The sequence below is a fragment of the Adelges cooleyi genome, unplaced genomic scaffold (assembly GCF_023614345.1).
Source record: "Adelges cooleyi isolate 19-005CV unplaced genomic scaffold, UGA_ACOO_1.1 ACOO_flye_CR_arks_rails_tigmint_CR_PRNA_521, whole genome shotgun sequence".
NCBI lineage: Eukaryota > Metazoa > Arthropoda > Insecta > Hemiptera > Adelgidae > Adelges > Adelges cooleyi.
The window spans coordinates 119,969-192,057 of NW_026096210.1; the positions used below are offsets into that span (position 1 = coordinate 119,969).

Genomic DNA, 72,089 nt, shown 5'->3' on the forward strand with positions numbered 1-72,089 from the left:
ACTCCCGTCGATATCACTGTCATCAATAACCAGACGTTAGAAACACTTGTTGCGGTAGAGATTCTTTTCCGCCAAAAAATAAAATCGAATTCAAATTAGTCGATGAATAAAGAATATGAGTAGCTCATTTTCAAAATTAATAATAAACACTTTTGGCAAAATAGGCAAAAATCGTTTAAACATTTCTAAAACAACTAGAAGTATAACATACAATTACTTTTAATTGTTCTATATTTTATGTTATTTTTCCAACTATGTTCAAAATTAATAAAATAAGCCAAGTGGAAATAATTAAATAAAAATGTGTTATTTACATGATAACCAAACAATAATAATTTATTTTTTTTCTCTATATACATTAATAATTAATAATATAACAATAATAACAAACAACTATTATTATTATTCGTTTTTTAGATAAAGGACTTTGATATTTATTCTGTATCTTATGAACATCTATCTTACACAAAAATACTCTAATATTGCGTATGGCGCGTCCGGCCGCGAACAGTACTTTAAATCTGTACGTCACACGGAATATTTTTGCATTTTTTTTTTTACAAAAGACATAAAATTTACTATTAAATATTATAATTTAAATATTATATTTTTGGGCAGAAAACCCCTGTTATGGTGTAACAGGGATTTTGTGTCCAAAAATTAAATTATAAAACTAACAATATTATTATTATTTTATTAATAAAATACTATTTCACATAATAAATATTAAACTAACCTTTGACTTGAATTACTTAATAGTGTGATGTCATGCTGTTTTTTTTTGCAGGACTCATACCGGGTTGCACCAAACTTGTTGTTATCTATTGGTAAATTATTTACCACCGTAATAAACTAACTTTTGTTAAACTTGTTGTTTTATATTCAGTTTATTACCAGTATACTGGTTAACGAATAAATGGCATCAGCAGTAGGAGTTAATGGTATAATCATACTGGGACTAATCAACGATACACTGATTTCCGCTGAACGCACATTTCCATTATCACCATTTTAACGCAAAACATTGCAAACAAAATTTAACTATACGTACATTTTTACACAGCGATAAATTAATTTAACTCGTGATAAAGTACATTTTTAACAGCAGATAACATTTAAAACATGGTTTCTGCAACATAATTTATTTTAACTCCAGTTAATCGAGTTTATCTCTATGTAAATATCCGGTGCAACCCGTCATCAGTGTAATATCACTCGTATTAAAATAATTAATGAAATAATTCCTAATAAAAAATGTACACTTTTGTGCAGATGATACAAAACAAATTCACTATTACAGCCGCCGCGCCGATGACATGTTAAGTCCGCCCGGTTCGATTTACAATTAGCCATAGATTGTCTACCCGAAGCTTAGACGTCCCGCCTCCGCCACCAAAAACACCGACGCCGAAGGCGGAGGGACTAAACGCACACAACCCCGCCGTCGCCGATGACGGCAAAGGAACTAGACGCCGCAGACGCTCCGGCGCCGCCGACGGCGTGCCGACTAGCCGCAGACCATGCCACTGCCGTCCGACGAGTGCCGAGGCTGGCCGAGACCGTGACGCCGGCGACATAACCTAACCGTAGTTAACTTACAGCTGAGCCGATCGATGCCAACAGTTCTGCGGTTTGAGCCCAAAATGCATTTATTTAGTTGATCATAGTTTACCGCAAGATTTGCTGTTTTTATTGTGCTACGTTATTGATTGAATGATTCGCGCCTTGCTTTTTAAAATGGGTAAATTTTAGTACTACACAGTACACTCTTCAATCAAAAAAACGTTTAAAATATCTGACATTTTTCATTAAAAATGATCGTAATTAGTTTAAAAAAATAATGTTTTTTCAATAAAAAAATGTTTCTTTTTTTACTAATCGTCTAGTTAAATAAAACAATTACACATATGACCCTTGTTTGAACTTTATCTCGGCAGCCGCCACCCCACACTACCGCATTGTCCATCGGTACTGAATGTACAATATACCGTACCGACTGCATCGTTTTTATTTATTTCGAGAAAATATTTAGTTATTGTGCGATAATCATCAGCGGAGGTGAGATGTAGCTTCAAAAACTGATTTTTGTTAACAATGTTAAAATCGTGAACTAACATTGGAGTAATTGTATTTCGGAATTCGATAAAGTTTGTGATGTCATAAACATAGAGTGGTGGTATTTTTTGTCTTACCTCTGGAGGGTCTAAATCGATATCATTATCCGAATCTATGTTTGTGTTATTTTGAGTCTGTAAAGGTGAATATCTGTTTCTGTTAATTATTGGTGGCGAAAGAGCAGTACTGGATGTTCTTTTGACAGAACTATTTTTTGAAGTAGTTGGCATTGCTTTACTGGGTGCCATACCCAGGGAAGCGTTGGAACGCGCGACGAAAATAAACTTTGCTTACGTACAAACGGACAACCGGTTTCGATGAACGACGCGCGTGAACTGAAAGAGTTTTAAACTTTTACTATGATGACAGTTTATTTCAATTTCAATTGTCAACAATGGAAAAGCTATTACTGAATTATATCAGTGAAAATTACATATTTTCTTCATAAAAAAGTATTTCATTTTCGTATTATTGTATACAACTTGGTTTTATCCCTATCGACCACAGCTATACTATCAATGTATATAAATGTACTTTGAGAAGTGGTTTCCGCTTGTGCACTCCAGGCGGTTTCTATGTTCGGCGTTTGACAGCCATCTACGCGAATAAGAGATTTCTTCAACGTGAACCCGGAATGGCTATTTCAGGAGAGACCGAACTCGGACGTTAGAATACTAATACATCGTTTTCGTGGGAACTTCCTTTTTTGTACTATTAGTAGGGGCTATAAGTTAAGACTGCTACGTGTTTAAAATATTATGTAATTGTGTATATATTCATAACAAATAAATAACTACAAAGTTACTACTTCCTTTTGAAAATTATAAAAACAATTTTAACTGTTCCAAATTTAACTTTAAACTGCTGTAAGTTCTTGGAAAGTTGTCAGATTAAGTATATTAACTAAATAGTTACAATTTTATTACTTTTATAAAAGGAAACCATATATAAGGGAACTATTTTATATAAGGGAACTATGACCGAGCTGTACTCCAAAATATTGTTCGATTTTTTTTTTATGCCGAACGTGTTTTACAATTTAATAAAAAAAAATTTCTATGAATATCCAGTAGTATAGCTCAAAAAATATCTAAGATAAAAAAATACAAACAGTTAAAGCCAGTTAAGAACGTTTACTCTGCACTAAGGAAGCTGTTTTTAATTTATAATTCACCAGGTAGTAGATAAAAATTTGAAAAAAAATTCAAATATATGTAATAAGTTTTAATAGAATGTGTTATTACTTATGTTGAGTTGATATTATTTTAAAATGTTGTCAGTCTTTTGATCCAGTCCTATCATCTGAGGTTGCGTTAACCCTTATATTAGCCCTTTGAGAGTTTTTTTTTTAAATGTTTTGTTTAAACACCACGCGTACACCGATTCGGTAGTCTTACGGAATAGGATGAGGACGAAAGGTTGCCACGCGATAACAAAAACCGGAAGGGGTGAGCCCTATTATGAAATTTAACACCACCTTGACCCTTCCCTTGGGTCTTGGCTGCAGTCTCCCAGGGCAGTGCCCGACAGTCTGTTATTAAATGTTAACCGAGCCGCACGCATACCCCGGTTAGGCAGTCTGTTAGCCGCGAAAATTTCGAAATTATGTCTACTAGAGTGCTTTATAATTTGGTCGACAACGAGCAAATTTTGAATCATCAATTATCAGCGGTTCTGTTAAAAGTAAATGGTAAGTAAATCTCACATAATTTTATATTTTTTATGTGCTAGTGTTTTATAGTTTTTTTCTGGACCGATTACGGTGATGAGACAACGCCTGTCTATAATAATTTGTTTCCATTGTTACTTATATCGTAATAATATAATGAAAATATTTTCAAATATTTGTCAACTGTTGATTCATTCAGACATAGTTGATTCATAGACATTAGTGACCTAGAAATTTACAACAGTCAAAGTTTATTATCTTCTCTATTTTTGGTTTTTCCTTAATATAAAAAAAACTTTGACTACAGATTTAAAAAAAAAACGTATATGTTTTAGTCCGACTCTAGATTTATCTTCAGTTTAATATTCAGACCTTCAGTTGTTTCTATTTTTAATATAAAGTACATTGAAAAACGTCGCTTCTGGATGACCATTGTGCATGCTGCATGCACAGTTCACGTGGTTTTATGTTGGTGTGTTTACTTTGTGCATACACACAGGTGACGTCATCACAAAGGAACATTATTATACAGGGTCCTGCAAAAACACCTCCCCTATTTAGAAATGTCACTGTGTGAGTTGTGGTACAACGGGGTATCGATCGATAGAGTATATTTCAACTGCGCCGAAACGATGTCTTTTATGTTAAAACTTTAAAAAAAAATAAGCGTTTAAACATATTTTAGCTTGTAACGTTCCTGCAAGACAGTTTTTAAAAGAGCTGTATTGAGAATGCCAACTTAGTTTTTGTACCTTAAAAATGCATGTTAGCTTAGGTTTAAGCTTAAGTTAATGATAAAAATTGTGTTATCGTTGCAATCGTCGAGTAGAAAACTGTGAGTGAACGCGTCGAGTGCTTTTATAATTTTTTATTATTTGCTAAAATGGAACATGAAATTGATGAAATGATTAATGAAAAAGGAAAACCAGTAAAAATTACATCGTGCGAAAGACCGGCAAAAGTATTACACGCGGAATTAATGGAAAATAACGTAGATAGTAGTACTTTTTAACGATAATGTCAGTTTTATTAGAAAAGTTCAATAAAATTTTAGCGTTGTTTTAGAACCCCTGTTTCTTTAGCGGGATGCAACTAATAATAATTTTTTTCGGATGCAACTCATATTTATATATACTAAGCCTGAGAGGCAACTACTGTAGATTGACCTTTTTAGTTACGATAAGGATCGGATGCAATTCGTAGTTTCCCAGATGCAACTAGTATGCGCCCATATTTTGATATCTACTATCGTACGGCCGGCCACCGAGTGTTTTGTAACTCGATGGCTTCGCTCGCTACGCTAAACTAAAAGAATCCTAGGTTTACTGGCTAAAGTCTAGAAGGCGATCACAGGCTTAACGCCTTAAGTAAAATTTAACTTAAATCATACATACGAATGAATAGCGTTGAAAACTTAAATTAAAAATCACAAGTAAAAAAACAAACTCTGGCGCAGTTGATGTATATAACTATACATTAAATGTACTATAGATAAACAATGTCCATGTTATGATGGGAAACGCATATAACACAAATATTTTAGTGTAGATTTAGGACACTGGGAGCGATCAATGTTGGGAAGAGTGGTGGAAACGTGTGGCATAGCTCAAACCAGAATAAATTATATGTGATCCACAAAAAAGCATATGTTTGAAATCCATTCTGAGCCTTATTGACAGAAAAACTAACTAAAAAAGAGCTTCCAGCTGTTCCATACGCGTTGTTTATCTATATTACATTTAATCTATAATATAACCCCGGCGCTGTTGATTTATATTTTTTTAGTATACCACCTTAATTCCACCGGCGCAATAGATGTATACAATATAGTAGGTAGTTGCCCAAAATGGGCGGAATTGACGAATACCGGATCGATAGTGGTATACATGCCATTTCCTCCGACCTAACCTAAACCAGTTTGCTAGGAACCATAATGAGGATGAACTCTAAATTACCGTACATCATTGAATATTTGTAAAATGAGCACACTGATAGACATGGTTACTGGAATTATTTAATTTTATATTTTCCTAAATCGTGTTATATTATTAAGTGAAAGTTCAAGGCTGCGTTTTTTTTCACTCATCATCGCGCGGTACTCGGTCTTGTTCAGAGTTTTGGTAGAATACAAATTAAAATTGTGATAACTAATAACTTACTATTTGTCAATAACAGTATTATGTTGTTATGCATTATGTTTGTTAATTAAACAAATTTGTTCGTTTGTTTGAATAATTTCCTCAGTCCTTCACACTGCCGTTCAGTCCCTCACAATGACAATTTGTTTAATTCAAATTTTCTGCTTAACTAAGAATTTCTATGAAGGAACATTAAAGGTCTTTATGTGAATCTCATGGCTTAATCAGAAACAAAAAAAATATTGTAAAAAAATTGACTTTTCTTTAAGTGAAACAATTATGTCAAAATTCCTTGGTTTCAGAGAATCATCTATATAATTGTATATTTAAATACATTTATCCGAGCTGCTCTATTTGAGCTTGAGGCTTTTTAGTATAAATAAATTAAATCATGACTCTGAGACTTTTTTTGCTCTTAAACTGGTTAGGTTAGGTATAAAATATTACACGCCTGACGCACGTAAATACATACTACATAATAATACATAAGCCGACTGAAGCACGACACAAACTAAATTAGTTTTGTGTCAATAAATATTATTACCCAGATACGATAAACAGATAGACAGACAAGTAAGAAAAAAATCATACTGAAAGGGTAGAAAAAAATAATGCTTTCATCTTTATAATTGGTTATCATTGAATAACGTCTATAGATAAGATATCGCACCAAGGACGTCCGGAGAGTAAAGATACAACCCAATACAAGCCCCCCCTCCCCCAAGGCCGTAGAAAATTTTTTTTGCTATGTTGGCCACAATGCAGTTAAGCTTATTTTTTCCCCTTCAAAACAAGACCAGAACGAGTTCAGTACGTCAAAAACTGTGGTCACAGGAATTTTTCTCGTGAAACATGTCGATCGAGTCTTCCGCCAAGTGGAGAATCCGCGCCAAATCCGTGAAATCGAGTGCAGACCTCCAAAGAGTTTTTGGAACGCTATGAACTGAAGGGTGATGATTTTCTCAAGTGTATTTCTACTGGAGATGAAACTTGGGTTGCACACTATACGCCTAAAACCAAGAGACAGTCCGAACAGTGGCGTCACACCACTTCACGGTTCACCCTCAGCCAATATTACCTAATACGTAATATAAAATTATTAAATACATATAAATTTAACATTGAGTTAACTAGTATTTGATAGAATGAGTATTATAATAAAAACAAATTTAATATACTCAATGTTTATTAATATAATGTATCACACAAAATCTAACTTAATTTATTATTAAATTACAAACGTTTTTGTTTAATACAAATCCATAACGTTTTATGAGTGTAATGTTTTTTTTTATGTGCGGCGATGGTATAAAATGCTACGTGACGTTTTGGGGGTTGTGGTGGCGGCGAGGGTGTTGCAATAGCAACAATGCATATTGGACTCCCTCAGCTGTTACCGAGCGTTATTATTGATTTATTACGGCGAAACGCACGCTACCGTTTTTACTTCACCATGGCGGATGGCCTTGCATGCAGTACGGTACGAGACGACGTCATACGCGCATTAAACGTTGAACAATTTTTTTTTTTTTTATGTTTTAACAATTTACGATAAAATTCATCAAATGACATATTATTTCTTTACACCGTACTCATTCGTCATACAGCATTACAAAATGTTTTAAAACTGAACACAAGGTTGCAGCGTAATATTAGGTACAGTATAAAACGTATATTATAAGGACTCTGGTCAATAGAATAACCGTGCATGTATAAAACGTAACGCCAAAAGAACCTTGAATAATATTTTATTATAATGTATAACAATAACAAAACTATTGGAATTTGCTTTTTATGCAGCTTTTAGCTTCGATACAAAGCTGCGAAGGTATGATGTGTTTTTTTTTTTATCTGTATGCACTGTAACTTTTTAGCTTCGATGCAAAGCGAGAAGTTATTGGTTTTACTCTGATGTGGGCAATTTTTTTTCGCTGTATACACTGTAACTTTTTTAATACTAGACCAATTCCTTTGAATAGCAACTCTATAAATCACAAATTTTGTCTAGTTTGTACTTTGGGGGGGTAAAAGTTGAAAAAGTTTAAGTCTTCACAGACAAAAGTTGAAAAAAAAAAAAAAAAACCGTACGAGTTTTTAAGTTAGAACTTTTACTGGCTATAGTATCGAGAAAAAGAGTCGGATCGAGTTGAAATGTATAAGAAATATTTATTTGGTATGCCCGCGCACGTCAGTTTTGTCAAATTTAAAATATACCCATTTCCCGCCCCCCTAGAGGGGGGTACAAGTTTTTTGTTTTTCGGGTTTTTAGCCGTAATTTTAAAACTTTTGGGTTGAAAATTTGCCAGTAGTTGGAACTCATATGTATCCATAACATATTAAGCGGGTGAAAAATTCGGCACTACAGTTTTTTTTTAATTGCCGGAAAACTGTGTTTTCGCAGATTGCGTATATTTTAACAAAAACGCCTAAAATCTTTAAAAAAAATTGATCAAATCATTAAAACAATTTTATGTATATCTATGCAGAATGATACCATTAGGTTTTGTGCTCAAGTACCACTTTTGACTTAAAGTTTACACAAATTCAATTTTTTTTTTTTTTTTTTTTTAACTAAAAACCCAGTGTACCAGATGTGAGAAACGAACGAACACTTAAAACTATCAGTTGGTAACGTCTATCCGTGTTAGATTAGTTTAGGGCCCAATGATCGGTATCATAATATTGTGTTTATTACATGATATCACAGACGACTAAATCGTGTAACTGATTATAGTAGACACTCCATTTATTGGGAAAAAAACCTGTCCGTGTACTTATTGAGACACTTAATGATTCTGATACGACAAAACCACTGTCGTTATCTCGTTATTTTATAGCCTGCGTTATATAACCTTACCGAAGGTTAACTATGAGTATTTAATGTCCAAATACCTGCAAATAATGAAGAGGACTATTATTTGTCTGCATTCAAATTATGTGTTGGTTTTTATGCAATATACCGACTCAAAATGTTTTCTTTATTACACAATTTTTTTAAAGAAAAACTAATGTTTTGTATATTGTTATACTGTTATTCATTTAATTGATTGTTTAAATTGTCTAATATTAGATAATCTGCTTCGTGCTAATTTTATTTTTTTAGTTTATCAACTTGTAGCTCTTATTTTGTAAAAAATATTTCATTATTTTATTACTATGTACTATTACTATTAAGATAAATTTGAATAATAATTAAGTCATAAATGATAATACTTTATTTTATGACTAGATCAAATCTCGTGAACATTTAACATCATGATACTGCTCCTATGCTATTATTAAAAAAACACAATTTTTAAAATCTCCATAAAAGGTTATTGTTAAATAACAGGCAACAGCCGACTGCTAGTGGCTATACACGTTAGTAATATTCAACTAATAAGTAATAAATGTAGGTAAAATTTATTGTTTTCTCTATCACAGTACCAGTATACGATTTATTTTAATTTAAATGTAAGAAAATCGATTTTTCTTTAGAAAATAACAAGAAATTAATATACAGGATGAGGCAGTAAAACGGCGATTTTCTAATGTATTTAAATGGTAAAACCCGTTTCACTAACCCACCCTTTACATTTTAAGGATCTATGAAAAGGTTTTTTTAGTTGCATTTTATTTTGTACATTGTCAATCTAATAAAATAGAAGTATAATATAGCTTTGAAATAATATAATCTGTGAAGTATAAATAGTTTGTGTGAGATTGCTTTAATGGAAGTATATAATACATAAATATTAATTTTATTGAGAATAAGCGGTTATAATTTAAACTATGGAGTACAAACGATTGAAACATGAATCGTCGACCATTCCAACAAAATATAACAAGACATTGTATATGTGTTATTTGGTCCACTAAGTTTTTGCAAAAAAAAAAAAAACCAGTACAGTGGGGTCGGTGCATAGTGGGGACGGAGCATAGTTGGGTCGGGGCATAGTGGTGACGGGGAGGTCACAGGTTTACAGGATTTTTTAAATCTGAAAGTGATAAAATCACTTTCGAAAAAACGCTTCGATGCAAATCGGTAGTTAGTATTTTCAAGCCAGTACAGTCCAAACCAAGCACAGTATAAACCAGCAAAGTTAGAAAGTTTTAAATTAAGGTTCTGTATTTACAAATGAACATCAAAGCGTTTATTTGAAAGCGATTTTGTTCAATTTTATCACTTTTATTTATAATAATTCTTGTAGACCTGTGACCTCTCCGTTTCCTCATTGCTTTGATTACATTATGCCAATACTCTACTGTACTAGTCCTCTCGGATAAAATCACTTTCAAATAAACGCTTTGATGCTCATTTGTAAATACAGAACCTTCATTTAAAACTTTCTAACTTTGCTGGTTTATACTGTGCTTGGTTTGGACTGTACTGGCATGAAAATACTAACTACCGATTTGCATCGAAGCGTTTTTTCGAAAGTGATTTTATCACTTTCAGATTTAAAAATTCCTGTAAACCTGTGACCTCCCCGTCACCACTATGCCCCGACCCAACTATGCTCCGTCCCCACTATGCACCGACCCCACTGTACTGGTTTTTTTAATACTGGACCAATTCCTTCGAGTAGCAACTCTATAAATCACAAATTTAATCTAGTTGGTACTCTGGGGAGGTAAAAGTCGAAAAATTTTACTTCTACACAGTCGAAATTTGAAAAAACAAAAAAAACCGTACGAGTTTTTAAGTTAGAAATTTACTGGCTATAATTTCGAGAAAAAGAGTCGGATCGAGTTGAAATTTGTTAGGAATATTTATTTGGTATGCCCTCACACGTCAGTTGTATCAAATTTAAATTATACCCATTTCCCATCCATCTCCCTAGGGGGAGGGGGGTACAAGTTTTTTGGGGTTTTTAGCCGTAATTTTAATTCCTTTAAGTTGAAAATTTGCCAGTTGTTTGAACTCATATGTATCCATAACATATTAAACGAAAAACAAATTCGGCACTACAGTTTTTCTTTAATTTCCGGAAAACTATGTTTTCGCAGATTGCGTACATATTAACAAAAACCTCTAAAATCTTAAAAAAAATGTATCAAATCATTAAAACAATTTTATGTATATCTATGCAGAATGATACTATGATAAATGCGATGTCTGTAAACAAAGTTTTAATATACAATCTTACCTCAAAACTCACGAAAGAACACATACCGGCGACGTAATGTCTGTGTAAAAACATTCTGTCATTCTGTTGGCTTTGAGGAGAAATTGTTTATAATACATGTAAATTTGTATTTTAAAATTGAATTTTAATTAAAAATATTAATTAATTTTTATGCAACGAATCATGTTTATGGAAAGATTAAATTAAAGAATAATAATTTATTGTGTTACTTGTAAATTGTGTTTATTTTTTTGTTGAGTTAATTATAGATTTAAAATAATAAGTAGGTAATATAGTTTCAATTCTTTATTAAAATACCTATGTTCATAATTCACTTTAATAACTGTGGAATTTAAAAATACTATCTTTTGTTAGATTTTTATGTTTTCAAATAAAAATAAAAATTACAAAATTTTTACAACATATAATATTTCTATTTAATCGTATATGAGTAGAAAATCAACATAGTCTTTAAAAAGTTTAACTTAGAATAATATAATATACAAATATTCTTGCACAACCGCATTTAGTGAAACCAATGTGTTTTATACTTTATAAACCAGTGTTCAACATGTTATATAATTTGGTAGTTAAATTGTACTGTTAAATTAAGTAACTCCAGGTTGTACAAGAATCACCAACAGAATACATATGTATGTATTTAATATTTTTGTTAGTTGGTAGAAACATATGTACTCATATAAATTGACATTTTATTCTTGACTAAAATGAACAAACATGTACTTAAATCGAAGTGTGTGGAAATTAATCATATGGTCGCCAAGATACTCTGAAAAGTCACCAAGCAAAAGCACACGGCTCATAGTTTCATACACCTCACGTGACTGTTTGGCAGTTTTAAAAATAGTTTTTTAAAATCTATTTGTTATTATTTTATCATTTTTTTTACTAATGGTTTAATTCAGATTTAATATATTTTTATTAATTGTCTTATAATTTTTTATTTATTACTATCGTTTAACAAATCAATAACATAAGTGTTATTTTTCCATTTAATTTTTCGACGGTCACATGAATTGTTTAGTTTTTACATTTTTATAATGTATTTTTTAATTTTCATAAACTACACATGCAATATGGTAAACAATATTATTACTATTTTTTGTTATAAAATGTTATTAGTCTTTTTTAGTTACTTTTGGTTTTTAAGAGAAATTGTTTATAATATATGTTAATTTGTATTTTAAAACTGATTTTTAATTAAAAATATTTTTTTATTTTTATGCGTTGAATTATGCGAACCATGTTAAAAATTAAAAATAAAATGTATTATTATTTCGGCAATTATGATTACACAATGGTAGTAGTTTCATTTATATTTTTTAGAATAAGTTTTTCGTTTTTTTTAATTCGAAGAATTATTAAGTTTGATTGATAGTAAACCTAACCTGACCAATATTAATAAATATCATTCGGACAAATCAGCAGAATATGGTTACTTCAATATTTACATTTATTATTAAATAATTAGTAAAAATAATTTTGTTCAATATATTTGTGTGGTTAGTAGTTCCCAAGAAAACATAAAATCGAGACATTTTATTTGTATTCACATCATTAATGTGACTTAGAAAATAAGAAATATTATGTTATTATCTAGAAAACAGCTAAGCAACTATAGTTATTATAGTTATTAAGAAAAAATCAAATATTTCAAAAATCCTAAACTACAAAACAAAATGCATTTTATTGTATACGCATATTTTGGTAGCAATGTTATCATTGTCAGGGATTACAACAGATTTGGCCTAAACTTTTTTAAATATTTGATTATTTTAATTCTTATCCATCATATTATAAGAGGTTAGTGAAGTGCGGTGAAACCACCGTTATATTTATATACCATTCGGTTCAAAAAAATGAATAAAATTTAAAGACAATATGACGACAGTCAGTTTTGGTTGAAACAATGCTTAGTTTGGACTGTGATTGGTTTAGAATATGCAGGTTTACACAGTGCTAATTTTTTAATAGATTTTTATTTTAAGTTATAATTAAAACAGCTATAGATATTTTGTTAATACACGCAGCTATTAAAAGTCGAAAGATGAGATTTATAAATTATAATGTAAAAGTTCAAATTTATCATTTTTTGACTAATATAATGACAAAATCCTCATGACCGTAAATAATACGTTATTATTTTTTTGTTTTTGCAGGAACCTCATTTACAGCCGTCAATTCTTGGGGGTCCTGCTGAAATACAACATTTCTTATTCCTGGATTTAGACAGTTGTAGTTATAGTTAGTATAAACAAAATAACTGATAATTTTAAAATAATAATTGTTTTACCTTACTTTAGGAAACTTGAATAATGGTAACCGATTCTTGCAAGTTTCGCTGACTGGCAACATATCTTCTGTTTCAAATTTAATAATCTTTCGTGGTAAGCATAGCCATAAATAATGATGATTAAAATAATTATTAATTTTTGTATTTTTTTAACGAACACCATAATTTACAGCGAACAATTTTTGTGACATTTGCTGAGTGGCTACAAGTCATCTTTTTTTTAATTAGAATAGTCGTGTTTGGTGAGTATATACATAATAATTGGTTATTGTAAAATTTTAACTTTTTTTTTCTTCCCTCAGGAAGTATTTATTTATAGCAACCAATCTTATAGCTGCTCATTTCAACTATTGTAGTTATCAAATGGAGTATTTGCTGTCAATTCATAGTCCGGAATAATTAAGAAATTACAAGTATTTCAGAGAATTCAAAATTCTTTATGATTAAGGGAATAATTTGTCAACCTAACAAGATGTGGATTTAGTGGAACTTATAATTTTGTAATTTTTCTTTTTGAAGTTTTTAATCCATATTATTATGGAATGTTAATTTTTTTTTTAACATATTATGAATAGGCAAAAAAAAATCATAAACCCTTACTCCTAGAAGATGTGGAAACCATAGCTTTTTTTACATGTTTAAGGTTAGTGTTAAGATTCGAGGACTGATAATTAGACTGAATAGATCCTTTGGAGATATAAGGAAAGTCCAAAAAAGAAGAAAAATACACTTTGATTATAGTATACTACTAGGTTAGGTTAGGTTAGGTACTATAGTATACTACTAGGTTGCTCTATAAGAGTGAACACAACAGGTAGTCAATTACGACTTATGGGAAACAACGGTAACATAATGTTATTGACAGCCGATCTACCAATCATGTATTCACTCTAATACTAAGTCCCAATGTGTGTTCTACACAAAAAAAAAACAAAACAAAACGTATAACACATCGTTGTATTACCAATACCATCTTAGCTCCGTCCCAAAGCTAAAACACATAACTATAAAGCCAATACCTACTCTTCCTGAAATTGAAGCTAAGATACTATAATTGAATTGTTAAATTAATTAACAACTTTTTATTCGTTAAAAAATATGGTTGAGAGTGGGACTATAACATTTATAATTGTCTTAATGTAATTATAATTTTATTATTGTCTTATTGCAATCAAAATGTTTTTTATTAATAAACAGCTTAGTGGGATCGACACAGTGGTTTAAAATCTGAAATATTTGGCCAAAACCCCATAAATATTAGTTTTTTTGTTGGAGAGTATCGTGTAAAAAATTGGTATTTAAAAAAAAACAGTGATTTCGAACCACTGCATAATGGAAACGGTACATCTTGGATAGTTGGAGATCATAGGGATTCAAGAGTTATTATAACTCTTTTTTTTGTATTTCTTTAATAAAAAATAATATAGACCACACGTTTTTGAGAAAATTAAATATATTATACCCCTCCCCCTTCGCTAAATTATATTTAGACTAATTTTCAGGTCTGAAAGCCATAAACTACACCTAATAGAGTGAGATAAAGTAAAAAATGTCTACCCATTGGGGTAAATGGATTTGTATACTTTTTTTAGTTTATCAAAGTATACCTATTCATAAAACTATGTTTAAAAAACTTTCCATACAAATTTATAAACATTCGACTATTTTTAAACTAAAACGTTATAGCGCATCATAATTTCAAGTTATGATATGTAAACTGTCTGGGTATTTTTTTTTATTTTAAACTAAATTTTAGTCATATGATTTATGTCGCTTATTTAAAATAAAATAAATTTTAGACACCCTTAAACCTTGGCCTATTAATATATAGGTGTTGGCTATTATTCCCTAATAGTCAATTAAGGTTCCTCAATACCAAATAATTTTCATCTACTTTTACCTTATTAATTCAATAATTAAAATTGAAATCATTTGCATGAAAATTGTTTGTTTGAAATGCAATATAAAATTATTTATCATATTTAAGTAATCTAAATTTTAGTTCTTGTCACTAATATTCCGTCTTTTTTTTAGATTATACCGCACTACCAACACTAAAAATTCGTTCCACTGATGCAACGGCAATGACAACGGCAACGACAGACAGGTCTAATTACGAAATGTAATTGCAATCGACTTTTAAAATGTATGATTTTGTTTTGTTTTAGAGTGGACTACTACCAAAACATTAATCTTGATACTTAGTGTTTTATAACAGTTTTTCGTTTTTAATTTTAAAAAATATCACACCTTTTTGTAAACCATTAATGAATAACATAAAAAAAGTTAAAGTGGTTACAGAAAAAACAATCATTATAAAGTATGGTTTAATGTTATAAATTATATTTAATAACTAATTAACTAAGAAAATTATTATAGAATATAGGTTTAACATTATAAACATTACAAACTAAATTTTTTTAATGCAAAGGTACAACTGAACGATTAATATGAAACACATATTTGTTGAAATTAGTTTGATGATCAATGTTTTTAACCACAAATACATTGATTTTATACTTGTTTCTTCTATAAAATTATGATTCTGTTTAAATACTTGTAATAAAATATTTGTTCATGCATTTCAATACTTTTGAATATATTCTCCTTTATATATTGAAAATATATAAGAAAAAGCAGAGTAAAAAAGTAGGAGAGTGACTACACCAAAATTAATTTACTCAAAATTATTTGTTGCGCCTTGGTTCCAAAAAAAAGTCTATTTAATTAAATTGTATTTTTCATGGCCTCTTTGTTTTATTTAAAATCTATTCTAGGAGAAATATTAATTTAAGGGAATGAAAATCCCTTTTACTTTTTTTCTGCGGTAGGTAAATAGGGTTATAGAAAAAATGTTACCTGAAAACCATATCATAAAAATTGATCGTTTGTTAAAATAAAATATGTACAATACCTAAAAGTTAGCATTTAAAACTTAAACAACTACCTAAGTGTACATCAGGAAACTCTGTCTTATTTTAAGACTTTATTTTAAATACGTTTTTTTTTAATGTTTTAGTCAGAATGTACCAATGGGTTAAAATACTTTTTAGAAGTATCCTTTTACAAGACAATATATTATAATTGTTACACTCTAAAAATACCCCTAGAAAAACTTTTACAACAAATATTTCATAGAAAAAGTTACTAGTTTACAATAAATGTTGTAAATTAAAAGCTCTCTGTACAGAAAAAAGTTTTATTCATAATGTGAACTTTGATTTATAGTGTGTATATTCAAATATAGATTAAGCAATGAATATCATTACTAAACGTGACTACTTTGTTTTTGCATATCCAATATACATGAATGTTTGCTTATCAATAATATTAGAATACATTAAATGCGCTTAATAAAACTGCTTTGTATAAAATTACGCTACAGTGACGACAATTATTGCTTTTTTGATTTTAATTTAAACGTTCTGTTTATTGTGTTACGACCTTACTTTGTCTGATGGCAGTACAAACACGGTGTTGTAGCGTTGCATATTTAATTGCTTCTGAAAAAGTGGTCGTTTTTCCGCCCTAAATTTGAGCTGATATTAAATTTTAGTCATATGCTTTGTGTCGCTTGTTTAAAATAAAAAAAATTTTAACCATCTCTAACCCTTGATCTATTTATAAAAAGGTGTTGACTGTTTTTCCCTAATAGTCAATAAAGGTTCCTCATTACCAAATAATTTTCATCTACTTTTACCTTATTAATTTAATAATTAAAATTGAAATTATTTGCATGAAAGTTGTCTGTTTGAAATGCAGTACAAAACTATTTATCATATTTAAGTAATCTAAATTTTAGTTCTTGTCATTAATACTCCGTCTTTTTTTAGATTATACCACACTACCAACACTAAAAATTCGTTCCACTGGTGCAACGGCAATGACAAAGACGAATAGAAGGTCTAATTACAAAATGTAATTGCAACCGACTTCTATAATGTATGATTTTCTTTTTCTTTTAGAGTGGGTATAGAATTTAAAATTCTTATACTTTGAGTAGAGGTTTTTTTTTTACTCTCCTAATTTATTTTCAATAACGATATTTTTAGACATATTTTTGGCTATGAAAATAAAAATGTACTAGCATCTTCAACTTTATGCATACTGCTGAACTAATTTTTACTATTCTACCATGAGCTACAAAACATGTTTTTTTAATTTTGAACACTTTCATGTAATTATTACACATAGAATTATATTATATTTAAAAGAACTTGATTGATATTAACCAAAAAGGCACATACATTATCATAAAAGTAATTCCATCTCGTTCTGATATGTTTTTATAACAAAACCTAAACAACTTTTGATAATGTCAGCTATGAAGAAAGAATTTGGCTCAGTGAAAATATCTTTGAATTATATCTTTAAAAATTTGTTCGACTTGGCTTCTTTTCCTGAGAACATTCTAATAAAGCTTCAAAATCCTAAATAAGGTATTAATCATAATATATTAAATTTAAACTACAAAACGTTTAAGATCTGTGACATACGGTATTTATTGATAGAATATTTTAATATATACCTTTGTAGTTTATTGTAATTCTAGTTTTGCAAATGTTGGAATTTTTTTCGAGGTAAATAAAATATTTAAATGAATTTGGGACTATTTAAAAAAAAGTTGAGTTGCACACAATGCTTAAATGTTGAGTGTTCTAACATTTCACAAAATGACATAACAAATGATTTTATTGATACTCTAACTTTTAATGTATTCAATTGGATTAAGCTTTAGTTTAGATTTTAGAACTAAAGACATAAAACCAAACCAAAAGAGTAAGAATAAAACCCTCACTGGATGAAAGGCTTAATATTATTGTCTCTGTAAACTGGTAATAGTATATTATATCTATAGAAAAAGATACCCAAATTCAAAAGTAATTGGTTGATTTTTAAAAAAGTTTTATCCTGACGTAAAGTTAAAATGGAAAAAGTGTACATATTTAAAATATTGTTTATGCTCTTGATGGCAAGGAAACAAATTGTTTCATGTTTGACATTAGAAAGTACATATAAGGTACTACTTCCAGTCTTATTAAGGAGTTACAAAATCTTAATTTAAAGGTTTAACTATGATGTCTAATTATTAGTTCAGTAATTAGGAATTTTTTTCTGTCTATCACAGCATCTTTGACAGATATTTAAAAAAAAGTTGCATCGAAACATAGCTATGCATAGTCTCTAATATTGATTAAATAATAATCGTAGAATACATTTTTATCATATTTAAAATAATGAGATCTTTATTTATAGGTTCTCTCGTCAGTTTTTTTTTAAATTATTAAACCAACATTCAAAATTTATATTTGAATACTGCTTTTTTTACTTTTTTAAGTGCTTGTTTAAGGTAAAATTAATGTTTTCTAAAAAAACGACTGAAGAACCTAGTTAATGTTCTTCCCTTTTGAATAAGGGAATTTTAATAAGAAATTCTTTTTACTCCCATCCCAAATTAGTTTTTTTGATAGCTACTTTTAAAACATAAATAGTTAGGCATACATTTCATCCTACTACTAAAACTATTAATCATAATACTTAGTGTTTTATAACAATTTTTTTGTTTTGTATTTAAAAAAATATCACACCTTTTTGTAAACAATTAATGAATAACATAAAAATAAGTTACAGCGGTTACAGACAAAAAAATCATTGTTAAGTATGGTTTAATGTTATAAATTATATTAATAACTAACTAACTTAGAAAATGATTAAAGGTTATACATTATAACGCAAAATAAATTGGATACTCAACATTTCTGGGCTCATAGAAGTTATTTAAGTATACACTTATATTTGTCTGCTCTTCTTGCACCTCTAAATCCGGTCTTAAATTGATAGTACCATGACTGGTTTCGTTAAAATGGGCTCCATACAGTGCTTGATGTTCTATACAAGGTAAAATTTTAGTTAACATAATTATTTTATTGAAATTATTTAAATTAAATGTTGACGAGGTTACCTCTTAAATCGGCTTGCGCTTCAATATTATTCATTCGCCGGTTCTGCAACTTGTTGTGGTAATTTTGTAGATTCAAATCATTACGCAGCCTTGCTCTTCGGTTTTGAAACCAAATCTAAGTAACAAAAAGTTGTACAATCAAACTTTCGACTTTCATACCCAAAATTCAGAGGTTAGGGGGGTTGAAAGCTAAATCCCCCGGTAATATTTCGTCGAAAACTTTAACAATACACGATATTTTACAAATGAAATATATAGATACTGTTTTAGTTAATCTATACATTTTTTTTTATAATATTAAGTGGGATTGGGCTTTTATTAATTATTACTAAAAATTTTTTGAATTATAAATTTTAGATTTTAATTTAATCATTTTTTTTCAAAGTGCTGGTGTATGTAAGTACTCTTAGGTAAATTGAGTTTACACGGGGTTGATTCCCTGAGAAACTCTATGAGGTACTGAACAACTTAGTTTGGAAAATATAGATATTATGTGACGATGAGGAAGTGAAGACTAAGCTAAGTGTGATTACTTAAGTTCAAAGTGGCATAAATTAGAATACTACTGTAATATGTGTCATGTGTAGTATAAAAATGTTAGTGCACAATGAGACGAAAGGCGTAAAATAATGTAACGACAGCTAAATGTACAAACAGTAAAGAAAACTGAAATTTACACATCGACTACCCCAACGAAAAGGGTCGTACCTAGTTTTTTGTAACTTTTCAGGATGAACCAAACAAACATCCAAATTTAAATTCTTATTCTGTTTTTAACTTGGAAAATTTGGATAACATACTATAAAATGTATCCAAATTTTCAAACTGATATGTTAAAAACAGAATAAGAATTTAAATTTGAATGTTTGTTTGGTTCATCCTGAAAAGTTGCATAAACGAGATACGACCCTTTTCGTTGGGGCAGTCGATATGTGTTTGTTAAGTGACACAAGTCAAAAAGTAAACACACATTTAAGAAACATGTTATTTACCAGAAGATGGCTTACCCTATTTTTAACATAGTTTATCATAATAGAGTAGCTTATTTCCAAAAAATTAATATTGATATTATGTTAAAGTTTTTTAATAATATATTGTTTTAATTTGGTCTTTAAATATACTTCCAAAACTTATTATTTCCCTAATAAAGTTTAACTTTATTTGTAAATTTATTTCCAAAACTTATTATTTATTTGTTTTAATGTTTATGGGCGCCCTTGTTTACATAATTATATATTAAACCCTTATGTATAGAATTACAAATAAGAAATGAGAAATTTAACCAATAGATACTCACATATTATGATCTTAAAAATTATGAGTTAAAAACAGGTATTAAAAAGGAAAGATCCGCATTGACAAAAGTCATCATTCGTCTAATGGGTGGTGGGGAGTATAAAAAGGAGACCTGCACACCTGGGATATTGATATTATAATTTAATTTTAAAGTTAGTAATCATTTAAGTTTAAAAAAACGAAAATACTTATTATATTTGTTTACCAAGTTGATAACATAAATAAAATCGTAATGATTTTTTTCCTCGGAACTTTAATCCTCCCACTTTAATCTAGTAATTAATAATATACACACATTTGAGAGCTAATACTAATTATCTGAAATCATTTTTCTTAAATATTTTCATTTGGCTTAAGCCTTAAAGTGTTTGATTTGAAACTTTGTCAGAAAAATAACTTAAAATGTAAGTAGATTAATAAACAAATTATATCTATGATTGTTTTAGACGTTTTAAACAGTTTTTTCATATTCTCCCAAAATTTTAAAAAGGGTTGATAATTAGTTTTGGAAATAAGCTACTATTGTATAGTCTAACAAAAATACTCACAAAGGTTTTTTTTATTATATCAACGAAAGTACATAAAACTTTTTTTTTTTTAAGTTAAGATATATTTCTTTTTAGCTAAAAAAAGCTATCTTTGTAAATTTTCGTCAAACAAGTCGTTTAAATATTAATTATTGATATTTGTGGTAGTTACAAAAATTCAAACTGAAAAAACCGTTAAATGTTTAAGGCGTGATTTCGATGAAAAAAACTTGTTTGAGGAAAATTTACATAATTAGCTTTTTTGTAGGAAACTCAATTTTCTTTAGGAATATGTATCAATAGAATTTTTCAGGCCAATAACTTAGTTATAGATAAAAAAAAATGCCATTAGTGTAAAAACCCGTCAGTCGTCATGATAGGTATCTGAATGTTAATATTAAGGGCTCTAACTTTCACCATCATTTTTTTATCATCATGAACAATATTTTCATAGTGCCGTTCAAAAAAAAGTTGTTTGTTTTTTTGGCCCAGTCTATTATCTATGACTAATACTGTAACTATAATATACTGTAAGTATATCTTATAGTAATAGTATTATAGTAAAGTTGAAAATAATAAATTATTAAAAGAGTTTTTTTACTCATTATATATATTTTAATAGTTTTTACTAGTATGAAGCTTGTAACCGAAGGACTGCTACACAAGAAGTGTAAGAACTCGAATTTCTAACAAATTTGACTGGATAATATTTTTGTTATTGCACACACAAGATCCGTATAGTAATGAAACGTAATTTATATACACTGTGCAACATTTTTCAATTAAGTTAGTGTAAACTATTTTTTTAACACAAGAAGTAAACAACTTACTTAAATAAATAAAAGTTATAACTGACCTTTACACGATATGGGTCAATTTCAATAGTTTCAGCCAGTTGTTGTCTTAGTATTTCATTTGGGTACCGCGTAGTATTGAATAGTTCTTCTAGTTTATTAAGCTGATGTAACGTATATGTGGTTCGTTTTCTTTTCTGTTAATAGATGTGATTAAATTATTAAGTATTTCAAATATTATAAACATTAAAAAGTAAAAATATAATGTACTAACCTGGCGATGTTCGGTAATCTGATTGCGTTGCAGGTTAAACACTGAACCAGGTTCACTGGATCCTATTGACATTTTTGGCGTTAGAGACACTAATGTATGCGAGAGCCGAGAACGTTTGATCAAGCCACCGGGAAACTACGGTCGCGACTGTTCCTACTGGAAAAGCTCATGAAACCGTGAAGCTCATGAAATAGTGACGTTCAGCGCTATTTACCAATCACGGCGCAACGTTGATTAAAAACGGGTTAAAAGGGTAATTTCTCTGATTTTAAAGCCTATATCATACTATTAGAGGTGTAGTATGTTATAGCAATCATTTTATAGCAGTTTCCATCGAAAACCCTTTGATTTTGTCAATGTAATTTTGAAATTGCACTATCTGCGTTGAATTTTGTTATTGGGGTAAAATGGATTGTCTACACAAGCTTTTTGCCATAATTTCACCACCGTGGAACAATATTATTACAAAACATATAATTAATAGCGTTATTTGATAAATTTAGTTTGAACCTTTAATGCAATTTTTTTATTGAAATGAGATTAATGTAAAACTTATATTTTCTCCTATACAAAAATTATTGCAAATTTTGATAATTTTTTAAACAATTTTAAGGTAGTTCTTTTTTTAAAATTTCTATTAAAATGTCTCAGCATATTGCATGCTCTTACAAGTCAGTTAGCTTAAGTATATGTATACAATTTTACAAAGTCAGATTTCATAATATATAGTAACAATAATTAGATAAATAATAATATATTATGTAATGTATAGGTGCCAATTTTATTTTCATTATTATTGTATAATATTATAAATTTAAATTTATTTTGATTTATTATTTGATATTCGTCTTCATTTGAGAAGTTTAAGCTCTCATCAAATAAGATTATATATTGTGGCAATCGAGGTCTTAGGCACCAATTTTTTGTTTTGGCTCCAAGCGGGCTCCTTTAGATTTTAAAAGTCTGCCGTTACCGCTGAAGACAACATTGTTGCTGAAATACGTATACGCGGAGAATGTATTATTTTTATAGTTAAGGGACTTAAATATTAATTTCTTTTTTTTAAACTGTGTCTTGATCCAGTCATCTATTAAGGCTATCACTGTGTCATTATAAATTCGAAGGCAGTTTTAAAATCAAATTGGCATGCAAAATATCTGATGCCCATTTAGGTGTTTTAAATCCATCGGAAAATATCTTTAAATATGTTTTTAATAACTAACGAATACAGTTGTTTATTAAATTAATTAAAAAATGTAATATTATTTTAGCCTCAAATTGGAGCAAAGAATATATTGTTTTTTGATTACTGTGTTCAATTTTGAGATAATTTGTAATATTCTTATACACAAAAAGACAGTACGGCGGGAACATAGTGGGGACAAAGCATAGCATAGACAAGGGAGGTCACATGTTTACAGGAGTTATTATCTGAAACTGATATATTCAATTTTTAAATTAACACTTCGATATGAATAAGGGGATAGTAAGAATTCTAATCAAGTATAGTCTAAACTAGTACATTTTAAACCAAACACAGTAATAACATACCAAAATGAGGTCCAGTAGTGCAGCATGGACCTCACTGTACAGGCTTTTTGATATATAAATTTAATGCATAAAGAAGTCGAATTAGCGGTTTAGGAAATTCCGCGGTCTAGGCACAAAAAAAAAAAAAAAGACCCATCATTGTAAAAACAATATTTATACGATTAAATTATAGTTATACGATAAACACCACTATAAACAAATACTAAATTTTACTATTTACAGTTTAACATTCAATTGTTTATTTAAATTTGATTTAACCCTATTTTAAAATTGTGTGTCTTGACCCACAATAAATTTTAAACTTTTGGACCTATTTTTTTTTTATACCAAATCTATAAATTAGAAATCCAAATATTATGAAAAAAAACCCATCCTTTCGGAATCTAGATAAAACATTATTAAAATAACATATTGTTTGTCTCAAATAAATTAAAACTTTTAAATGTTATAAAATTGTAAAAACACAAAATTTGTAGTCAAACTTTTTATTGAGAAAAATTAAAACATCAGGTAATAGATTATAATAGATGATAATAGATTTTACTACATACATAGAATAGACTGGCATCAAATCGTTTTTTGAGTGATTTTATTAAACACTTTAACTCTCCAGTTTCACAATAATTCAAACCCATTAGGATGGCTTTTTTGAGAAAAAAAAAATTATGAAATTACTAAATAAATTAAGCAGATAACTGTTATTGTTTTGTTAAATATTATATAATTTCTTTTCTTACTAAAAGCCCCTAAATAGCTATTACAACCGTTAATATCGTTAGTAACTTACAAATATTTTTCGTCAGAGAATTAATACTTTTTAAAAAAAAGTTTTCACGCTACTATAAAAAACAAAGTTGCCTAATTAAATTTAATAGTTAGTAAAAACCTTAAGCACCTTTAATCACAACTAGTACTTTTTTGTTCAGCTTTGCCAATAACCTACATAAATAGTCAAACATTACCTTTAATTTTTAATAATTACATAATTTTAATTTTTTACAGGTGATATATGAATACCAAAATAAAACTGCAATACTTTTGGGTACACTTATTATGCCATGGTTGATCGTTTGGCGTTAAACATAGAAGAACCCAAAGATTATCTTCGATTCCTGAGTCTTCTTAGTACCATATTCAGTATACATTTATATATAATATGCTTCTATCATGTCTTGTATTGATTCAACTTCTAACACATTGTAATAAACTACGAGTATTTAAAAACTATTACTTATGTTTTAAATTGTAAAGCACTAGGCTTTTAATAGAATCTTTTATCAAAGTACTATGCCATACAATTATTTTTTGTGCTTTGGTTCGTCCTATATTGGAGTATGGATGTATAATATGGAATTTTTGTATATATTAGATATATTTTATTACTTTTGTAACATCTAGAAATAAGCACTCACTTTATTAACTGTACTTGATCCTTTAGGACGTTCGTTTTAAAAAACAATTATATTTTAGTAGTCAATGGTTGTGCCAGCTGTAAATTTTAAATTTTTTTATAATTGTATCCTTTTGATATATTATTATTAACAATTTTTGATTACAGAAAATATCTTTAATTGTACTCTGTGCCCTTGCAGACGTTCATTTTCTATAGAAATAAAAATTAATAATAACCTTTCTTACTTTTTTTACATATTAATGCTAAATGCTACCCAAGACACATAAAGCAAGTTACTATGATTTAATACTTTTTTTGTCATCATAATAATTTAATTAGGTGCTTAGTTATATTTTCTATGCTTCATCTTTATACGACTATATTTTGATTCTTGATTTTCCCTAAGAAAGAGAGAATTAAAACAATTTTAAATACAAAAAAAAATTATTTTTCAAACTTTACTAAGGATTTAACCTAAATAATTTAATACAGAAGTAGATGAAATAACTTAGTCGATTGTTCGATTCAATAAACGTATGCAATAAACCCTCCACTAACTTTTGAACAAATTCTTATAGTTTTTTTGTATTCAATTAGGAAAAAAATATATATCTTCTAGTCGTTCACGTGGTAAAAAATTTTTTGATATGTGTTTAAATACTTAGTGATTCAATTAAGGATAAGACACTCGTTTTCTCTTAAAATCAAAACTGTATGGTATTTCTTTTCGGACATTGTTATTTTACAATATTAGACAATAACCAATTTTTTTATAAAATAATATTTTTAGCATAAATTATTATTGTGTAATAAAAATCAAACAATGGCTTACATTAGTAATATTTTTATATTTTTAATTTACCATAAGAAATCCAACGAGACATGAAATTCTGAAGATCTTGTTTACCTCGTGTCAAATAAATACAATTTCATAGCTTTTCTTTTTGAAAACATTTTAGTTTAATATTATGTTACCTTACAATATAAGACAATATTCAAATTCATACCTTTTTTTATTTTTTTCCACAGCACTATCAACTTTTAAATCTTAAATGGGAACTTACATATTTAATTGTAAAAGTCATAACGTAATTCACATTATATTTTATGTACTATGGAGGATACGATTAGGGCTTATTGTCAACTCTATAATAAGTAGCTACCGTTGTTATCTATACATTGTAAATGTATGAAAATATTTTGTTAACAAATACCTGTTGACTGTTGATTAATTCACGCATCGCAACCTAGAAATTGACTACAGTCCAAATGTAATTTTCCTTCTTTTTTGGTTGTTCCTTTAATAAATAAAAAATAAAAAGTTTGAATTCAGAGCATAGAGAAATTTGTATAGGATAAAGCTCTAGGTATACCATTAGAATAATTTTTTAGACCGTAATAATACTAAATAATTAGTACTCTTGCTTATTACACTGATTTTTTAATGAGAACATTAAAAATTAAAAAATATAGTCATAAGTAAATATTACTTTTTTTAATAATACAAATAATTGGTATACACTGTGTAATACAATATTGTGAATTAATTTTTGTACTAAATATTATATTTGTATATTCTTCTTATATGTAATAAACAACAGTACATTATATTATATACTTGCTACTTTTGTCTTTTAGTATAGATAAGTAACTTTTGTTCAATAATATATTAAAGTATTATATACATCGTAACTCTTATATGAGATCATTAGATTGGCAGAGAAGAGTGGGCGCATAGCGTCACTCTATTAAAAGCATAGGCCTTTAAGAACAGCCACCAAAGAAATTGTTAATACAAATATTTAAAGATAAGGTTAGATTAACACATTGGTGGAGATCAGGGGTGAGGTCTGGGATTAAAAAGCCTTTTAACTTAAAATTAGTGTTCTTAAAAAAACCTACATTTACGTTTTTGTGAAATAAAAAAAAAATTAATAAAGCACTAATTTTAAGTCTTAAGGTTTTTAGAATCCTAAACCCCTTTCTGATCTTCACTATTTTATTTTTTAAATGTTTAAAGCATTTAAACACTATCTATTGTGTCATCGTGTTCTTCAGTAAAATAATATGAAATTCTTAGAGTTGGGTCTAATATGGATCACTTTCATTCTCAAAATTACCAGTTGTCCTATAAAATACAATTTTATTTTAAATTTCATTTCACTTGTACATTTCATATTTATCGGTACGTTTTATAAAAGTTTCAACATATCTGAAATGTTTAGAAAATAATTAACTCTAGAGGTGTCTAGAGAAAACGTTGACAAATTCCAAGCCATCATGTACAATTCTACAAAAAATATACATAAATAAAATATGTTCAAATAATATGTTTTTATTTAATAATGAAATTATGTTTAAAGTTGCATACAAATATGCAATATACTCATCTAATTTTTTACGTTTTTTTTTTTAAATACAGAAGCAATGAGGGGGAACTGTTTTCCACATGACTTCCCCTAACCTAAGTTTAGTTAAACTGTAAAAGAGCTAATGTTTAAAGTATTATTTATTTTATATGATATTGTTTATATACTAACAATAATATAATATTGTTACTTCCTATATTTTTACTTACTTCCTTGGTTTTTAATAACTGGCAATAGGAACGACAAAATATCATCTGTATGCGTACTTCTTGATCGGTTTGGACTTCACTACCAGATTTTATTTTTCTCGTATCGTTGACAGATCTAGTAAAGTTATCTCTTATGTTGGTCCATTTTTTTTTTAAATCGTTCAACTGCAATAAATATTTAAAATGTTGAGCTGATAAAACATTATACTGTTTTTGCAGATTATAGAAATTAACAATAATATTTTCAAAAACTGGAACAAATGCGCTTTGCCGGGCACCTTTTTATTTACCATCTCGTAGAGTTTTTTTTACAGCGATTACATTATATTATATTCTAGAGCAGTCATTAAATTTGTTTTAGTACAGCAAATACGATACTTATATCTTACTAGCATTTCATAAAGTATATATAATACAAGATTATAGATATAACTATATAATATACTTTTTAACTATAATACTTTATGACTGATATAATACATTATGACTGATTATTACTTTTGTTTTATTAACGTGTATGGTGTGAATTGTAATAACGGTGAACTACGGATTTCTAGAAAATGCCACACCACTAAGAGTCATGTACCTAATTTGCTCAAAAGTCAAAATATTTTTTGTAAATTTTTTTTACCTACCTTTTTATTTTACTTCGAGAATGTTTACAACATTCAAGTTTAATGATGTATTATTACATTTCTTGAAGTCTGAAAAAAGCAAGCAAAGATCATTCTTTGGTAGGTATATTGATGTATCAAAATACCACTTCAAGAAAAACTTAACTCTTAAGTTGTGTAATCAGAAGAGACCGATGGAAAGAACTATCATTCAAGGATAATTAAATGACAAAAAAATATGGATCGCTTGCCTATCCGTTTCATTGACCAAGCCATGACATTTAGCGTCAAGTCTCCATCTATGAAATTATAAGTATGAATCAAGATTGGGATAGATCACAAGTAAAGACCATCAGTTTGGAAGTATACATATATTACCATCATGGGACCATGACACTCAAAATCAATTAACGGCGTTGAAAAACATAAAATAATAACTGCACATACCTCTGTAACTTGTAAGTAAGACCGAGTATTATAGTATACACCAATATCCACATCTATAATTTAATTTATTTAAAAATTATTTTTACCTAAACATTACATATTCAATTTTTATTATTGTTTTTTTCTTTTATTGAAAAAAAAAATACTTTTAATATTTATACTGAATTCTGCTAAGAGCCAAGTCATTTTGCTTTTGATAAATAAATCTAATACATTTGTTTCCATTTAATTTTTTATATCAACCCTTCGTATTAACCTTTAAAATAATATCTTAACTTAAATGTTTAATAAAATAAATATTTTTTTGTTAAATTTAAGCTAAAACCATTTACTTTAGCAAAAAATTTAAATCTAAATAATATTTATGTTATTAATTATTATATTTTGTAATTAAAATATTTTAAACTAGTGTAAATAAAGTTGGTGTGTATAAATATTTGTTCTATTTAATTGTAATCTTTGTACAAATAAAAGTTTAACATAATACCTAACCTAACCTAACTTTCTTTTTTTTTTCTCACATGCACCCATAGAATACCGGGAGAGGACGCGCCCTGTGAGGCTTTACTTCCTCCTAGTCTCTGATGCCATTTATTGGGTATAGTAAACAATAAATACAAACATGAACTTAAAAAATAACACACCCACTCCGGGTGGTGCCCTAATAACAATATTCACATTAGACCACATCGAAATTTAGTTACAAGTTTACTTACAGCTACCTTGAAAGTACTATACACTCAATTATGTTAGTCTATACAGGTTTATGTACAATCCAATCCCCGTGAAATGTTTCCGGGCCGGTGACGCGCGCAAACGCCGGGGCTCTCAATTGGCCGGCCGCTGTCTAGCCCTCTCTGCTTCCTCCTTCTCTTTGAGGACCGACTCGGCAAAGCGGGCGACCGCGTTCCACGCATCAGGGCTTGCAATCATGTTGGCGACCAGTGTCTCCGGGACAACTTCGCCGACGACGTCCTGGAGGTTCCGCCTTTGGGACCTCCTAACCTAACCTAACCTAGGAGTCCAGATTTAACTTGTCTAGATTGTTTCCTCTGGAGATATTTAAAATATAAAGTTTGCGAAACTTAACCAGTAAGCTTAGATGACTTTAAAAACCAAATAAGGAATACATGTGGGGAAATAAGTTAAGATGAATTTAGCTAATGTTACAATAGGAAATCTTATGAGGCGAACGGAAATGTGTTTTAATCAAATTGGTCGATAATTTAAACATTTAATGTAAGCGTATAGCATTAGTAATAATTGAACCATCTATTAGAAAAATTAAGTAAGTCTTAAGTCTAAAAACTTTAACTCGGAGAATATTGCTACGCTATCGCCTACCGTATGAATTTTTATAGTGCACTAACCATTTGTAAAGTATGAAATATTTACTTTAAAGATTTTTACAAATAGTTCATTTTTTTTAAATTAAAGGTATGTTGTTTAAATTTTGATTAAATTTGATATTTTTCTCTACAACTTTACATAATAACTAAAGCAATCGTTAAGACTAGACCATTCTTTAAAGTTGTTTTTAATAATATTAATATTTTTTTTTAAATATTGACATGTTATTGTATTTACCTCAGTCTGAAATGCCTATTTCTTTTGAACCAGTCGGTCAAAAAGTTGTTTTTTTGTTCAAACATCATTATTTTTTTTGTACAAACGATAGAAAAAATTTGAACAAACAAAAAATATAAAAGGTCAGAAATTTAAAAAAAATGTGTTGATTTGTACGTAATAATGTATATATAATATAATATACATAAATGTTAAATTATATATTTATATATTATATTTATTATATTTTTTTATATATTTCGTTTATATATATTTATATAAACGAAGATATTAAATATATAAACCTTCGCCAGTTACAGCTTGTGGGAAAATATATAAAGACTAATTCAATAATTTTACAAGTGAAAAAGACGCATAAACAGCAACTTAAAACTGTCTCTAAAGTTTACATAAAAATCATAACAAGGGGTGATCTTCAATTCAGACCTATACAAACTCAAACACAGAAATCTGCAATATTAAAAGATATTTGACTGATAAAGGTATCTTTGCAAGCGGTCTCTTGCTATAAATTAGTCGACAAAAATAAATGGTGTGCTATTTTAAAGCTGTTAACTCCCTCTGTCTTCTGTCACATAGATTGTAATCTATTCGAAACTGGATTCCTATTATTATATATTTATATTACTGTATATTATATAATGGTTATACGGGGTATATGATAAAGGAAGTCGGTCAGACGCATTGTATTATTGTGAATCAGAGCAGATGTGTAAATTCCATCTGCTCTATTTCACAATAAGAGTGTTCCTTATTATTATTTTTTTTTTTAATTTAATTCAACGCCCCCCCCCCCCCCAAAAAAAAAAGGATTCAAGTTTTGAAAAAATATTCCTTATAACTCCGATAACAATAGTAAGCCGATTTCAAATACTCAATACCACAAAATACCAACAAACTTTAAATCAATTTCACTAAGGCGAGAACTGTGACGGTGGCCGCAACAACTTCTACCAAGTTGAGACCAAAATACTTGTAAAAAATGACTTTGACTATACTATATTGTAATTTAATTTAAACAATATACGGTGGAAATATTCTGTGGTGACGTGTCAAGGAAAACTAATGACAAATCGTTTATATATATATATATATATATATAATATATATATATATATATATAAATATATATTATATATAGGGTGATTCATCAAGGATAAGACACTAATTTTCTCAGAATATGTTAATATTTTGAACAATATATATTTCCAATATTTTTAGGTACACATTGTACTATATTTTGACAATTATTTATTACCAATTCTTATAAGCCAAATTGGGGGATTTTTGGTTTTTTTAAATGGCAACATATGTTTTCAATTACATACATTTGTAGAGAATAAAATAAAAAATATATCAGCGTTTGAATTTTTTATTTTCGTTTATCTGACAATTAGCTATGATTTTGTAAATATACTACATTTCCACTTAATAATTATCATATCTCTTCGATTTTCGAAAACCGGTAGCACATAAAATTCATATTTATGTTCGCACTGTCCAATTGGCGATAATATTCAAACAACTAAGAAGTCAAAAAAAAAGATTTTTAAATAATGATAGACTAACGGTTCCTATCTACAGATTACCTAATGCTATACCTACTACTACCTACTGGCTACTGCTATGGTGATAATACATAATATTTGTCGGTAACAGAAATTACCACTCTGTGGTCTTAAATCTAGTTGTCATTTTTTTTACAATATCTATACTCTACATTCAACAAGTATCAACACGGAACAGAATAATATGTTATTTGTTATTATTAAAATTATTATATTTTATAAAGTAAATAAATATCAATAACTAAAACGGTCGTTTACAATCGCATAAGTGTAACATGTGTGTGGACAACCATTGTGACGCGTCGCTATTATTTTTTAGTTAATTCAATTTATTTAAAAACATATTGCTCTATGCTCAAATAATTTACACAAATTAAAGAATTTTTATTTTTAAATAGTGGTTTAATATAAACCACTATTAATAAAATAATACAATAAAATGAACTCCCCAAAAGATAGTTTTACCTAAAGACACTAGATATTTGTAAACTGCGTAATAAAGTTAAGTATAGTAATCTTGTTAGTTATAATGGATACCAGAACTTTTAGTAAATATCAACTTAATTTAAGTCGGTAGTGCCGATAGTGGATTCGTAGAATTTTACGTGGTTTTCTGGTTTCCCATCCAGGATGATGGCAAAATAGACTCGACGTTACCGTAACGGTAAAATTGTCAACAACGTTGGCATTTTATTTTTTTTCAATAGTTATTTCTTATCATTGAGATTCTGTTCATTGATACTGTAATTGGTACTAACGAAAGTACCAATAAAATTATATTATTAAGCACACATGTCTATAATGGAATATAAATAATATAATATTTTTTTTTTATAGGGAAATAATTAATATATATTTTTTTTTAGCATACCGAGAGTAGGCCCTATTGTGGCCTAGTTCGGTCACCGAGAGAGCGCATGGTATTTCTACAATGCATAGCGTGGAGGGGGCAGTCTTTACTTCTAGTCAGGTTGTTTTGCCAGTAAGCAAGACCGCCCGTGAACGAATTCGACAGTACGCGTAGGAGCCTTAATCTGTCCGGCCACTCCGTACCGTTCGTAATTAATGTATTGATGTTCATTATAATAGATACAGTTTGTTAAAATCTGGGAAATGCTGTCACCTTACGACGAAGATAAGATGTGCACGTCGTAAATATATTACTCCTGATGAACCCAAAGATCTTCTTTTTTCATTACCAGATAACTGGAAAACAGCTACAATGGAAGGTAAGTCAACTTAATTTTAAATTTATGACGACGGAAGTGTACATCTCAATGTCTTGTACATTCTTCTGCTAATGTATGGTTTATGAATATTACATTAATGTGTTTCAGTATATTTGCTTAGTTGTACGTTATACGAGATAAATTTAAAAGAAATGTTAGACCATCTGAATACGATTTTATTCCAAATAAATTGTAAAATACTTATCAAGAAATATTAACAAATTATATTATAAAGACTTTTTTGAAATTAAAACATCTCTTAAGTCCCTAAAAAAGCGTTTAATTCCATACGTCATTCATAACACTGAAACACAATAGTGGGAAAGGGGGTATGAGTTATATTAAATTTAAGTTTGGGTCTACTGTCGGATTAAGGAATGCCTAATAAATATCCCTAAAAAATTCTATATTATTCAATTATTTTTCATACATTTGTGTTGTCTTCTTTTATTAAGGATAAAATATAAAAAAATATTAACTTTTAAACTTTCTTAAAACCTAACTAGATACCTGTAATAAAGATTGTAAGAATCGAATTAGGTTGTAGCAACTTAAGAGCTGCTGATTAAGTAAATTAAACCAATAGAAAAACAAATTCAACGGGTACAGAAAAAAAAACTTTATTAAAACATTTTAAAGTTTATTTTAATATTATTAGACTGCATAAGATATTATTATTATTGTATTGGTTATGTAGAAAAAAAAATTACATAATAAAAATGGTACTATTTAGTACATACTAATACTAATGCATCCGGTAAAACAGAACAATATGATTTAATGCAATTGTTAAAATTTGTTTACTTAATTAAATAAGCTTACATATTTACCCAATCTTATTCTTCTTCCATTTCTAAATTTGGTCTCAAGTCTGCTGTGGTCATTGTTATATCGTGGTTATCATGATGACCTTTTTTTTTTTTTTTCCATATCACATGCATCCATAGTAAAACTGGGGAGGTACTTGCCTGATGAGGTATTACCTCCCCCCAGTTTTTCCGACGCCATTTATTTTAAATAAACTTAAAACTTTGTTTTAGTGGGTGCTCCACACACCCACTTAACATTTGGCTTAGACCTAAACATGTAAACCTTAAATCTAAAACACCTTTCTCGAGTGGGGGCCCAATAACAATATGCACATTGGGCCCCGTAGGAATTGTATTTACATTTTTATCTTACAAAATACTTTATAAAACTATGCTACAATTATACTATTAACTTTTATACATGTTCTATGTTACAGCATCGCGATGTCTTCTCGGGCCGTTGACGCACGCACCCGCCGCCCTGGTCTATCCCGTTCACCCGTTGGGACGCTGTCTGTCCCGTTCTGCCTCTTCCTTTTCACGAAGGACGAGTTCCGCAAATGACCATGACGATCTATGTGTAAGCAAAATTTTAGTTAACACAATTATTTTATTTCAATTTTTAAAATAAAATATCAGCGGGAATTACCTGTAGAACTTTGTGACGCAATAGTTTCCAAATGATGGTACTGTAATGTGTTTTGATCATTCTGTAATTTTGACTCTTTACGCCACTTGACTTTTCTGTTTTGAAACCAAACCTAAACAACACAATACATGTTTAGTCAAACCTTCGACTTTCATGGTTTTATTTAGAAAAGAGGTATTTGGTCTTAAAGTTACACCTCTTTCAAAAATTACAAGTAAGGTTAGGTGCAGGGATATTTTCAAGAAAAATGATGGTACCGAGTTAAAATATATAATGAATTTTTATTTGTTGTACCTCTATACGCTAAAAGTCTCGAATTTAAGTTATACCTTATCCCCTCCCAAGAGTGTTAGACGGTTTTTTACTCATAATTTTAAAACCTTTTAGTTGAAAAATTGGGAAGCGATAAGAATTTTATGTGTCCATAACATGTCGAACTGAAAAAAAAATAGAGTACTGATTTTTTTTAATTGCCAAATAACTGTTTTTTGTAGATTTTGTAAATTTTAACACGTTTTAACTTCGAAGAAATTGTCAAGTCATGTCAATAATTTTATGTACACATAGGAATCTAAAAAGTTGAAATTATCTTATTAAGTTTTTGTACGTTTTTATTATTTCGAAAATTAAAACAGGCGTGCTTAAGAATTAATAACGGTAACTTAATTTTTTCAGTTTTCAAATTTCTAGTATGAGGTGGCCTACTTATTGGACAAATAAATTTGCATCAAACTACAATTCAAGTAAGAACTTTTTATATTTTTCTATCTTTTGCCCCTTAAGAGGACGCCACACCGGTCATAAGATAGAAAAATATATAAAGTTCTTACTTGAATTGTAGATTGATGCAAATTTATTTGTGTAGCCAGATTTTCTCTTTCAAAAATAGTAGGGTAACAGTGTTAATTGGATCAATTTTTCCATTTCAAAAATTTGATGTTCTGAAAATGCTGTTCTTTTTCTATTTTGTTTGTCGTTTTCTACATTTTTTAGAGTTAGTGACGTTGAGCGTGAAACTGTGTACAAAACGACAAACAAAAAAGAAAAAGAACAGCATTTTCAGAACATCAAATTTTTGAAATGGAAAAATTGATCCAATTAACACTGTTACCCTACTATTTTTGAAAGAGAAAATCTGGCTACACAAATAAATTTGCATCAATCTACAATTCAAATAAGAACTTTATATATTTTTCTATCTTAAAATTGAATTATGAAATAAATTGAATTATCTAAAAAATAATAGCGACGCGTCACAATGGTTGTCCACACAAATGTTACACTTACGCGATTGTAAACGACCGTTTTAGTTATTATTATTTATTTACTTTATAAAATATAATAATTTTAATAATAACAAATAACGTATTATTCTGTTCTGTGTTGATACTTGTTGAATGTAGAGTATAGATATTGTAAAATAAATGACAACTAGATTTAAGACCACAGAGTGGTAATTTCTGTTACCGACAAATATTATGTATTATCATCATAGCAGTAGCCAGTAGGTAGCAGTATGTATAGCATTAGGTAATTTGTAGATAAGAACCGTAAGTCTATCATTTTTTTTAAATCTTTTTTATTGACTTCTTAGTTGTTTGAATGTTATCGCCAATTGGACAGTGCGAACATAAATATGAATTTTTTGTGCTACCGGTTTTCGAAAACCGAAGAGATATGATAATTATTAAGAGGAATTGTAGTATATTTACAAAATCATAGCTAATTGTCAGATAAACGAAAATAAAAAAATTCAAACGCTGACATATTTTTTATTTTATTCTCTACAAATGTATGTAATTGAAAACATATGTTGCCATTTAAAAAAACCAAAAATCCCCCAATTTGGCTTATAAGGATTGGTAATAAAAATTGTCAAAATATAGTACAATGTGTACCTAAAAATATTGGAAATATATATTGTTCAAAATATTAACATATTCCGAGAAAATTAGTGTCTTATCCTTGATGAATCACCCTGTATATAATATATATATATATATAAACGATTTGTCGTTAATTTCCCTTGACACGTCACCACAGAATATTTCCACCGTATATTATTTAAATTAAATTACAATATAGTATAGTCAAAGTAATTGTTTACAAGTATTTTGGTCTCAACTTGGTAGAAGTTGTTGCGGCCACCGTCACAGTTCTCGCCATAGTGAAATTGATTTAAAATTTGTTGGTCTTTTGTGGTATTGAGTATTTGAAAACGGTTTACTATTGTTATCGGGGTTATAAGAAATATTTTTTCAAAACTTGAATCCTTTTTTTTTGGGGGGGGGGGCGTTGAATTAAATTTAATAAAAAAATAATAATAAGGAACACTCTTATTGTGAAATAGAGCAGATGGAATTTACACATCTGCTCTGATTCACAATAATACAATGCGTCTGACCGACTTCCTTTATCATATACCCTGTATAACTATTATATAATATACAGTAATATAAATATATAATAATAGGAATCCGGTTTCGAATAGATTACAATCTATGTGATAGAAGACAGAGGGAGTTCACAGCTTTAAAATAGCACACCATTTATTTTTGTCGACTAATTTATAGCAAGAGACCGCTTGCAAAGATACCTTTATCAGTTAAATATCTTTTAATATTGCAGATTTCTGTGTTTGAGTTTGTATAGGTCTGAATTGAAGATCACCCCTTGTTATGATTTTTATGTAAATTTTAGAGACAGTTTTAAGTTGCTGTTTATGGGTCTTTTTCACTTGTAAAATTATTGAATTAGTCTTTATATATTTTCCCACAAGCTGTAACTGGCGAAGGTTTATATATTTAATATCTTCGTTTATATAAATATATATAAACGAAATATATAAAAAAATATAATAAATATAATATATAAATATATAATTTAACATTTATGTATATTATATTATATATACATTATTATGTACAAATCAACACATTTTTTTTTAAATTTCTGACCTTTTGTATTTTTTGTTTGTTTAAATTTTTTCTATCGTTTTTACAAAAAAAATAATGATGTTTGAACGAAAAAACAACTTTTTGACCGACTGGTTCAAAAGAAATAGGCATTTCAGACTGAGGTAAATACAACAACATGTCAATATTTAAAAAAAAATATTAATATTATTAAAAACCACTTTAAAGAATGGTCTAGTCTTAACGATTGCTTTATTTATTATGTAAAGTTGTAGAGAAAAATATCAAATTTAATCAAAATTTAAAACTTTTAAGTGAGCCATCTATTTGAGAAACAACATACCTTTAATTTAAAAAAAATGAACTATTTGTAAAAATCTTTAAAGTAAATATTTCATACTTTACAAATGGTTAGTGCACTATAAAAATTCATACGGTAGTCGATAGCGTAGCAATATTCTCTGAATTAAAGTTTTTAGACTTAAGACTTACTTAATTTTTCTAATAGATGGTTCAATTATTACTAATGCTATACGCTTACATTAAATGTTTAAATTATTGACCAATTTGATTAAAACACATTTCCGTTCGCCTCATAAGATTTCCTATTGTAACATTAGCTAAATTCATCTTAACTTATTTCCCCACATGTATTCCTTATTTGGTTTTTAAAGTCATCTAAGCTTACTGGTTAAGTTTCGCAAACTTTATATTTTAAATATCTCCAGAGGAAACAATCTAGACAAGTTAAATTTGGACTCCTAGGTTAGGTTAGGTTAGGAGGTCCCAAAGGCGGGACCTCCAGGACGTCGTCGGCGAAGTTGTCCCGGAGACACTGGTCGCCAACATGATTGCAAGCCCTGATGCGTGGAACGCGGTCGCCCGCTTTGCCGAGTCGGTCCTCAAAGAGAAGGAGGAAGCAGAGAGGGCTAGACAGCGGCCGGCCAATTGAGAGCCCCGGCGTATGCGCGTGTCACCAGCCCGGAAACATTCCACCGGGGATTGGATTGTACATAAACCTGTATAGACTAACATAATTGAGTGTATAGTACTTTCAAGGTAGCTGTAAGTAAACTTGTAACTAAATTTCGATGTGGTCTAATGTGAATATTGTTATTAGGCCACCACCCGGAGTGGGTGTGTTATTTTTTAAGTTCATGTTTGTATTTATTGTTTACTATACCCAATAAATGGCATCAGAGACTGGGAGGAAGTAAAGCCTCACAGGGCGCGTCCTCTCCCGGTATTCTATGGGTGCATGTGAGAAAAAAAAAGAAAGTTAGGTTAGGTTAGGTATTATGTTAAACTTTTATTTGTACAAAGATTACAATTAAATAGAACAAATATTTATACACACCAACTTTATTTACACTAGTTTAAAATATTTTAATTAAAAATATAATAATTAATAACATAAATATTATTTAGATTTAAATTTTTTGCTAAAGTAAATGGTTTTAGCTTAAATTAAAAAAAATATATTTATTTTATTAAACATTTAAGTTAAGATATTATTTTAAAGGTTAATACGAGGGTTGATATAAAAAATTAAATGGAAACCAATGTATTAGATTTATTTATCAAAAGCAAAATGACTTGGCTCTTAGCAGAATTCAGTATAAATATTAAAAGTATTTTTTTTTCAATAAAACAAAAAAACAATAATAAGAATTGAATATGTAATGTTTAGGTAAAAATAATTTTTAAATAAATTAAATTATAGATGTGGATATTGGTGTATACTATATTACTCGGTCTTACTTACAAGTTACAGAGGTATGTGCAGTTATTATTTTATGTTTTTCAACGCCGTTAATTGATTTTGAGTGTCATGGTTCCATGATGGTAATATATGTATACTTCCAAACTGATGGTCTTTACGTGTGATCTATCCCAATCTTGATTCATACTTATCATTTCATAGATGGAGACTTGACGCTAAATGTCATGGCTTGGTCAATGAAACGGATAGGCAAGCGATCCATATTTTTTTTGTCATTTAATTATCCTTGAATGATAGTTCTTTCCATCGGTCTCTTCTGATTACACAACTTAAGAGTTAAGTTTTTCTTGAAGTGGTATTTTGATACATCAATATACCTACCAAAAAATGATCTTTGCTTGCTTTTTTCAGACATCAAGAAATGTAATAATACATCATTGAACTTAAATGTTGTAAACATTCTCGAAGTAAAATAAAAAGGTAGGTAAAAAAAATGTACAAAAATCATTTTGACTTTTGAGCAAATTAGGTACATGACTCTTAGTGGTGTGGCATTTTCTAGAAATCCGTAGTTCACCGTTGTTACAATTCACACCATACACGTTAATAAAACAAAAGTAATAATTAGTCATAATGTATTATATCAGTCATAAAGTATTATAATTAAAAAGTATATTATATAGTTATATCTATAATCTTGTATTATATATACTTAATGAAATGCTAGAAAGACATAAGTATCGTATTTGCTGTAATAAAACTGATTTTTATTTTTTTCGGAAATGATGTACAAAAAGAATACAATATATATTTTTGATTTTACTTAGTCACTTAGGTTTTGGTAGGGGATGTAAATTACACACTGTCTCCTGATTAATTTGATTTAATAGACAGGGTGGGGTGGGCTTTATATACATAGATTTTGTATTTTCATAAAAGCGCTAACACAGCCATCACAACCGTCCCTTCCATAGCCTAATTGCAATATCGAAGGGAAGCATAATAAATATAATGTAGTTTGTAAATACAATAAACGTCATGTTTGACATTATTATTAATAACATCCGGTAGGCGTTTAGAGTTCCGGGAAAAGTTCAAACAAATTATCAGAGCACACAATATAATTGTTGCACCATGCAGCAAAATAATAACTTTAGCATATACAGGGTCATTCATAACTTCTGTAACAGCGGAAATTTCGATGAAATTATAATTGCCAAAAATTACCAAATATAAATATGTTTTTAAATTACATGTTGTACAATATTTTGGTTTTTCCACAATATTTAAATTCAAAATGAAGTGGAAATTTTAGGGGTAAATATAGAAACTCGAATAGCAGAAACCTATGTTTTAAATTATGTAGTTTATTTTTGTACAAATATTGACGTATGAATTAAGATTTTTGGTTGAGAAATTAATGATTTACAGCCATTTAAATATTTATTTAATTTGAGAGCTTTGTACCTACTTAGATACGCAGATATTATGCTATAACTGTCAATCGAACAGAAAACCTACATAATAATTTATTATCATAAAATTGTTATTATGGTTATTACTTATCTTATCATATTTATTTTTCCTACATAGTACCTATTAAATGGTTCGTCAGTCGATACGGTTATCATTTAGTAAAATATAAATTCTCACTTGACAGCTGTTTTAATACTTGTTACTAACTATAACCGTTTTGAGTTGTACTTCATTTTATTTATAGAAGGACAATTTGAAGAATATGTTGATAAAAACCAATTATAGTACTAGTAAGAAGTTTTATATTAATTTAATTTATAAAGTAGCTTTTCTACCTAAGTTTTAATATAGATCTAATGAATTTCTTTACGCTCACTATTAATTAAAAACCATTATAAAATTATATAAGGCGTAAGCGTACGGTTTTCAACTTGGAAAACATTTTTGTGTATTTAAATTTTTTTTTTTAATTTTCTTACAATGAACATGTTTGACACTGAAATGTTTACTGTCGATATCGAAAATCAAGAATGCATTTGGAAAACTAGTAGTCTTCGAGATCCAAAATCCAAAGCATGAATGGAAGTTGGGAATACTATGTATGATTGTTGGAAAGAATACAAAACTGACGAGCAATGGTTAAAAAGTAAGTAATTTGTTTATTTAAAGTAGTTAGTTAATTAAAATAATTTATATAAAAAATAGTATTAATAATGTTTTTACTTAGAATTTGATGTATTCTTTATATTTGACTTGATTTAGTAAAGTTGACTGAATATTCTATAATTTTAAAATGTTAAATTCTTTTACTAGAACCTATTACTTCAAGGCTATTATTATCTAGTTTGAACACATTTTAAAATTATAATAATACTTTACTTGATTTTGTTTTTTGAGCATAAATGCACTTTACCTAGCACCTTTTTTGGGGGGTTTTTGGTTTTACCATCTTATAGTGTTTTTTACGGTTATTTTGAAACTGAAGTAAAAAATTGGCTGGCGCCATTAGTTCCAAAATTAGAGCTACTTGAAATTTGAATAATACCACGTGCATAATAATAGGCAGCTGGCAGCCGCATAATTTATATGTTACGAGGATAGGTTAGGTTCGGTCTCGTTAGGTAGCTGACGCCTTCAGAGCGGTAGGTTAGGTTAGTTTAGTCGTTTAGGCAAGCTATTTTTTTCCTTCACCACAATCTCCCTCAATTTCTCTCGATACTGAACTAATTCCCTCCATTCCTAAACTCCCAATTTATCAAAGTCTTCTTCCACAACATCCAGCCATCTTTTCCTGGGCCTACCTGTAATCACTGTAAAAAACTCTACGAGATTGAAGGTAGTGGTTAATTTCTCTAATCTGCAAAAATTCTATAATAATTTATCAGCTAAACATTTTAAATATTTATTACAGTTGAAGATTTAAAAGAAAATGGACCAACATAAGAGATAACTTTACTAGAACTGTTAACGATACGAGAAAAATAAAATCTGGTAGTGAAGTCAAACCGATCAAGAAGTACGCATAAGATGATATTTTGTCGTTCCTATTGCCAGTTATTAAAAAACCAAGGAAGTAAGTAAAAATATATGAAGTAACAATATTATATTATTCTTAATATATAAACAATATCATATAAAATAAATAATACTTTAAAAATTAGCTCTTTTACAGTTTAACTAAACTTAGTTTGGGGGAATTAATGTGGAAAACAGTTCCCCTTCATTGGTTCTGTATTAAAAATAAAAATAAAACCGTTTAACAAAATCTATTAGATGAGTATATTTCATATTTGTATGCAACTTTAAACATAATTTCATTATTAAATACAAACCTATTATTTGAACATATTTTATTTATGTATATTTTTTGTAGAATTGTACATGATAGCTTGGAATTTTTCAAAGTTTTCTCTAGACACCTCTAGAGTCACCCCTGATCTCCACCAATGTGTTAATGTAACCTTATCTTTAAATATTTGTATTAACAGTTTCTTTGGTAGCTGTTCTTACAGGCCTATGTTTTTAATAGAGTGACGCTATGCACCTACTCTTCTCTACAAATCTAATGATCTTATATAAGAGTTACGATGTATATAGCACTTTAATATATTATTGAACAAAAGTTACTTATCTATACTAAAAGACAAAAGTAGCAAGTATATAATATAATGTACTGTTGTTTATTACATATAAGAAGAATATACAAATATAATATTTAGTACAAAAATTAATTCACAATATTGTATTACACAGTGTATACCAATTATTTGTATTAATAAAAAAAGTAATATTTACTTATGACTATATTTTTTAATTTTTAATGTTATCATTAAAAAATCAGTGTAATAAGTAAGAGTACTAATTATTTAGTATTATTACGGTCTAAAAAATTATTCTAATGGTATACCTAGAGCGGAGCTTTATCCTATACAAATTTCTCAAAACTCTGAAGTCAAGCTTTTTATTTATTAAAGGAACAACAGAGCAACAAAGAAGGAAAATTACATTTGGACCGAAGTCAATTTCTAGGTTGCTATGCGTGAGTTAATCAACATTCAACAGGTATTTGTTAACAAAATATTTTCATACATTTATAATGTATAGATAACAACGGTAGCCACTTATTATAGAGTTGACAATAAGCCTTAATCGTATCCTCCATAATACATAAAATATAATGTGAATTACGTTATAACTTTTACAATTAAATATTTAAGTTTACAAAAATTAAAAAAAGTATGAACTTGAATATTGTCTAATAGTGTAAAGTAAACAAGATCTTTAGAATTTCATGTCCCGTTGGATTTTTTATGGTAAATTAAAAATATAAAAATATTACTAATGTAAACCATTGTTTGATTTTTATTACACAATAATAATTTATGTTGAAAATATTATTTTATACAATTTTGAATATTGTATAATATTGTAAAATAACAATCTCCGAAAAGAAATACCATACAATTTTGATTTTAAGAGAAAATGAGTGTCCTATCCTTAATTGAATCACCAAGTATTTAAACACATACCAAGAAATTTTCTATCACGTGAACGACTAGAAGACATATAGTTTTTTCCTAATTGAATACAAAAAAAATATAAGAATTTGTTCAAAAGTTATTAGGAGGGTTTTTTGCATACGTTGATTAAATCGAACAATCGATTAAGTTATTTCATTTACTTCAGTATTAAATTATGTAGGCTAAATCCTTAGTAAAGTTTGAAAAATAGATTTTTTTTTTGTATATAAAAATGTTTTAATTCTTTCTTTTTTAGGGAAAATCAAGAATCAAAAAATAGTCGTGGAAAGATGAAGCATAAAAAATATAACTAACCTGCTTTATGTATCTTGGGTAGCATTTAGCATTAATAAGTAAGAAATATATATTTTTTTTTTATTCTATAGAAAATTAATGTCTGCAAAGGCACAGAGTACAATTAAAGATATTTTCAGTATTCAATAATTAATAATTCTAAAAATATACCAAAAGGAAACAATTATGAACAAATTTAAAATTTACAACTGGCACAACCATTAACCTACTAAAATATAATTGTTTTTTAAAACGATCGTCCTAAAAGTTCAAGTACAGTTAATAAAGTGAGTGCTTATTTTTAAATGTTATAAAAGTAATTAATTAAATTAATAAAATATATCTTATACATACAAAAATTAAATACAAAATTCCATATTATATATCCATACACCAATATAGGACGAACCAAAGCACAAAAAATAATTTTATGGCATAGTACTTTGATAAAAGATTCCATTAAAAAACCTAGTGCTTTGCAATTTAAAACATATGTTATAGTTTTTTAATACTCGTAGTTTATTACAATGAGTTAGACGTTGAATCAATAAAAGACATGATAGAAGCATATTATATATATATGTATATGGAATATGGTACTAAGAAGACTCAGGAATCGAAGATAATCATTGGGTTCTTCTATGTTTAACGCCAAACGATCAACTATGACAAATATTACAAATTATCTCAACATTGAACACAGTAATCCAAAAACAATATATGTGAAAAACAATATATTCTCTGTGATATTTAGCATGCCGATTTGGTTTTACGACTACCTTCAAATTTATAATGCCACGGCAATAGCCCGGCTAGCCGAAAGCCCTAATAGACGACTGGACTCATATTAAGTGACCCACTTAAAATTATAAAAAAAAATGTATAAATCTTTTTATTTCATTTGTAAAAATAACGCAAATACCCTGTATTGTTAAAGTTTTCGATGAAATATTATTAGGGGATTTAACTTTCTACCCCCCCCTAATATCTGTATTTTGGGTATGAAAGTCGAAGGTTTGACTAAACATGTTTGTGTTGCTTAGGTTTGGATTCAAAACCGAAGAGTCAAGTGGCGTAAAGAGTCAAAATTACAGAATGATCAAAACACATTACAGTACCATCATTTGGAAACTATTGCGTCACAAAGTTCTACAGGTAATTCCCGCTGATATTTTATTTTAAAAATTGAAATAAAATAATTATGTTAACTAAAATTTTAACTTGCATAGGACATCAAGCACATGTTGAAAGTAACAACTTTAGAGAATCACTGTATGGAACCCATTTGAACGAAACCAGTGATGGTACTATCAATTTAAGACCGGATTTAGAGGAGCAAGAAGAGCCGACCAATAAAAGCGTGTATTTAAAAAACTTTTATGAGCCCAAATACGATGTGTATCCAATTTATTTCACATTATAATGTATAACTTTTAATCATTTTAACATTCAGATACCTATCATGACGACTGACGGGTTTTTACACTAATGGCATTTTTTTTTATCTAAAACTCGTAAGTTATTGGCCTGAAAAATTCTATTGATACATATTCCTAAAGAAAATTGAGTTTCCTACAAAAAAACTATCTATGTAAATTTTCCTCAAACAAGCTGTTTTTATCGAAATCGCGCCTTAAACATTTAACGGTTTTTTCAGTTTGAATTTTTGTAATTACCACAAATATCAATATTTAAAAGGCTTGTTTGACGAAAATTTACAAAGATAGCTTTTTTTAGCTAAAAGAAATATATCTTAACTTAAAAAAAAACAAGTTTTATGTTCTTTCGTTGATATAGTAAAAAAAACCTTTGTGAGTATTTTTGTTAGACTATATAATAGTAGCTTATTTCCAAAACTAATTATCAACCCTTTTTAAAATTTTGGGAGAATAAGAAAACAAACTGTTTAAAACGTCTAAAACAATCATAGATATAATTTGTTTATTAATCTACATACATTTTAAGTTATTTTTCTGACAAAGTTTCAAATCAAACACTTTAAGGCTTTAAGCCAAATGAAAATATTTAAGAAAAATTATTTCAGATAATTAGTATTAGCACTCAAATGTGTGCATATTATTAATTACTAGATTAAAGTGGGTTATTTCCGAGGAAAAATATCATTACGATTTTATTCATGTTATCAATTACAACTTGGTAAACAAATATAATAAAGTATTTTCGTTTTTTTAAATTTAAATGATTACCAACTTTAAAATTAAATTATAATATCAATTTCCCAGGTGTGCAGGTCTCCTTTTTATATTCCCCACCACCCATTAGACGAATGATGACTTTTGTCAATGCGGATCCTTCCTTTTTATTACCTGTTTTTAACTCATAATTTTTAAGATCATAATATGTGAGTATCTATTGGTTAAATTTCTCATTTCTTATTTGTAATTCTATACTTAAGGGTTTAATATATAATTATGTAAACAAGGGCGCCCATATACATTAAAACAAATAAATAATAGTTTTGGAAATAAATTTACAAATAAAGTTAAACTTTATTAGGGAAATAATGAGTTTTGGAAGTATATTTAAAGACCAAATTAAAACAATATATTATTAAAAAACTTTAACATAATATCAATATTAAGTTTTTGAAAATAAGCTACTTTATTATGATAAACTATGTTAAAAATAGGGTAAGCCATCTTCTGGTAAATAACATGTTTCTTAAATGTGTGTTTACTTTTTGACTTGTGTCACTTAACAAACACATGTCGACTGCCCCAACGAAAAGGGTCGTATCTCGTTTTTTGCCACTTTTCAGGATAAACCAAACAAACATTCAAATTTAAATTCTTATTCTGTTTTTAACATATCAATTTGAAAATTTGGATACATGTTATAGCATGTTATCCAAATTTTCCAAGTTAAAAACAGAATAAGAATTTAATTTTGAATGTTTGTTTGGTTCATCCTGAAAAGTTTCAAAAAACGATGTACGACCCTTTTCGTTGGGGCAGTCGATGTGTAAATTTCAGTTTTCTTTACTGTTTGTACATTTAACTGTCGTTACATTATTTTACGCCTTTCGTCTCATTGTGCACTAACATTTTTATACTACACATGGCACATATTACAGTAGTATTCTAATTTATGCCACTTTGAACGTAAGTAATCACACTTAGCTTAGTCTTCACTTCCTCATCGTCACATAATATCTATATTTTCCAAACTAAGTTGTTCAGTACCTCATAGAGTTTCTAAGGGAATCAACCCCGTGTAAACTCAATTTACCTAAGAGTACTTACATACACCAGCACTTTGAAAAAAAAATGATTAAATTAAAATCTGAATTTTATAATTCAAAAAATGTTTAGTAATAATTAATAAAAGCCCAATCCCACTTAATATTATAAAAAAAAATGTATAGATTAACTAAAACAGTATCTATCTATTTCATTTGTAAAATACCGTGTATTGTTAAAGTTTTCGACGAAATATTACCGGGGGATTTAGCTTTCAACCCCCCTAATCTCTGAATTTTGGGTATGAAAGTCGAAAGTTTGATTGTACAACTTTTTGTTACTTAGATTTGGTTTCAAAACCGAAGAGCAAGGCTGCGTAATGATTTGAATCTACAAAATTACCACAACAAGTTGCAGAACTGGCGAATGAATAATATTGAAGCGCAAGCCGATTTAAGAGGTAACCTCGTCAACATTTAATTTTAATAATTTCAATAAAATAATTATGTTAACTAAAATTTTACCTTGTATAGGACATCAAGCACTGTATGGAGCCCATTTTAACGAAACCAGTTATGGTACTATCAATTTAAGACCGGATTTAGAGGAGCAAGAAGAGCAGACAAATATAAGTGTATACTTAAATAACTTCTATGAGCCCAGAAACGTTGAGTATCCAATTTATTTTGCGTTATAATGTATAACCTTTAATCATTTTCTAAGTTAGTTAGTTATTAATATAATTTATAACATTAAACCATACTTAACAATGATTTTTTTGTCTGTAACCGCTGTAACTTATTTTTATGTTATTCATTAATTGTTTACAAAAAGGTGTGATATTTTTTTAAACACAAAACAAAAAAATTGTTATAAAACACTAAGTATTATGATTAATAGTTTTAGTAGTAGGATGAAATGTATGCCTAACTATTTATGTTTTAAAAGTAGCTACCAAAAAAACTAATTTGCGATGGGAGTAAAAAGAATTTCTTATTAAAATTCCCTTGTTCAAAATGAAAGAACATTAACTAGGTTCTTCAGTCATTTTTTTAGAAAACATTAATTTTTCCTTAAACAAGCACTTAAAAAAGTAAAAAAAAGGCAGTATTCAAATCTAAATTTTGAATGTTGGTTTAATAATTTAAAAAAAAACTGACGAGAGAACCTATAAATAAAGATCTCATTATTTTAAATATGATAAAAATGTGTTCTACGATTATTATTTAATCAATATTAGAGACTATGCATAGCTATGTTTCGATGCAACTTTTTTTTAAATATCTGTCAAAGATGCTGTGATAGACAAAAAAAAATTCCTAATTACTGAACTAATAATTAGACATCATAGTTAAACCTTTAAATTAAGATTTTGTGACTCCTTAATAAGACCAGAAGTAGTACCTTATATGTACTTTCTAATATCAAACATGAAACAATTTGTTTCTTTGCCATCAAAAGCATAAACAATATTTTAAATATGTACACTTTTTCCATTTTAATTATACGACAGGCTAAAACTTTTTTAAAAATCAACCAATTACTTTTGAATTTGGGTATCTTTTTCTATAGATATAATATACTATTACCAGTATACAGAGACAATAATATTAAGCCTTTCATCCAGTGAGGGTTTTATTCTTACTCTTTTGGTTTGGTTTTATGTCTTTAGTTCTAAAATCTAAACTAAAGCTTAATCCAATTGAATACATTAAAAGTTAGAGTATCAATAAAATCATTTGTTATGTCATTTTGTGAAATGTTAGAACACTCAACATTTAAGCATTGTGTGCAACTCAACTTTTTTTTAAATAGTCCCAAATTCATTTAAATATTTTATTTACCTCGAAAAAAATTCCAACATTTGCAAAACTAGAATTACAATAAACTACAAAGGTATATATTAAAATATTCTATCAATAAATACCGTATGTCACAGATCTTAAACGTTTTGTAGTTTAAATTTAATATATTATGATTAATACCTTATTGAGGATTTTGAAGCTTTATTAGAATGTTCTCAGGAAAAGAAGCCAAGTCGAACAAATTTTTAAAGATATAATTCAAAGATATTTTCACTGAGCCAAATTCTTTCTTCATAGCTGACATTATCAAAAGTTGTTTAGGTTTTGTTATAAAAACATATCGTAACGAGATGGAATTACTTTTATGATAATGTATGTGCCTTTTTGGTTAATATCAATCAAGTTCTTTTAAATATAATATAATTCTATGTGTAATAATTACATGAAAGTGTTCAAAATTAAAAAAACATGTTTTGTAGCTCATGGTAGAATAGTAAAAATTAGTTCAGCAGTATGCATAAAGTTGAAGATGCTAGTACATTTTTATTTTCATAGCCAAAAATATGTCTAAAAATATCGTTATTGAAAATAAATTAGGAGAGTAAAAAAAAAACCTCTACTCAAAGTATAAGAATTTTAAATTCTATACCCACTCTAAAAGAAAAAGAAAATCATACATTATAGAAGTCGGTTGCAATTACATTTTGTAATTAGACCTTCTGTCCGTCTTTGTCGTTGTCATTGCCGTTGCACCAGTGGAACGAATTTATAGTGTTGATAGTGTGGTACAATCTAAAAAAAGACGGAATATTAGTGACAAGAACTAAAATTTAGATTACTTTAATATGATAAATAATTTTATATTGCATTACAAACAGACAACTTTCATGCAAATGATTTCAATTTTAATTATTGAATTAATAAGGTAAAAGTAGATGAAAATTATTTAGTATTGAGGAACCTTTATTGACTATTAGGGAAAAATAGCCAACACCTATATATTAATAGGCCAAGGCTTAGAGGTGTCTAAAATTTATTTTATTTTTAATAAGCGACACAGTAGTAGCAAAATAGGGCTTTACCGCCCATTTTTACAAATTCTAGTAAATTAAACTAGAAATGAATAACAACATCTCTTTATATAGTATAATACTTTTTATTAATCACAATAATTATAACATTTTATGATTTATCAATCTGTATAGTATAAAATAAACTTACATAAAGGTTGTCTGTCTCTATTTTTCAAAGCTAAATCAATTTTAAATTACATAAATTCTACCTAACACACATGAAAATTATCCTGAAGAACCGAATCCTTTTTCTCCTCTATCAGTTTCATCTAATGACCGAAGTTCCCTGAGTTCTGGATACACAATTTTTTCACATATTAGTTGTGCTACTCGATCTCCACGTTGAACGATAAAGTCTACATCAGAATTATTGAATAGGAGAATACCAACGTTTCCGCGGTAATCTCGATCAATTACTCCAGCTAGGATTTAAAAAAAAAAAAAATATATATATATATGTAACATTTTATTTAGTGATTAGATTTTATAAGCATACCTCCAACATCAATAAAATGTTTCCATGCTATTCCTGATCTCGGTGCAATTCGTCCATATGTACCATGTGGTACCACAATTTGTAGATCGGTCTTAATCAATTCTTTTCCATGTGCTACTACAATGTATTGGTATGCACTTTTTAGATCGTATCCAGCCGCATGTTGACTTCCTCTAATCGGCGTGTATGCTTTATCGGTTAATTTAGAAAATAAAAGCATCTAAAGTTTTAAACAATCATTCATTCATAATAACCTTTATTTAATTTAACCCTAGCTTCATTTACTAATTTTACCATAGCATCATTCGTTTTTTTGTCTAAACTTTTTTCTAATTTTTTTTCTAATTCATCATTTATTAACGTCATATTTATTTTATTTTCCAAACTAGTGATACATTCTTTGAATGAGTTATTTAATTCAGATTTTATTGTTTCTATTGTATTTTTTGAAACATTAGTTATTGATTCATTATGTATATTTAGTTTTTTTTCTAAACTATCTTTTAAACCAGTCTGAGTTTCTAAGATAGAATTTTTTATACTATTTTCCAAATCAATTAATTTCGAATTTTAATATTTACCAACTCCGATATCATTGAAATGATTTATATGATGACCAAAATAATCCATTATTAATTTAAAATAGATATCTTAACAGTGACAAGGACTTCTTATATACTAAAACCAAAACAAAAAAACTATATTTTACGAGTTTACGCACTTCTCGGGTAAATAGCGAATACTCAACTATGCGGTCGTGTATTAACATACAATAAGCACTAACACCAGTTAAATTATCATCAGCTTCTATTTCTAAACGTAAGTCAATTGTAGGAGAAATTTCAGAATCGTTTTGTTTACTAACATCTAAAACAATAATTGGAGCATTTGATAAAAACAATTTTGGACTTAGTATCGGATTTCGAAGTCCATTTTTATAATATGATTCTTGAAACGATGTATACATATTATATAATAATTTAAAATCGTTGTGCGTAAAATCTAAATTTAAATTATCATAAGGATAAACATTTGAGTTCAGAAACACTTTAATATTTTTCAACTTAGAATGATCAAATTCGCTTTTGTCTGCAGTTATTGAATTGTTACGATTTTTTTGGAGGCCTACAATGATATAACGAGGTTTTTCCAATTTCGTTGATGTTTTAAAATTCCATAGTACATTTTTCGTGTTTCCGAGTTCAGGGTAAGTATATGTTTCAAATGATCTAAATGGTATAAACAAATGTTTTTCTTTTTCAACTATTTTCATTAACTTTAAACGCTGGCTATCATCAACACTAACATAAGGAACTTTCCAAACAATATTCTTAATATTCACACTACCTGTAGTTGGATCATCACTTTTTTAATCAATGCATTTAAATCACTATTTGATCTAGTTAATATGAGTTCTATTCGTGAATTTAATAAAAATTTTCTATAATGCTCAAAAAAGCCTAACCAGTATTTTAGTGGTATACATGCTGTAAAATGACCATTTGTGTCTGATATGGATGAACTATTTTTGAAAGTCCATCCAGCATTTTCGTAACAATAATAATTATCTGGTGTACTTGAAAGATATCCTTTGATAGAACTTGTAATACCTAACATTCGTGAACTATCTATCTCGATACCATTTAATTCTAAACGAACTTGTTCAAAAAGAAAAGATAATCCATTATTACCTAGTTTTACTTTATCTTTATCTTCAATGTCGCCTTCGATGTATAAAAAGCTTTCATGTAAATATGGGTATACATCAGTTTGTTGTACACATATCCTAATTTCATCATTATTATTAAAAGCTTTAGTATAAGGAATATATGAGTGAAAATCAAAATTAGTTATTTTCGAATCTGACACATAACCTATATCAACTTCCAAAATATCATTTTCAGGCATTTCGATTACTTTTTAATTCAAATCCAAGTTGTCTTAAAATATTTTTATTCTTTGACGTAAGATTTATTTCTGTTTTTCTCCTTGTTGCTCGGTTAGATTTCGTTTTGGGAATGGAAGATTTTTTATGTGACGGTTCCTTTATATCTAATATTTTGTTTTGGAAATTAAAAAATTTCAACCCCATTTTATGAACCGTACCGTCTGATATGAAAAACTGTTGTAATTTTTTCACCTAAATTCTTTAGCGGTCTTTTATCCTGATCAACTAACTTTACCGTTATATTATTTATTTTATTTGTTATCAATGGATAATATATTAAGTTGCTAGGTGCTTCAACAATTTTTGATCCGTGTACTGCTGTAGGGTAAGACTGAGTGTGAGGGGTTGTTACCATCAAATGATCCTTGAGCAATACTACATAATACTTTTATTGAATTAATCATACTAATATTAATAGTTTTTTGAGATTCGTGTAATTTATTCGGTTCTAATTCCACTTCATCAAATCCTAAAACATGTCTTAAACTATTATCAATAGTGAAATCGATTGTTTCAGAACAGTAAACATACGATTTAAATGTATTGATGTTTGGAAATATGCTAAATACAATATTTGGATGGGTTTTTTTAATCATGTTTTTAATATATTCATTTATTTGACTTAGTTCATAACACCCTGGTTCTATTTCAAGCTTTAAGATTTCTTTATCAGTTTGTTCACTCAGAATGTGTTCATTACTTTTTGAGAAAAAAACGGAAGATTTATTAATATTACTCGTATATGGTTCCGTGAAATATTTAGATAAATGTCTTGGATTATGATCAATAGCATTCTTATCTGATTCTAGTGAAGAACTACTGCTTACAAAACATCGCGTTTATTTATTATTGTATTGTTCTTTATAATTATTCTCAATTTATTATTGCTTTCATTAATATTAGGAAAAGAATTATATGTCTGAAGATTTAATAATGCTATTTCTGAGTCCTCAGCTATAGTTAGTGATGGAAAAAAATTTGTTGATAACTCTGCAGTGTTACCTGATAAACGTATTGTTGTTGATTCATACATTGTAAAAAATCAATACATAAATGACCACAAATAAATGTATTATAATTTTGATATTTTGAGTAATTATATAAAATATTGTATCCTTTAAAACGATTTTGGAGTTCAATTGGTGGTGGTAAATTACCAAAGCTATCAAAATACCATATGTTGTTATATTTTTTAAAGTAATGCGATCCTTTTTGACTTATTCCAGCAAGGTTAATAACCGCACATTCGTTTTTAAAAATAGTTTTTGGTAAGCTGTCACATGAAAATACACCACGGAAATGTGGAATTTTTAATTGTGCAACATGTTTTATAATGCCTTGAGAGGAAAGAGGTCTATTAGGTAGTATAGTAATTAGTTTTTTTTCTTAATATTTCTTCTTTTCTTCACACCTAAACCTGATTTGTCTAAGTATAAACCTTTACCATTACGAACATTCAAATATAAGCCTTTACCAATTTTTTTCGTTTGTCCATTTTTAGAATCTTTAACAGATTTATAGATATTTGCTGCACCAGACGCAAGACTACCTAGGGCTGAAAGTCCTGCAAATATTGGTATCAAAGGTATAGCAGAACCCCTTTGATTTGGTACCTTAATTTTTCTAACTTTTTTAGACTTTCTTCGAGATATTCTTTTTCTTACTGCTCCAACTAATTTGCCACCTTTTTTAGTTTTGCAACAACCCATACCAATTTTACGTTTAGCTTTCATAATGTTAGTAACGGTGTAGGCTGCAGCTTTTTCCCCGAATGAACTATCTTTTGCTTTCACCCTATCCCACGCTTGAAATTCTAATTTTTTATCAGCTAAATTACGGTTTGTTACGTCTTTATTTTTTAAATACGCTATATCGTAGTCACGACAAGCCTCATCAAGAAGATCTATAGGTTTATCACCTCTAGCCAATTTTTTTTCAAGTTTTGTTCCAGGTCCACAATATTTATAACCTGGTAAATGTGCTTCGAACGGAAGTTTATTTATTAGTGTATTAACGAGACCTTTACCGGTTATACACTTTTGCACTCTCGGCATTTCCTATATATACTAAGTATTTTTTCTTAGTTCACAACTATTATATATACAAAAAAAATGCGTTTTATAGAACAGAATAGTAAATTAAATATTAAAAATATAGACACAGAAATTACTAATAAAGCAATCTCAAGACATAGACCTTTACTACCAGATAGTATCCGATGTATTATTGTTGGATCTAGTGGCTCTGGTAAAACAAATGTAATGTTTAATCTTCTTACACATATAAATGGTTTAAAATTTGGAAACGTTTATTTGTATACAAAAACGCTTAACCAAGAAAAATATATTTTATTGAAACAAATTTTTGATGGTCTAGAAGGAGTGAAGCTGTTTATTTTTACGGAAGCTGAAGAAGTAGTTAAACCACAAATAACGAATCCAAATTCTATTTTTATTTTTGATGATGTATTGTGTGATACTCAAATACCCATTCAAGATTATTTTAGTATGGGGAGACATTTTGGTGCTAATTCAGTTTTCTTTTTAGTTCAAAGTTATTCTAAAGTTTTAAAACGATTGGTACGCGATAACTGTAATTTATTAGTGGTGTTCAAACAAGACGAACGTAATTTAAGACATATATTTAATGATCATATTTCAACTGATATGGATTATCTAGATTTTCAAAAAATGTGTATTTATTGTTGGGGCTATGAAAAATATGGTTTTCTTGTTATAGATAAAACTAGAAATGTTAATGATGGTCGGTACAGACGTGGTTTTGATGTCTATATAAGCTTGGTGTAAACTGAAATATTTTTTAGTTTGCTAAAATGTCAGAAAACAAAATATTACTTAACAATTTGGTAGAATCAAAAAATAATATTAAGCGGAAAATTATGGAGTTAAAGCGCGGTGTTTTAGATTCTGAATATACATTTAACGAAACATTTAAACCGATTATAGAACCACTTAATATGCTAGTTAATGACAATAAAATGAATAATGTTATTGATGAGGAATTATCTGTTACAACAAATGAGGAAAACGCTGATCCTCAATTATATGAATTCAACAATTTTATGAAATTACCTCCAAATAGAAGATCATATGATCCATCTTATAGTATGCGTTATGATAATATTGATAATCAACTAAAAATTGGTAATTTCCCAGTATTCATTGCCAACAATAAAATTTATGTAGCAGACAAAGACTATGATTGGACCCCAGGTCTATGGTCGTTACTTTGTGAAAAAAACCCTAAATTAACTACACGTCAGGATTTTAAATCGTATTACAAAATATTAGATGCTACAGAGGTTCACTTAAATGTTAACGGAGGACCTAAATCTAGCCAATCTTATAAATGGACTTTTATTGTTAAGCCATATTATACTGAAAAAATGTTACAATTGAAGACAACAAAAAGAGCGAAACTTGATGTCAGTTTTATAGCTTCAAAGGCAGCGGAAGCTGCTCATTCAAAAGATCCAATCACATTTGAAAAACCTACTGACTTAGAAAAGTCAGACGATTTTAAGTCAAAAGAAGGATCTGGTATATTATATAAGAATGTACAACCTAATACACAAAACATTTACTATGATAATCCAAATGAGTTAGTGTCTAGACTTGCTCTTTTAATGGCTTCTAAAGAGGCTGGGAATACAGGTGTAAGTAATGAAATAATATCAATAATTGAAGAACTTCGTAAACAAAAAATTATTGTTTAATTAAAAAAAAAAAAAAAATATATATATATATAAACATTACCACTCCTCTATACAATTATTTATACTTTCTTCTAAAAAGTATTTTTTTAACGAATTTAAATTTAAATTAAAAAAAAGAAATGGTATTTTTTTAGAATTAATTATTATTAAGTCATATTTTTTAATTATACTATCTACCCATTCATCTATCTCTTCCCAGCTTATTTGTACTTCTTCTTCTTCTTCTTCATCCTCTTTTTGATTCAGTAAATCCTTTCTATACCTATAATATTTTAATATATGGTTTAAAAAATAGAAGATGTTTTACATTTTTTTATATTACCAATAATCAATTTTTTCATCTTCTTCAACATCATCCTTATCTTCTAACTTCAACTCCTTAAAATATTCTTTAATCAGCTCGATTTTCTCATTATGATTCAAATGGTCCGGAATCCAAGGAACGTAATAATCACAACATGACATATTTTCCAAGTTGTAATTATAAATTGTTTGTTCTATAAATTTTCTATCATTGATGCAAATCATTATGAACTGTAAAATAATGTAATAAAAATTAAGGTGATAGAAAAAAAATTATTTCAACTAGTTTACATATTAATCTATTATGACTTCTTTAAGAGATATAGCCAACGAATTACATAGACCAGCTAGAAAAATATTTCCAAGACGTAAAGTTATTACAAGGTTCATGGATGAACTTTGGCAAATTGATTTAATGGATATGCAGGCGCATTCGAGGAAAAATAGTGGTTTCAAATATATTTTAGTTGTTATTGATACGTTTACTAAATACGTATGGTTAGAACCTTTAAAAAATAAATCAGCAATTACTATAAAAGATGCGACGATGAAAATATTAAAAACTCATCAGCCTAACTTTGTTCAATCGGATTTTGGATCAGAATTTCATAATGAGAAATTTCAAAATATTATGAAAAAATATAACATTAAAAACATGTTGAAAACATAAACGTTGGAGATCACTGTAAGCTGATTTTTTAATTAGTAAAATAAAAAAATATTTCAATATATTTTTTTTTTTTAAAGGTTAACAGACAGAGTTGTTGGAAATTATTGTCTTTTTTACTTTATTTCACTCTATTATGTGTAGTTTATGGCCTTTAGACCTGAAAATTAAACTGAATGTAATTTAGTAAAGGCCCTCCCTTTACTATGCTAGGGGGGTATTATATATTTAGTTTTCTCAAAAACGTGTGGTCTGTCTTATTTTTTATTAAGGAAATACAAAAAAAAGAGTTATAATAACTCTTGAATCCCTATGATCTCCAACTATCTAATATGTACCGTTTCCATTATGCAGTGGTTCTAAATAAATGTTTTTTTTTAAATGGTTGGGTACACCCATTTTTAATACAATACTCTCCAACAAAAAATTTAATATTTATGGGGTTTTGGCCAACTATTTCAGATTTTAAACCACTGTGTCGATCCCACTAAGCTGTTTCTTAATAAAAATACATTTTTGATTGCAATAAGACAATCATAAAATTATAATTACATTAAGACAATTATAAATGTTATAGCCACCCTCTCAACCATATTTTATAACGAATGAAAAGTTGTTAATTAATTTAACAATTACCTTATAGTATCTTAGCTTCAATTTCAGGCAGAGTAGGTATTGGCTTTATAGTTATGTGTTTTAGCTTTGGGACGGAGCTAAGATGGTATTGGTAATACAATGATGTGTTATACGTTTTGTTTTGTTTTTTTTGTGTGGAACACACATTGGGAGTTAGTATTAGAGTGAATACACGATTGGTAGACCGGCTGTCAATAACATTATGTTACCGTTGTTTCCCATAAGTCGTAATTACTACCTGTTGTGTTCACTCTTATAGAGCAACCTAGTAGTATACTATAGTCAAAGTGTATTTTTCTTCTTTTTTGGACTTTCCTTATATCCCCAAAGGACCTATTCAGTCTAATTTTCAGTCCTTAAATCTTAAAACTAATCTTAAAAATGTAAAAAAAGCTATGGTTTCCACATCTTCTAGGAGTAAGGATTTATGATTTTTGTTTGCCAATTCATAGTATGTTGAAAAAAAAATTAACATTCCACAATAATATGGACTAAAAACTTCAAAAAGAAAAATTACAAAATTATAAGTTCCACTAAATCCACATCTTGTTAAGTTGACATATTATTACCTTAATCATAAAGAACTTTGAATTCTCTGAAATACTTGTAATTTCTTAATTATTCCGGACTATGAATTGACAACAAATACTACATTTGATAATTACAATAGTTGTAATGAGCAGCTATAAGATTGATTGCTAAAAATAAATACTTTCCGAGGGGAAAAAAAAATTTAACATTTTACAATAACCAATTATTATGTATATACTCACCAAACACGACTATTCTAATTTAAAAAAAGATGACTTGTAGCCACTCAGCAAATATTGGTCACAGATATTGGTCGCTGTAAATTATGTTCGTTAAAAAAATACAAAAATTAATAATTATTTTAATTATTATTAATTATGGCTATACTTACCAAGAAAGATTATTAAATTTAAAACAGAAGATATGTTGCCAGTCAGAAAAATTTGCAAGAATCGGTTGCCATTATTCAAGTTTCCTAAAGTAAGGTAAAACAATTCTTATTTTAAAATTATCAGTCATTTCGTTTATACTAACTATAACCACAACTGTCTAAATCCAGGAATAAGAAATGTTGTATTTCAGCAGGACTCCCAGGAATTGACGGCTGTAAATGAAGTTCCTGCAAAAACAAAAAAATAAAAACGTATTATTTACAGTTATGAGGTTTTTATCATTAAACTTATCAAAACATAATAAATTCGAACTTTTACATTATAATTTTTAAATCTCATCTTTGGACTTTTAATAACTGCGTGTATTAATAAAATATCTATCGCTGTTTTAACTAAACGTTTTAATAATAACTTAAAATAAAAATCTATCAAAAAATTAGTAAGGTGTAAACCTGCATATTCTAAGCCAATCACAGTTCAAAATAAGCGTTGTTTAAACCAAAACTGACTGTCGTCATATTGTCTTTAAATTGTATTCATTCTTCTGAACCGAATGGTATGTAAATATACCACACTTCACTAACCACTTATAACATGATGGATAAGAATTAAAATAATCAAATATTTAAAAAAACCAGTACAGTGAGGTCGGGGCGTAGTGGGGACGGAGCATAGTTGGATCGGGGCATAGTGGGGACGGGGAGATTACAGATTTACAGGATTTTTTAAATCTGAAAATGATAAAATCACTTACGAAAAAACGCTTCGATGCAAATCGGTAGTTAGTATTTTCAAGCCAGTACAGTCCAAACCAAGCACAGTATAAATCAGAAAAGTTAGAAAGTTATAAATGAAGGTTCTGTATTTACCAATAAGTATCAAAGCGTTTATTTGGAAGTAATTTTATCCGAGAGGACTAGTACAGTAGAGTATAGGCATAATTGAATCAAAGCAATGAGGAAACAGAGAGGTCACAGGTCTACAGAAATTATTGAAAATAAAAGTGATAAAATTGAATAAAATCACTTTCAATTAAACGCTTTGATGCTCATTTGTAAATACAGAACCTTCATTTAAAACTTTCTAACTTTGCTGGTTTATACTGTGCTTGGTTTGGACTGTACTGACTTGAAAATACTAACTACCGATTTGCATCAAAGCGTTTTTTCGAAAGTGATTTGATCACTTTCAGATTTAAAAATTCCTGTAAACCTGTGACCTCCCCGTCACCACTATGCCCCGACCCAACTATGCTTCGTCCCCACTATGCCCCGACCCCACTGTACTGGTTTTTTTTTTTTTTGCAAAAACGTAGTGGACCAAATAACACATCTACGATGTCTTGTTATGTATTGTTGGAATGGTCGACGATTCATGTTTTAATCGTTTGTACTCCATAGTTTAAATTATAATCGCTTATTCTCAATAAAATTAAAATTATATGTATATATATACTTCCATTATAGCAATCTCACACAAACTATTTATACTTCATAGATTATATTGTTTCAAAGCTATATTATACTTCTATTTTACTAGATTGACAATGTACAAAATAAAATGCAACTAAAAAAACCTTTTCATAGATCCTTAAAATGTAAAGGGTGGGATAGTAAAACGGGTTTTCCCATTTAAATACATTACCGTTTTATATTACCGAAAATTGCCGTTTTATTGCCTCATCCTGTATATTAATTTCTTGTTATTTTGTAAAGAAAAATCGATTTTCTTACATTTAAATTAAAATAATACGTATACTGGTACTGTGATGGAGAAAACAATAAATTTTACCTACATATATTACTTACTAGTTAAATATTACTAACGTGTAAAGCCACTAGCGGTCGGCTGTTACCTGTTATTTAACAATAACCTTTTATGGAGATTTTAAAAATTGTGTTTTTTAATAATAGCATAGGAGCAGTATCATGATGTTAAATGTTCACGAGATTTGATCTAGTCATAAAATAAAGTATTTGAGCTACAAGTTATAAACTAAAAAATTAAAATTAGCACGAAGCAGATTATCTAATATTAGTCAATTTAAACAATCAAGCGTGAATCTCTTTAAATGAATAACAGTATAACAATATGCAAAACAATAGTTTTCCTTTAAAAAAATTGTGTAATAAAAAATACATTTTGAGGCGGTATGCTGCATAAAACCCAACACTTAATCTGAATCCAAAAAACAACAGTCCTCTTCATAATTTGAGGGTAGTTGGACCTTATATACTCATAGTTGACCTTCGGTAAGGTTATATAACGCAGGCTATAAAATAACGAGATAACGACAGTGGTTTTATCGTATCAGAATCATTAAGTGTCTTAATAAGTACACGGATAGGTTTTTTGCCAATAAATCGAGTGTCTACTATAATCAGTTACACGATTTAGTCGCCTGTGATATCATGTAATAAACACAATATTATGATACCGATCATTGGGCCCTAACCTAATCTAACACGGATAGACGTTCCCAACTGATAGTTTTTAGTGTCTGTTCGTTTCTCACATCTGGTATACCGGGTTTTTAGTAAAAAAAAATAAAAAATTTGATCAATTTTTTTAAAGATTTTAGGCGTTTTGATTAAAATATACGCAATCTGCGAAAACACAGTTTCCCGGAAATTAAAAAAAAACTGAAGTGACGAATTTTTTTTCCGTTTAATATGTTATGGATACATATTTACAACTACTGGCAAATTTTCAACCCAAAAGTTTTAAAATTACGGCTAAAAACCCCGAAAAACAAAAAATCTTGTACCCCCCCTAGGAGGGTGGGAAATGGGTATAGTTTAAATTTGACACAACTGACGTGTGCGGGCATACCAAATAATTATTTCTTATACATTTCAATTCGATCCGACTCTTTTTCTCGAAGTTATAGCCAGTAAAAGTTTTCTAACTTAAAAACTCGTACGGTTTTTTTTTGTTGTTTCAATTTTCGTCTGTGAAGAAGTAAACTTTTTCAACTTTTACCCCCCCAAAGTATCAACTAGATGAAATTTGCGATTTATAGAGTTGCTATTCGAAGGAATTGGTCCAGTATTAAAAAAGTTACAGTGTATACAGTGAAAAAAAAAGCCCACATCAGAGTAAAACCAATACCTTCGCTTTGCATTGAAGCTAAAAAATTCACCGTTCAAGTTACCTAATAGGGTTTGTCCGGAAACGCGTAGTAAAAGATTGGCTCAGCCATCTAATTGACACTCCACTATTTATATTGTAACGATCATATTTCACCTGACCGTTACTTCGCGTCCCAAACCTACTGACACAGCACCCCCGACTATAGGTAGGGGAACGGTCGCACACACAGGACAATGCACGTCGCGTATCATCTAATTAACCAGTTGACTTTACCATCACGGACCGCCAATATCCTCGACCTTGCGCTCTATATTTTTGCCGTTTTACTACAAGCCGCCCATCCGACTATCTTTTGTGTGCGTCCGTTTCAACTCCGCTTTGACCAACCATTTCATCGTCCAACCCAGGTCAGAGTGTATATATATATATATTGTATAATTTTGTATTTTATTTAGAAACCCTAATTTAGAAAAAAACATCTTGTAGCCTGCAGCTGAGAGTTAGATTATTTAACAGTGTGACCGCCCGTTCTAGCTCCTCGGGCGATATATTAAGTTAATAAGGGAGACTTTAAGGCCAATTAGACGTATATAACGGCCTAGCTAACCGTTTTCACGTGGGGATCCGTCTATTTTAGCCTTATCGACGGCCACTTTGCCTAGTCTAGCCAGCTAGACAAGTAGGTCCGTTACAATATATTATGGCGTTAAGGTTAATGAGTCTTTCTTTTCTGCAGAGGAGCCACAAGTTCTATAGAGTGACCGAGACGAGTTTAGCGAAGAGATAGATTATAGATATTCAGATATAATATATTGCTGTTCAGCGAAAATTGAACAACTTACAGTCTCGTCTTTATGTATCGTATTATAGTTATCATAAATCGATAATATCAAACATATAAAATAATATTAATCGTATCTCAATAAAGTTCATGCACATGATAAGTTCTGATCTTTTAAAATTTTATTTCAGGTAGAACCCGTTATAAGACGTTTACACATAACTATTGTGAGTAATTTCTACGGATCACTCGGTTTTTGTTTCGGTTTTAGTATATAAGAAGTCCTTGTCACTGTTGTAGTAGGAGCGAGGAAAAATAGTATTATTATGAAACTAAGCAATATATCTAGGCCAAATGGCAAACAGTAAATATGTTTATACAGCGAAAATTATATTTATTTCTATTATTTAAAGCCGCATAAATTGTTATGTGAAGAGGCACTCTCTTGGGCTTAGCCCGGGGAATGGTCACTCTCTCGAGTATTATCGCTTATACGAGGGGTGTTTGTATCGCGTTGATGATCGTTTGTGTACTTTTAACTTTTATTTGAATGCTGTCGTATACGCACTTTGGTACACGAACCGTTAAACACACACACACTATAAATAAAATTACTTAATACCTTTTACCTAAACACTAAAGTGACTTTTTAGTAAGTGCGCATAAATGTGGCAGACCTCTAGTCACCTTCCGGGTTGTTTCTACCTCAGGTGTTTTTCCATCCAACGAGCAAGCCTCTGATTATAAATAGTATAATGCCTCGGGACAATTATATCGTCTAGCTTTATAACTATTAATAAACAGGTGGGTAGCTTGAACGCAAGTACTGACACTAGCAAAGAAACAAGAGCCTCACTCTGGCTTCCTAGGGAGATACGATCTTTAATGCACTTGTGTAAATGTGGCAGAGCTCTAGTCACCTTCCGGGTTGTTTCCGCCTCGGGTGACTTTCCGTCCAACAATCAAGCCTCTGATTATAAATAGTATAATGCCTCGGGACAATTATATCGTCTAGATTTATAACTATTAATAAACAGGTGGGTAGCTTGAACGCAAGTACTGACACTAGCAAAGAAACAAGAGCCGTACTGTGGCTTCCTCGGGAGATGCGGTCTTTAACACAATACACATAATATAAAAGAACACTTAGTTCGAATTACCTTAAAATTGACGGGAGAAAAGGTAACACTTTTAAATTAAGTAAAAGAAAAGTAACTTAAAAGTTAATAAACACACACACAATTATAATATTCGTAAAAACAATAAAACACGCGACAATACCCTCCTCGTAACAGGACGGTCGCTTATGGGAGAGTGACCCGACAAAGTAATTAGGGCGGCCTTAAATAATAAACATTATTGAAATTTTTACTAAGTAGACAATTTTGTATAGTTTTGTTTTGATTGTTTGGCCTATATTTTATTGCTTATTTGCTAGGATCTCCGCATGGGGTACTCTTTTTGGGTAACGGGTGTGACAACCCCGCGGACCTCAGTTAACCAGTGATGGTGTAGCCTGAAGGGCCTTGAGCCGTCTCAGGTAAGTATGACTCTTTATTGTCATGTCTAATCGAGTCCCACGAGGAGATCAGCACGCCCATTACAATTTTATTTATTTATTAATGATACTGTTTTTTCTATTAAATATTAATATATTCTTTCGTTAGATGATGACGCAAAAATATTTAAATTTATTAATAATGCAGTAGATGCTGAACTTTTACTGGAAGATTTAAATAGTATCTACTATTAGTGTATATCAAATAATATTTCCTTTAACATAAATGTTTGAATATTTTTTTTTTTATAAACAGTGGTTTTATTTCCTTTAGTTATACTTAATCTGGTCAAAACTTGTTTCGATCTACACAAATTAAAGACTGGAGTAATATTTTATACAAAGTTTTTTTTTGACATCCGTGTATTCACAATAAAGAAAAAGTTATTTCCTTAAATTACTTCTGAAATTACTCTAAAGCCAGTAAATTCTTAGCTTAAAAACTCGTATGTTTGTTTTTCTAATATTTAACTATGAAGAAGTAATCTTTTTCAACTTATACCCTCCAAAGTACCAACTAGATACAATTTGTAATTTATAGAGTTTCTACTGGAAGGAATTGGTTCAATATTAAAAAAGTTACAGTGTATACAGATAAAAATTGGATTTTTAGTTCCAACTAATTTATTGAAAGAGCTATTCCATCCTTTAATAAAAAAATGTATTCGATGGGTTAAAACATTGTTTGGTCTCTTAAATACCAAATAGAAGGAGGGAACTATAGATTACTACTAATAGTTCTATAAAAGGATGAAATTATTGGTAATAACTCTTGAGAAATTGTTTTAGACCTACATATGACTAATTTCAATTAAAATGTCGGTAATAGGTAAAAGTCATTGAAGTAATCATTTTATACTCTTAGGATATTTTTTCTTTTTATAATTTTTAAGGAAACAACCCTGAACTGGACTCTAATAAAAACTGTAGTTGTTACATTAATTACTCTTACCTCGAAATATACTACGCTTTTTTAAGGTTTAAGAGGTGTTTTGGTTTTAAAAAATTCTTTATAATATAATTTGTTAATATTTTCTTTAAATTCGCATCGTATAACGTACAATTAAGCAAATATACTGAAGCCCATTAATGTACCATCCATAAACCATACATTTTCAGAAGAAAGTACAACAAGATCTTAAGATGTACACTTCCGTTTTCATGAATTTAAAAATTTAGTTGACTTACCATCCATTGTAGTTTTCCACATATCTGATAATGAAAAAAAGAAGATCTTTGGACTCATCAGGAATAATATATTTACGACGTGCACATCTTATCTTCGTCGAAAGGCGACAGTATTTCCCAGATATGAACAAACTGTATGTATTATAAATTATAATAAACATCAATATATTAATTTTTTCCCTATAAAAAAAAAATATTTTATTATTTATATACCATGTATGGTTGATAAAATAATATTAAGGCCCAGAATGCGGTATAAACTTAGTACAGTCGTTACCAGATAAGTTGGCACAACGGCGGGGGCGTTTATCAATTTTTGTTACTACAATTATTATTATTATTATTATTATTATTATTATTACAAATTTTATAAAAATAAACTATCAACTATATTTGACAAAGCATAATAGACAAATATAGGTTTTTTAGGTTGTTTTTCACGAAAAATCGATTTCGATTTTTATCATAAAATCAGTCAGATCATATCAAATCTTTTCTTTATTCATAAATATTTTTTTAATAATGAACATTTTTTTATTAAAAAAAAAAAAAAAATACGTCTTAGTAAATTTTTGTTTTTTGCATATTTTGTGAGTAAAAAGTGTTAAATGTGCCTTACGATAAAAATGAAAAATAACACTATATTTTTATGTTAAGATTTAAAAAAAAAATAGAAATATCTCGGCTCATTCCCGTTTTTGGACGAAAATATTTAGTTTGAGTCTCTGATTTTATAATAAAAATTTCAGAATTTAGAATTTTAAAAATGGTCAAAACTGATTTTCGTGAAAAATAACATACAAAACCTCTCTATTTTAGTGGTAAATATTTTGTAATAATAGAGAAAGAGAGAGCGAGGGAGAGAAGAAGTATAAATATGCTAGGACGGATTGTAAATATTATGTTCGTTATGAAAAATAAATATGTGCGTGTTATTAATTTATCCTAACTTCTCTTATTTCCATTATTACTCTAAAATTATTATTATATAATATTTCCAAGTACCTTATTCGTGATGATGTAGGAGTTGTATCTGACGTCGATGATGATGATTTAATTTAAAACATTTTACTTTAAGTAAAATACCACTGTTATAATACTAATATTGTACGATTCTACACTTATCGTCTGTTTAAAGTAACGATGTTTTCACCCATATGATTTATTTGTACTTATGCAAATTTACCTAACTTAACTGTATTATCAAGGACTTAACTGTGGAAAAAATGAGTACAAAATCATTCGGGCAGCGCTCTAAAATAAATACCTACAACGCTGAACGGTGACTGAAGGACCGATCACGGATGCCTTGTTGCAAGCTGTTTTATTTGGTTAGTCCGGATGTGGCGCCCTTGTCGATAATGTTCTGTAGAGGGGTGTATAGTGTGTGTTCATTGGTGAATTCCTTATGGGTTTCTGTTTCGTTTGCATGACTCCTCCCATTTAAGTTTTTTTATTAGCCACTTTTGAAATGGTACCGTTTACATTTCATTAAGGGGAACGGAAAGCGTCAATTTTTTTACAAATAAAGACTAAAACGCGGAGTCAATTTCTGAAGGGTCTACCGAACCGATTTAAATCATTTTTTTGTTTGTTTTATAGTTTAACATCATCTCAATGGGGTCTAAAAAGACGCTTTTTCATTTTTGTTTTCAAAAAATACTTTTAAGCATTATTATTTTTACTTTTTTTATAGTTTTTTCTAATACATCTAACTACTTTTTTAATCACTAAATATAAAATCGGCCTTTCAGCCCCTATAGAAAAAATAGTAAGATTAAAAAAAACAACACAAAATTTAAATCTGTACAATAGATACGCCAGAAAATAACTTCTACGAAAGTAATTTTTTATCAAACCTTCGTCATAACTCGGAGGAAAACAATTTTAAAGTATTATAATTAGAAAATTGTAATATGTGTAAAAAGTTAATAAAATACAATATAATAATAATGAATTATAAGTTCCAAAAGTTGCTATCAAAAAAACTAAGTTTGGAGTGGGGTAAAAACAAAAAAAAAATTGTAAGAAATTGAAATCACATTGTATAAAGCATTATGGGGGAAAAATGCGATTATTAATTAAACCCGGTGAGATATTGAGTGAATCATGATGAGTTGATCACTCTGTATATGTATATATATATATTTACCGGGTGATTGGCTAACTATGAACCACTTAATATCTTTGAAGGTATTACAGACTTTTTTCTATTTTATTTTTTTTTTTACTTTTATAGTTATTATTTGGGACAAATTTGGTATATTTTCAAAATTTAAACACCATCCCTTATGCGTTAAAACCATATCAACTTTAGATTTTTAAATGGAAACCCCCAATTTTGTTTGTTTTTTGATGATCGTGTTTATTTTTTTTATAATTTGTTTTTATATATAATATAATATAGTGTATAACATCAATATATACAGTTTTAAATTTACCCATAAACGTACAATGTATAAAAATCATCTTATCTGTTTAAACAACATCTTTATAAGGCATCTATTATGTAAGGCAATTTCGGTAATAAGCTGAGAGAGAGGGCGGGGTGCCAAATTAAGTCCCGTAGGCATGTATGGACCCGCCCTCACTCTGTCCGGCGTGCGCATTGCCCGTCTTCTGGGTGTTTTGACCATACCAATGTTTGTCCGTCATATTGCATTATATCGACGCCCCAGATAAATGTATAGCAACTCAGAAAATCTATTTTTCTGGTGTAATGATTTAAAACTATACTCATTTCTTGTGACCGGTAATGTAGCTACCTTAGATTTCGTTAGTGAACTAAAAAAAATATAAAATGGCAACAAATATGAAATACACAACTCGTATTTGAAAATGTTGGATTTGTTGCAACTTTGAGCTGGGCTGTCGATATTATGTTGTTATCTGCTTGTTATTTGACTGCAAACCATTCACTTTTTTGTGTGTTCATTAGTTTTAAGGTTATCACTTTTGCAGTTTGTCTATTGTTTGCACTTTAATTTAATTTTACACTATTATGTTTGTCTATTATAATTAATCAACTAAGTACTACCGCTATTTTCATTTAACTGGCATACAAATAATTTAAGTATTATAGGGTTTTTTTTGAAATGTGGTTATAGGTTCCCAATATTTTTTTGCCGAATAAAATTTAAAACTGATATCAAATTTGAAATTAATGACCCCAAAATATTTAGTTTGATCAACATATACTTTTATACTAAAATCCAGAAAAATGTTTCAGCCTTGGTTTTATAACAATGTGTTTTTTTATTTAGTCGGTACCCATTATAATTTTTTTGTACTGAACCAATTTCTTTGAGTATTAACTCTATAAATCACAAATTTTATCTATTGATCGGTACCTTGTAAAAATTGAAAAAACCATCCTACATATTGGATTATTAAATATCCTGTAATCCCTACACATAATTTTTAACATTCTCATTGATCTATTAAAAATAGAAGAAATGTGTTCTGTAAAGGAAAAATTACTAGATATTGATTTTCCTAAATCTTCAGCTAGGGATACTCTCATCAGGGTGATATTTTTTGATGAAAAATTAAATAATATTAGTTTTATTCCGGGTAAAGCCATTTAGTTGGCATTTACTGAAACTATGAGTAAGGTTAGTAAGGTTAGTAATAGATAAGTTAAATGGGCAACGGTATATTGCACCGATTGATTTTGTCTATCTGAAATATGTGGTGTACTGCGCCAGAAATATTATTCATATAATAATAATTATGAGTATTTTAAAATGTGCATAGAAACTTAAAATTTAGTTTTAGTAGTAGGTACTTCCATAGCGTTATGGCTGATTTCAAAATGATATTTAGTGAACGTGGTAAACGATAAATAATTTAAAACTGTTATAATTATCGTTGTTCAAAAGAATTTTCGAATGGTGAAGAAAAGTGGCGACACACCATATCATTTTTTTAGGGAATGTAACTTGATTTAATGGTTTATGCTAGGTCCAGAGAGCAAGTTCGAACTATGTCAGTTGGCGGATCGACGAAACCAAGAGCGACCTGATTGCCAATATACATGTTATGTATCATATGGCGCTTTCCATTAGTTCTTTGTTTTCGTAAAAGTGCCTCCACTGCCCGCTATCCAATATCCGCCGTCAACCTTTTAACGTCCACATTTAAAAAAGAGTACATCAGACCATCAAAGGCCAAAGGTAATAGTATATTACTATAGTATTATTATTATTATTATAATATTACTATAGTAATATAGTATTGCCGTAATAATTATTAGTCATAATCGAATCGCTTTCAAAATTCAACCAAATTATCATAGCAGACAATTGTTGTACACAGGTTAATATGATTATGAATGTATAAAACGCTGTATTTTACAATAATATCTAAATGCATTAGACTGACTCAATTTCATTAGTACACTCATACAACCACTGTACACCGCGATAGTAGGTATAATAATGTAACAATAGAATTGCGGTTAAAATACAAACTACTATGTATGTAATGTCATAGCAACAGACAGAGATAGTAGATTTATACAGGTTTAATATGACATACTACTCGATTTTGTGAAATATTCCATAAAAATGAGTTTGATGTACCAAATGTGAAAAATGATTTTTTTGCCTACTGTAAATTTTTTAACTGATCCCACTGTTTAATATAAAATGTAATACTTAATTTTGTCTATTTGTATAAAGTAGGTAAACTGACGCATGGCCCCAGTATATGGACAAGAATTCTCTAACTAAAGGGTTTAGCGTGAAAACCGTTAACTGGGCGATAACCAGTTTTAAATAATTATTTTTTGAGTTATTAAATTTAAAATGTAAGATGGAGGTTGAGTCTGATAAAGTAATACGTTTAGATACAAACAATACACTCCATCTTTCCTTCTGTCCTAAATTGTATATTGTAATAACTTAAAAATAATTTCCCATATTAAGATATCGACAATTTAAAATGTTTAGAAAATTGTTATTGATTTAAATAGTTTTTTAGTTTCAAAGGTTATCGAATCTTTGGAAAATTCTGAAAAACGTAAATATTGAGTAATTTTTTAATATTGTAAAATAACAATCAAAATATATCTTAACTTTATAGGAGAGCTTAAAGACAGTTAACCTAACCACCTTCTATTCATTCATTTAGCATTTCCAAATTTGCGGTATAATTAATTTTCCTTTATGCGCGCAGGATTTTTAGCTTCGATGCAAAGCGAGAAGATATTGGTTTTACTCTGATGTGTGTTTTTCTTTTATCTGTATACACTGTAACTTTTTTAATACTGGACCAATTCCTTCGAATAGCAACTCTATAAATCGCAAATTTCATCTAGTTGGTACTTTGGAGGGGGTAAAAGTTGAAAAAGTTTACTTCTTCACAGACGAAAATTGAAACAACAAAAAAAAAACCGTACGAGTTTTTAAGTTAGAAAACTTTTACTGGCTATAACTTCGAGAAAAAGAGTCGGATCGAATTGAAATGTATAAGAAATAATTATTTGGTATGCCCGCACACGTCAGTTGTGTCAAATTTAAACTATACTCATTTCCCACCCTCCTAGGGGGGGGTACAAGTTTTTTTGTTTTTCGGGGTTTTTAGCCGTAATTTTAAAACTTTTGGGTTGAAAATTTGCCAGTAGTTGTAAATATGTATCCATAACATATTAAACGGAAAAAAAATTCGTCACTTCAGTTTTTTTTTAATTTCCGGGAAACTGTCGTTTCGCAGATTGCGTATATTTTAATCTATACACCTAAAATCTTTAAAAAAAATTGATCAAATTTTTTTTTTTTACTAAAAACCCGGTGTACCAGATGTGAGAAACGAACAGACACTAAAAACTATCAGTTGGTAACGTCTATCCGTGTTAGGTTAGGTTAGGGCCCTTTGGTCTTTATCATAATATTGTGTTTATTACATGATATCACAGACGACTAAATCGTGTAACTGATTATAGTAAACACACGATTTTTTGGGAAAAGAACCTATCCGTGTACTTATTAAGACACTCAGTGGCGAGGCATGGGTATTTAGATCGGGGAGACATTGAAAAAAAATGGTGTTACGTACTTGACAGGGGGACTGCGCCCCCTTGGACCCCCTGTATATTTTATTTTATCTATACTGTAAAAAATAAATGTTCAAAAACTAATAAACTAAATGGCATAGGCATATTTGAAAACGTACAACACGACAATCAATACAACGTTCATCGATAACGGATAACTGATACCGTCTATTAAAACAATAATAATATGAACGGCGGTCGGTGAGACATGTCTCATAGCGCAACGATAAACCCCCGCCGGTTTCCATTTCCCCCTACATACCGCGCCCGGCAAAAGAGACAATTTTGAAATTGTCTCATTTATTTTTATACTAAATTTGGATAGACCCGGCGGCCGGCAGCGCGACCGCCCGCTGATCCGCGTCCACAACTACTCTATTCTAAGAATACTATTACAAAAAAAATATACTTTTACATTAAAATTGGTTAAAACATTTTTATACACATAAAATAAAACCAAAATTTTGTCCGTATTATAAGTGGGTAGACATTGTCTCTTTGTCTCCTATGACGCTTCGCCACTGAAGACACTTAATGATTCCGATACAACAAAACCACTGTCGTTATTCTAGGATCT

The 72,089-nt window shown here is 28.9% G+C and overlaps 1 protein-coding gene and 2 long non-coding RNA genes across 5 annotated transcripts; 2 read left to right on the top strand and 1 right to left on the bottom strand.

Moving 5' to 3' along the window:
• The first annotated feature begins 7,416 nt into the window (after nt 1–7,416).
• Nucleotides 7,417–17,286, top strand: LOC126842446 (uncharacterized). 3 transcript variants are annotated; one of them, XR_007686333.1, is made up of 7 exons: nt 7,417–7,578; nt 13,211–13,295; nt 13,355–13,438; nt 13,517–13,586; nt 13,647–13,844; nt 15,379–15,451; nt 17,245–17,286. It is a non-coding gene; the product is annotated as an uncharacterized LOC126842446 (long non-coding RNA). The 3 variants fall into 3 exon arrangements; XR_007686332.1 differs by having other exon boundaries at nt 13,647–13,757; XR_007686331.1 differs by lacking the exon at nt 17,245–17,286 and having other exon boundaries at nt 15,379–15,588.
• Nucleotides 17,287–32,976: 15,690 nt separating this feature from the next.
• Nucleotides 32,977–35,410, top strand: LOC126842466 (uncharacterized). Its single transcript, XR_007686338.1, has 3 exons — nt 32,977–33,164; nt 34,411–34,553; nt 35,298–35,410. It is a non-coding gene; the product is annotated as an uncharacterized LOC126842466 (long non-coding RNA).
• A 14,943-nt stretch (nt 35,411–50,353) lies between these two features.
• On the bottom strand, nt 50,354–50,844 carry LOC126842460 (deoxyuridine 5'-triphosphate nucleotidohydrolase, mitochondrial-like). The gene is made up of 2 exons (XM_050579479.1): nt 50,625–50,844; nt 50,354–50,550 (listed from the first exon to the last, which is right to left on the bottom strand). Exons 1-2 carry the CDS (start codon nt 50,842–50,844, stop codon nt 50,354–50,356), a joined length of 417 nt encoding a protein of 138 aa, XP_050435436.1.
• Nucleotides 50,845–72,089: the final 21,245 nt, after the last annotated feature.

What these genes read in the sequence shown, in the direction of transcription:
- LOC126842460 (XM_050579479.1), bottom strand. Translation starts at nt 50,844, where the DNA reads ATGCTTTTATTTTCTAAATTAACCGATAAAGCATACACGCCGATTAGA. An exon ending in ACATTTTATTGATGTTGGAG is followed by an intron (nt 50,551 to 50,624) that starts GTATGCTTATAA and finishes TTTAAATCCTAG; the next exon opens with CTGGAGTAATTGATCGAGAT.